Source organism: Procambarus clarkii, chromosome 35, assembly GCF_040958095.1.
Source record: "Procambarus clarkii isolate CNS0578487 chromosome 35, FALCON_Pclarkii_2.0, whole genome shotgun sequence".
Taxonomy (NCBI): Eukaryota; Metazoa; Arthropoda; class Malacostraca; order Decapoda; family Cambaridae; genus Procambarus; species Procambarus clarkii.
This window is the reverse complement of record NC_091184.1, coordinates 1,232,375-1,299,707: the sequence shown is the minus strand read 5'-3', so window position 1 is coordinate 1,299,707 and position 67,333 is coordinate 1,232,375. Positions and strand designations below refer to the sequence as shown.

The 67,333-nt window shown below is 51.5% G+C and overlaps 1 protein-coding gene across 1 annotated transcript; it reads right to left on the bottom strand.

Moving 5' to 3' along the window:
- Positions 1-7,535: 7,535 nt before the first annotated feature.
- On the bottom strand, positions 7,536-37,317 carry LOC138371199 (uncharacterized). The gene is made up of 3 exons (XM_069336039.1): positions 37,092-37,317; positions 8,120-8,299; positions 7,536-8,000 (listed from the first exon to the last, which is right to left on the bottom strand). The coding sequence occupies exons 1-3, from the start codon at positions 37,140-37,142 to the stop codon at positions 7,536-7,538; spliced, it is 696 nt and encodes a 231-aa protein (XP_069192140.1). The 5' UTR covers positions 37,143-37,317.
- Between the last annotated feature and the right edge of the window lie 30,016 nt (positions 37,318-67,333).

The following is a 67,333-nucleotide window of genomic DNA, read 5'->3' as shown; positions in this document are numbered from 1 at the left end:
TGGAGAAGCCGTTATTGACTAGGACCTGCCTTACCCTACAGAGTTCTTCGTCGACTTGCTTCCATTCTGAGCTGTGGCTGAGAGCACGGTCGACGTATGCGTTAACAACACTCCTCTTGTACCTGTCGGGGCAGTCGCTGTTGGCATTTAGGCACATTCCTATGTTTGTTTCCTTAGTGTAGACTGCAGTGTGGAAACCTCCGCCCTTTTCCATGACTGTTACATCTAGAAAAGGCAGCTTCCCATCCTTTTCCGTCTCGTAAGTGAAACGCAGCACGGAACTCTGCTCAAATGCCTCCTTCAGCTCCTGCAGATGTCTGACATCAGGTACCTGTGTAAAAATGTCGTCAACATACCTGCAGTATATGGCCGGTTTCAAGTTCATGTCGACTAAGACTTTTTGCTCAATGGTACCCATGTAGAAGTTTGCAAACAGGACACCTAGGGGAGAACCCATGGCGACCCCATCTACTTGCTTATACATGTGCCCATCCGGGCTCAAGAAGGGTGCCTCTTTAGTACAAGCTTGGAGTAGTTTCCTCAGAATACTTTCTGGCATGTCAAGAGGAGTACAGGCTGGATCACGATACACTCTGTCGGCTATCATTCCGATTGTCTCGTCCACAGGTACGTTGGTAAACAGCGATTCTACGTCCAACGAGGCTCTTATCCCTGTGGCCCGTGTGCCCCGCAGTAAGTCCACAAATTTCTTTGGAGACTTCAGGCTGAAGGCGCAAGGAACATAAGGAGTCAGCAGGCCGTTGAGTCGCTTATAAGCTGGACACGAGTTCTCTCACATTGACAGTGGCTTGACGAAAAATGCAGACTGACCCCTCACTCATCTGGTGCCTTCGGGAGGTAGAGATGTTTGAGATATATATATCGAACTATCTACTTCTTTTGTAAGGTCTGATGGCGTAGTGGGTTAAAGCATACTAGTTATGCCAGCTACTGGAAGGTAGTTGTGCTTTCTGGGTTCGAGTCCCACTGGTGGGTGTTGTCCAAAGATTGTTTATCTTCACTTGTGGTTTATGCAAGTATAGGCTTATATATATATATATATATATATATATATATATATATATATATATATATATATATATATATATATATATATACATATATATATATATATATATATATATATATATATATATATATATATATATATATATATATATATATATATATATATATATATATATATATATATATATATATATATGTTAAGGGGGAGTAACCTACAGCGTCATTGGAAAACACAGCCTGGCCAAATATCAATAAGTGTCTAGGGGAGTGAAAGGGTAACAAAAAGTAATCCAGTTTACTGGGCATTAACATACCAAACAAAGAATACAATCTATAAATCTATAAACTCACACTCAATGATTTATCCAGCTTCTCAAAGCTGGGCATGATCATCAACAGGTCTCAAAACTGCATACAATCAGCACTAGCTGACGCCAGGCTCTATCGTGGCGCAGTGGGACACTAGCGCCTATTATGCTGCTAATACCAATACAGGGTGGTGGTGGTGGTGTCACAACCATTAACAAATGAGGTATGAGGAATCAATATCATATACAGCACAATGGCATCACTTAAGATCCTCAGGTACCCACCTCACTAAGATATATAACAGCACCTATCACCTGGTATAAAGGATGCACAATGGTTGAACTGATCCATGGTATACATTACTGCAACATGACAAATATCCTAGCAGTCAAATGACACAAATAAGGTCACAAAACCCGGACCGTAGCGGCAACACATGCGCTCCACTGAGAAAATCAAAGAGTGACCGCCCAGAGCCATGCTGACCGGGAGCGACACTGTATCCACCTCTTTGAGTCAGCTGACTCCTCTCTTTCAAATATCTCAAGCTCATATACAGACATATCTCGATCAAGAACTTGTAATTCATATATCAACAAAATAAAGACTATAATACACAACCTTACATAATAATACATATCAATAATTCAGTACATTAAAGATTATATCATGATATAAAACTATGTGAACAAAGAATTAATATTGGCAAGACATGGTAACACTGGTGGGAGAGGGGAGGAGGGGTTAAGGGAGGATTTCAAGACGTCTGTCCACCAGCTATTATACATAAGAATACGTGAATACAATATTAAGTATATATATGCAACATGTGAATCCAAACCATGTCTATGTGGTATACATCTCACAGTGCCAAAATCTAATTTAATTTTAGAGGACAATGCAATGAACAATAATGAAAGGGAAATTACACAGTATACATGACAGTAATACATCCGCGACCTAAATTTATACATTCTCCATCATAGTCCACATAATATTTCCTATACAGCATTATGTAGCATTCCATAATATAAGCATATACGGATGTCTTTCAAGCTACATGACATTAGGCTACTGCTATTCACTAGACTTCTAATATATATCCACAAATACATAGGAAGGACTTTTGGTACAGATGTATAATATTCATAGATATATATGTGGAATACATTGGCAATACACATTTAATACCAGTGTGTTGTCGAAAAAAGAATAACTACATAAATATTCGTGATATTAGGCTAATCAGCCAGTTTGAGGTCCAGTATGGTAATATCACAACACACCATGGTCCAGTATGGTAATATCACAACACACCATGGTCCAGTATGGTAATATCACAACACACCATGGTCCAGTATGGTAATATCACAACACACCATGGACCAGTATGGTAATATCACAACACACCATGGACGAGTATGGTAATATCACAACACACCATGGACCAGTATGGTAATATCACAACACACCATGGTCCAGTATGGTAATATCACAACACACCATGGACCAGTATGGTAATATCACAACACACCATGGTCCAGTATGGTAATATCACAACACACCATGGACCAGTATGGTAATATCACAACACACCATGATCCAGTATGGTAATATCACAACACACCATGGACCAGTATGGTAATATCACAACACACCATGGACCAGTATGGTAATACCACAACACACCATGGACCAATATGGTAATATCACAACACTCCATGGACCAGTATGGTAATATCACAACACACCATGGACCAGTATGGTAATATCACAACACACCATGGACCAGTATGGTAATATCACAACACACCATGGTCCAGTATGGTAATATCACAACACACCATGGACCAGTATGGTAATATCACAACACACCATGGACCAGTATGGTAATATCACAACACACCATGGACCAGTATGGTAATATCACAACACACCATGGACCAGTATGGTAATATCACAACACACCATGGTCCAGTATGGTAATATCACAACACACCATGGACCAGTATGGTAATATCACAACACTCCTGAGTGATTGTGAGGTGATGGTGATATAGCAGTGATAGTAATATAATATAGTGTGATAGTGATACTGAGGTGGTGATATGATAGTGATAGTAAGGCAATATAGCAGTGATAGTATAGTGGTGATATAACAGTGATACTGAGGTGATGGTGATATACCAGTGATGGCGAGGTAGTGGTGCTGTAACAGTGATAGTGATATATCAGTAAATGTAAGGAGGAAATATATCAGTGAGGTGATAATGCAGTGAAAGTGAAATGATGTTGGTGTAGCAGTGACAGTGTTATGTGATAGTGAGCTGTTGGTGATATAACAGTGACAACAGCTGTCATATAGTGACACCAACAATTTGTTACTCAACATGGTCAGTATATGACCCCAAGTGTGGGGCCTTAGGTGATAGTGATATACAGAGGTGATAGTGAAGCTATAGTGATACAGCAATGATAGCTTACAGTACTGAGAAGATATAGCATTGATGGTGATAAAGCCGTGATTGTCAGGTATAAGATACCAAAGTATAAATACCAAACTGTTAAATACCAAAGATAGTGAAGTTATGATGATATAGTGATAAAGATGTGTCCTAAAATTACATTGGGATCAAAACACGCAGGCCATGGTGATGCAAGAGTGATGGTGATGGTGGTGGTACAGTGAACTAGAGTGGCAGCACAACACCACAGTAGTGATGGTGGTGGTACAGTGAACTAGAGTGGCAGCACAACACCACAGTAGTGATGGTACAGTGAACTAGAGTGGCAGCACAACACCACAATAGTGATGGTACAGTGAACTAGAGTGGCCGAACAACGCCACAGTAGTGATGGTGGTGGTACAGTGAACTAGAGTGGCAGCACAACACCACAGTAGTGATGATGGTGGTACAGTGAACTAGAGTGGCAGCACAACACCACAGTAGTGATGGTGGTGGTACAGTGAACTAGAGTGGCAGCCCAACACCACAGTAGTGATGGTGATGGTACAGTGAACTAGAGTGGCAGCACAACACCACAGTAGTGATGGTACAGTGAACTAGAGTGGCCGCACAACACCACAGTAGTGATGGTGGCGGTACAGTGAACTAGAGTGGCAGCACAACACCACAGTAGTGATGGTGGTGGTACAGTGAACTAGAGTGGCAGCACAACACCACAGTAGTAATGGTGGTGGTACAGTGAACTAGAGTGGCAGCACAACACCACAGTAGTGATGGTGGTGGTACAGTGAACTAGAGTGGCCGCACAACACCACAGTAGTGATGGTGGCGGTACAGTGAACTAGAGTGGCAGCACAACACCACAGTAGTGATGGTGGTGATACAGTGAACTAGAGTGGCAGCACAACACCACAGTAGTTATGGTACAGTGAACTAGAGTGGCAGCATAACACCACAGTAGTGATGGTGATGGTACAGTGAACTAGAGTGGCAGCACAACACCACAGTAGTGACGGTGATGGTACAGTGAACTAGAGTGGCAGCACAACACCACAATAGTGATGGTGATGGTACAGTGAACTAGAGTGGCAGCACAACACCACAGTGGTGATGGTGGTGGTACAGTGAACTAGAGTGTCAGCACAACACCACAGTAATGATGGTGGTGGTACAGTAAACTAAGAGTGGCAGCACAACACCACAGTAGTGATGGTGGTGGTACAGTGAACTAGAGTGTCAGCACAACACCACAGTAATGATGGTGGTGGTACAGTGAACTAAGAGTGGCAGCACAACACCACAGTAGTGATGGTGGTGGTACAGTGAACTAGAGTGGCAGCACAACACCACAATAGTGATGGTGATGGTACAGTGAACTAGAGTGGCAGCACAACACCACAGTGGTGATAATAATGGTGGTACAGTGAACTAGAGTGGCAGCACAACACCCACAGTAATGATGGTGGTGGTACAGTGAACTAAGAGTGGCAGCACAACACCACAGTAATGATGGTGGTGGTACAGTGAACTAGAGTGCAACCCAACACCACAGTAGTGATAATGTTGGTACAGTGAACTAGAGTGGCAGCACAACACCACAGTAGTGATGGTGATGGTACAGTGAACTAGAGTGTCAACAAAACACCACAGTAGTGATGGTGGTGGTACAGTGAACCAGAGTGGCATCACAGCACCACAGTAGTGATGGTGGTGGTACAGTGAACTAGAGTGGCAGCACAACACCACAGTAGTGATGGTGGTGGTACAGTGAACTAGAGTGGCAGCACAACACCACAGTAGTAATGGTGGTGGTACAGTGAACTAGAGTGGCAGCACAACACCACAGTAGTGATGGTGGTGGTACAGTGAACTAGAGTGGCCGCACAACACCACAGTAGTGATGGTGGCGGTACAGTGAACTAGAGTGGCAGCACAACACCACAGTAGTGATGGTGGTGATACAGTGAACTAGAGTGGCAGCACAACACCACAGTAGTTATGGTACAGTGAACTAGAGTGGCAGCATAACACCACAGTAGTGATGGTGATGGTACAGTGAACTAGAGTGGCAGCACAACACCACAGTAGTGACGGTGATGGTACAGTGAACTAGAGTGGCAGCACAACACCACAATAGTGATGGTGATGGTACAGTGAACTAGAGTGGCAGCACAACACCACAGTGGTGATGGTGGTGGTACAGTGAACTAGAGTGTCAGCACAACACCACAGTAATGATGGTGGTGGTACAGTAAACTAAGAGTGGCAGCACAACACCACAGTAGTGATGGTGGTGGTACAGTGAACTAGAGTGTCAGCACAACACCACAGTAATGATGGTGGTGGTACAGTGAACTAAGAGTGGCAGCACAACACCACAGTAGTGATGGTGGTGGTACAGTGAACTAGAGTGGCAGCACAACACCACAATAGTGATGGTGATGGTACAGTGAACTAGAGTGGCAGCACAACACCACAGTGGTGATAATAATGGTGGTACAGTGAACTAGAGTGGCAGCACAACACCACAGTAATGATGGTGGTGGTACAGTGAACTAAGAGTGGCAGCACAACACACAGTAATGATGGTGGTGGTACAGTGAACTAGAGTGGCAACCCAACACCACAGTAGTGATAATGTTGGTACAGTGAACTAGAGTGGCAGCACAAACACCACAGTAGTGATGGTGATGGTACAGTGAACTAGAGTGTCAACAAAACACCAACAGTAGTGATGGTGGTGGTACAGTGAACCAGAGTGGCATCACAACACCACAGTAGTGATGGTGGTGGTACAGTGAACTAGAGTGGCAGCACAACACCACAGTAGTGATGGTGATGGTACAGTGAACCAGAGTGGCAGCACAACACCACAGTAGTGATGGTACAGTGAACTAGAGTGGCAGCACAACACCACAGTAGTGATGGTACAGTGAACTAGAGTGGCCGCACAACACCACAGTAGCAATGGTACAGTGAACTAGAGTGGCAGCACAACACCACAGTAGAGATGATGGTGGTACAGTGAACTAGAGTGGCAGCACAACACCACAATAGTGATGGTGATGGTACAGTGAACTAGAGTGGCAGCACAACACCACAGTAGCGATGGTACAGTGAACTAGAGTGGTAGCACAACACCACAGTAGTGATGGTGATGGTACAGTGAACTAGAGTGGCAGCACAACACCACAGTAGTGATGGTGATGGTACAGTGAACTAGAGTGGCAGCACAACACCACAGTAGTGATGGTACAGTGAACTAGAGTGGCAGCACAACACCACAGTACCGATGGTACAGTGAACTAGAGTGGTAGCAACACCACAGTAGTGATGGGGATGGTACAGTGAACTTGAGTGGCAGCACAACACCACAGTAGTGATGGTACAGTGAACTAGAGAGAGAGCAGCAAACACCACAGTAGTGATGGTACAGTGAACTAGTGGCAGCACAACACCAACAGTAGTGATGGTGGTGGTACAGTGAACTAGAGTGGCAGCACAACACCACAGTAGTAGATGGTGGTGGTATAGTGAACTAGAGTGGCAGCACAACACCACAGTAGTGATGGTACAGTGAACTAGAGTTGCAGCACTACACCACAGTAGTGATAGTGATGGTACAGTGAACTAGAGTGGGCAGCACAACACCACAGTAGTGATGGTGGTGGTACAGTGAACTAGAGTGGCAGCACAACACCACAGTCCACCACAGTCACCTCCGTAATGTCACTGTGGTTGACTGTTTGCCCTCACCACATCCAGGCCGCTCACCACATCACCGAAGACATTTAACCAGTGGCGACCATCCTGGCGGTCCCTGGTGGTGATGAAGAACAGGGCACTCCTGGGACCCCCCAGATCATCGCAGCACAACACAGCTCCTGCCTGGCCTGACTCCCGGTACTGCCCCTGGAGGTCAGGCAGCAGTGGGGCTCCTCCCTCACCATCATTACTCTCGTAGTCTCCGCCCACCACATACTCATCTGGCTGACCCTTGTGCCACACACGCAACAGTTTAGTGTTGCGGTAGGTGTGGCCCCGCTGGCCCGTACACAACAACACAAACTGTCTGGCCAGCGGAGTGTCAGGGGTCAGCCGGATGGTGACCCGCCCTCTTGTTGACCCCGCCCACCCGAGGTCAAGGAACGCCAGGGTGCAGGAGGGGTCCAGCACGCCCACAACCTCACTCTCCTGCAGAGAAAATCAAATAAATCATGCTGATAACTTTATAACAAAATGTTATCATATTAGTTATCAAAACTCAGTAAGTCAGTAATGGTCAGTAAGACTAGTGGGTGTAATAAAGTAACCTGGAGGGTGTGGGCGTGGGCGGGCGTGGGCTGACGCAGGAGTGAGTGGAGGTACAGCTGTCCGTCTTGTAGAGTTAACCTGGCGGAGCGGCGGCGATCTTGGTCTTCCTGGACGGCCAACACCCGGCCAGCCTCCACCAGCCTCTTGACGGGCTCCCTCATCCTGCGGAGGTCCTCAACCTGTGGACAGTGTCAGCCCCATTATCACCTGAGGTCAGTGTCAGTCCCATTATCACCAGTGGACAGTGTCAGCACCATTATCACCTGTGGTCAGTGTCAGCCCCATTATTACCTGTGGACAGTGTCAGCCCCATTATCACCTGTGGTCAGTGTCAGCCCCATTATCACCTGTGGACAGTGTCAGCCCCATTATCACCAGTAGGCAGAGTCAGCCCCATTATCACCTGTGGTCAGTGTCAGCCCCATTATCACCTGTGGTCAGTGTCAGCCCCATTATCACCTGTGGTCAGTGTCAGCCCCATTATCACCTGTGGTCAGTGTCAGCCCCATTATCACCTGTGGTCAGTGTCAGCCCCATTATCACCTGTGGTCAGTGTCAGCCCCATTATTACCTGTGGACAGTGTCAGCCCCATTATCACCTGTGGTCAGTGTCAGCCCCATTATCACCTGTGGACAGTGTCAGCCCCATTATCACCTGTGGTCAGTGTCAGTCCCATTATCACCAGTGGGCAGAGAGAGCCCCATTATCACCTGTGGTCAGTGTCAGCCCCATTATCACTTGTGATCAGCGTCAGCCCCATTATCACCTGTGGTCAGTGTCAGCCCCATTATCACCAGTGGGCAGAGTCAGCCCCATTATCACCAGTGGGCAGTGTCAGCCCCATTATCACTTGTGGTCAGTGTCAGCCCCATTATGACCTGTGGACAGTGTCAGCCCCATTATCACCTGTGGTCAGTGTTAGCCCCATTATCACCAGTGGGCAGAGTCAGCCCCATTATCACCTGTGGTCAGTGTCAGCCCCATTATCACCAGTGGACAGTGTCAGCCCCATTATCACCTGTGATCAGCGTCAGCCCCATTATTACCTGTGGTCAGCGTCAGCCCCATTATCACCAGTGGGCAGAGTCAGCCCCATTATGACCTGTGGACAGTATCAGCCCCATTATCACCTCGTGGTCAGTGTCAGCCCCATTATCACCTGTGGTCAGTGTCAGCCCCATTATCACCTGTGGTCAGTGTCAGCCCCATTATCACCTGTGGACAGTGTCAGCCCCATTATCACCAGTGGGCAGAGTTAGCCCCATTATCACCAGTGGGCAGTGTCAGCCCCATTATCACCTGTGGTCAGTGTCAGCCCCATTATGACCTGTGGTCAGTGTCAGCCCCATTATGACCTGTGGTCAGTGTCAGCCCCATTATCACTAGTGGTCAGTGTCAGCCCCATTATCACCTGTGGACAGTGTCAGCCCCATTATCACCAGTGGGCAGTCAGCCCCATTATCACCTGTGGTCACTGTCAGCCCCATTATCACCTGTGGTCAGTGTCAGCCCCATTATCACCTGTGGTCAGTGACAACCCCATTATGCTGGACCCGTAGCTCCAGCCCCCCCCCCCTACTGGCAGGGGGTTGGTGCTGGACCTGTAGCACCAAACCCCCCTCTACTGGCAGGGGGTTGGTGCTGGACCTGTAGCTCCAGCCCCCCTCAACTGAAAGGGGGGTTGTGCTAGACCTGTAGCTTCAGCCCCCCTCTACTGGCAGGGGGTTGTGCTGAACCTGTAGCTCCAGCCCCCTCTACTGTCAGGGGATGGTGCTGAACCAATAGTTCCAGCCCCCCTCTACTCTCAGGGGGTTTATGCTGGACCTGTAGCTCCAGCCCCCTTCTTCTGGCCAGGGGTTAGTGTTGGATCTGTAGCTCCAGCCCCCCTCTACTGGCAGGGGGTTGGTTCTGGACCTGTAGCTCCAGCCCCTCAACTGGCAGGGGGTTGTTGCTGGACCTGTAGCTCCAGCCACCCTCTACTAGAAGGGAGTTGGTGATGGACCTGTAGCTCCAGCCCTCCTCTACTGGCAGGGGGTTGGTGCTTGACCTGTAGCTCCAGCCCTCCTCTACTGGCAGGAGGTTGGTGCTGGACCTGTAGCTCCAGCCCTCCTCTACTGGCAGGGGGTTGGTGCTTGACCTGTAGCTCCAGCCCTCCTCTACTGGCAGGGGGTTGGTGCTTGACCTGTAGCTCTAGCCCTCCTCTACTGGCTGGGGTTGGTGCATGACCTGTAGCTGCAGACCCCTCATCGGGCAGGGTGGGGTTGGTCCTGGACCTGTAACACCAGCCCCACTCTACTGGCAGGGGGTTGGTGCTAGACTTGTAGCTCCAGCCACACTCTACTGGCAGGGGGTTGGCCCTGAATCTGTAGCTCCAGCCCTCTCTACTGGCAGAGGGTTGATGCTGGACCGGTAGCTCTAGCCCCCCCTCTACTGGCAGGGTGTTGGTGCTGGACCTGTAGCTGCAGCCCCCTCTACGGGCAGGGTGGGGTTGGTCCTGAACCTGTAACTCCAGCCCCCCTCTACTGGCAGGGGGTTGGTGCTGGACCTGTAGCTCCAGTCCCCTCTACTGGCAGGGGTTGGTGCAGGACTAGTAGTTCCAACCCCCCTCTACTGACAGGGGGTAGGTGCTGGACCTGTAGCTCCAGCCCCCCTCTACTGGAAGAGGGTTGGTGCCGGACCTGTAGCTCAAGCCCCCCCTCTACTGGAAGAGGGTTGGTGCTGGATCTATAGCTCCAGCCCCCCTCTACTGGCAGGGGGTTGGTGCTTGACGTGTAGCTCCAGCCCCCCTCTACTCTCAGGGGGTTGGTGCTGGACCTGTAGCTCCAGTCCCCCTCTACTGGCAGGGGGTTGGTGCTGGACCTGTAGCTCTAGCCCCCTCTACTGGCAGGGGGTTGGTGTTGGACCTGTAGCTCCAGCCCCACACTACTGGCAAGGAGTGGGTGCTGGACCTGTAGTTCCAGCCCCCCTCTACTGGCAGGGGGTTGGTGCTGCACCTGTAGCTCCAGCCCCCCCTCTACTGGCAGGGGGTTGGTGTTGGACTTGTAGCTCCAGACCCGTCTACTGGCAGGGGGTTGGTGTGGGATCTGTAGCTCCAGCCCCCTCTACTGGCAGGATGGGGGGGGGGGGGGGGGTTGGTGCTGGACCTATAGCTCCAGCCCCCCCCCTCTATTGGCAGGGGATTGGTGCTGGACCTGTAGCTCCAGCCCCTTTCTACTGGCAGGGGGTTGGTGCTGGACCTGAAGCTCCAGCCCCCCTCTACTAGCAGGGGGAGGGGTTGATGCTGGACCTGTAGCTCCAGCCCCCCCTCTATTGGCAGGGGATTGGAGGTGGACCTGTAGCTCCAGCCGTCCTCTACTGGCAGGGGGTTGGTGCTGGACCTGTAGCTCCAGCCCCCTCTACTGGCAGGAGGTTGGTGCTGTAGCTTTAGCTCCAGCCCTCCTCTACTGGCAGGGGAGGGGGGGGGGGTGGTCCTGCATCTGTAGCTAAAGCACTCCTCTACTAGCAGGGGGTTGGCCCTGGATCTGTAGCTCCAGCCCCCTTTAGTGGCAGGGGGTTGCTGCTGAACCTATAGCTCAAGCCCCTTCCTACTAGCAGGGGATTGATGATGGACCTGTAGCTCCAGCCCCCCCTCCCTCTTCTGGCAGGGGGTTGGTGCTGAACCTTCAGTTCCTTCCCACTCTACTGGCAGGGATTTGGTGCTTCACCTGTAGCTCCACCTACCCCTCTACTAGCAGGGGGTTGGTGCTGGACCTGTAGCTCTAGCTCCCCTCTATTGGCAGGGGGTTGGCCCTGAATCTGTAGCTCCAGCACCCTCTACAGGCAGGGGGTTGGTGCTGGACCTGTAGCTCCAGGCTACCTCTAATGGCAGGGAGTTGATGCTGGACCTGTAGCTCCAGCCCCCCTCTACTGGCAGGAGGTTGGTGCTGGACCTGTAGATCCAGCCCCCCTCTACTAACAAGGGGTTGAAGCTGGACCTGTAGCTCCAGCCCTCCTCTCCTGACACCGGGTTGATGCTCGACCTGTAGCTCCAGCCCCCCCCCCCCCCTTCTACTGGCAAAGGGTTGGTGCTGGACCTGTAGCTCCAGCCAACCCCCCTCTACTGGCAGGGGGTTGAAGCTGGACCTGTAGCTCCAGCCCTCCTCTCCTGGCACCGGGTTGATGCTCGACCTGTAGCTCCAGCCCCCCCCTCTACTGGCAGGGGGTTGGTGCTGGACCTGTAGCTCCAGCCCCCCCCCTCTACTGGCAGGGGGTTGGTGCTGAACCTGTAGCTCCAGCCCCCTCTACTGGCAGGGGGTTGGTGCTTGACCTGCAGCTCCAGCCTCCTCTACTGGCAGGGGGATGGTGCTGGACCTGTAGCACCAGCCCCCCTCTACTGGCAGGGGGTTGATGCTGGACCTATAGCTCAAGCCCTCTCTCTACTGGCAGCGGGTTGGTGCAGGACCTGTAGCTCCAGGCAGGGGGTTCCTGCTAGACCTGAAGCTCTAGGCCCCCCCCCACCTCTACTGGCAGGGGGTTGGAGATGGACCTGTAGCTCCAGCCATCCTCTATAGCCAGGGGGTTGGCCCTGAATCTGTAGCTCCACTCCGCCCTCTACTGGCAGGGGGTTGGTGCTGGACCTGTAGCTCCAGCCCCCCTCTACTGGCAGGGAGGTGGCCCTGAATCTGTAGCTCCAGCCCCCTCTACTGGCAGGGGGTTGATGCTGGACCTGTAGCTCTAGCCCCGCCTTTTACTGGCAGGGGGTTGGTGCTGGACCTGTAGCTGCAGCCCCCTCTACGGGCAGGGTGGGGTTGGTCCTGAACCTGTAACTCCAACCCCCCTCCACTGGCAGGGGGATGGTGCTGGACCTGTAGCTCCAGCCCCCTTCTACTGGCAGGGGGTTGGTGCTGGACCTGTAACTCCAGCCCCCCTCTACTGGGAGGGGGGTTGGTGCTGGAACTGTAGCTCCAGCCCCCCCTCTACTGGCAGGGGGTTGGTGCTGAACCTGTAGCTCCAGGCCCCCTCTACTGGCAGGAGGTTGGTGCTGTAGCTGTAGCTCCAGCCCCTCTACTGGCAAGGGGGTGGTCCTGGACCTGTAGCTCCAGTCCCCCCCCTCTATTGGCATGGGGTTGGTGCTGCACCTGTAGCTCCAGTCCCACCCCCCCCTCAATTGGCATGGGGTTGGTGCTGCACCTGTAGCTCCAGCTCCCCTCTACTGGCAGGGAGTTGGCGCTGGATCTGTAGCTCCAGCCCCCAATACTGGCAGGAGGTTAGTGCTGAACCTGCAGTTCCTTCCCCCCCCCTCTACTGGCAGGGGGTTGGTGCTTGACCTGCAGCTCCAGCCTCCTCTACTGGCAGGAGGTTGGTGCTGGACCTGTAGATCCAGCCCCGCTCTACTGGCAGGGGGTTGGTGCAGGATCTTTAGCTCCAGCCCCCTTTACTGGCAGGGGGTTGGTGCTGGAGCTGTAGCTCTAGCCCCCTCTACTGGCAGGGGGTTGGTGTTGGACTAGTAGCTCCAGCCCTGCTCTGTTGGCAGGGGGTTGGTGCTGGACCTGTAGCTAAAGCATCCTCTACAGGCAAGGGGATGGTGCTGGACCTGTAGCTCCAGCCCCCCTCTACTGGCAGGGGATTGGTGCTAGACCTGTAGCTCCAGCCACCCTCTACTGGCAGGGGGTTGGTGCTGGACCTGTAGCTCCGGCCCCCCCTGTACTAGCAGGGGATTGATGATGGACCTGTAGCTCCAGCCCCTTCTACTGGCATGGGGTTGGTCCTGGCGCTGTAGCTCCAGCCAACCCTCTACAGGCAGGGGGATGGTGCTGGACCTGTAGCTCCAGAATCCCCACTCTACTGGCAGGGGGTTGGTGCTGAACCTGTAGCTCTAGCCTCCCCCTCTACTGGCAGGGGGTTGGTACTGAACCTGTACCTCCAGCCCACCTCTACCGGCAGGGGGGGGGGGTTGGAGCTGGACCTGTAGCTCCAGCCTCCCCCCTCTTCAGGCGGGGGGTTGATGCTGGACCTGTAGCTCCAGCCTCCCCCCTCTACTGGCAGTGGGTTGGAGCTGGACCTGTAGCTCCAGCCCCCCCCCTCTACTGGCAGGGGGTTGGTACTGGACCTGTAACTCCAGGCCCCCTCTACTGGCACGAGGTTGGTGCTGGACCTGTAGCTCCAGCCTCCCCCCTCTACTGGCAGGGGATTGGTGCTGGACCTGTAGCTCCAGCCCCCCTCTACTGGCAGGGGGTTGGTGCTGAACCTGTAGCTTCAGCTCCCTTCTACTGGCAGGGGGTTGACCCTGGATCTGTAGCGCCAGCCCCCCCCCCTCAACTGGCAGGGGGTTGGTCCTGGAAATGAAGACTCCAGCCCCCCTCTACCGGCAGAGGGTTGATGCTGGACCTGTAGCTCCAGCCCACTCAACTGGCAGGGGGTTGGTGCTGGACCTGTAGCTCCAGCCCCCTCTACTGGCAGGGGAATGGTGCTGGACTTGTAGCTCCAGCCCCCTTCTACTGGCAGGGGGTTGGTGCTGGACCTGTTGCTCCAGCTCCCTCTACTGGCAGGGGAATGGTGCTGGACCTGTAGCTCCAGCCCCCCTCTACTGGCAGGGGGTTGGTGCTGGACCTGTAGCTCTAGCTCCCCTCCACTGGCAGGGGGTTGGCCCTGAATGTGTAGCTCCAGCCCCCCCTCTACTGGCAGGGGGTTGGTGCTGGACCTGTAGCTCCAGCCCCCCTCTACTGGCAGGAGGTTAGTGCTGGACCTGTAGATCCAGCCCCCCTCTACTAGTAGGGGGTTGGTGCTGGACCTGTAGCTCTAGCTCCCCTTTACTGGCAGGGGGTTGGCCCTGAATCTGTAGCTCCAGCCCCCTCTACTGGCAGGGGGTTGGTGCTGGACCTGTAGCTCCAGCCCCCCCCCTCTAATGGCAGGGGGTTGGTGCTGGACCTGTAGCTCCAGCCCCCCCCCACTCTACTGGCAGGGGGTTGGTGCTTGACCTGCAGATCCAGCCTCCTCTATTGGCAGGGGGATGGTGCTGGACCTGTAGCTCCAGCCCCCCTCTACTGGCAGGGGGTTGGAGATGGACCTGTAGCTCCAGCCATCCTCTATAGCCAGGGGGTTGGCCCTGAATCTGTAGCTCCACTCCGCCTTCTACTGGCAGGGGGTTGGTGCTGGACCTTTAGCTCCAGCCCCCCTCTACTGGCAGGGGATTGGTCCTGGACCTGTAGCTACAGCCCCCCTCTACTGGCAGGGGTTTGGTGCTGGACCTGTAGCTCCAGCCCCCTTCTACTGGCAGGGGTTGGTGCTGGACCTGTAACTCCAGCCCCCCTCTACTAGGAGGGGGGTTGGTGCTGGAACTGTAGCTCCAGCCCCCCTCTACTGGCAGGGGGTTGGTGCTGAACCTGTAGCTCCAGGCCCCCCTCTACTGGTAGGGGGTTGGTGCTGGACCTGTAGCTCCAGGCCCCCTCTACTGGCCAGGTGTTGGTGCTGTACCTGTAGCTCCAGCCCCCCCTCTACTGGCAGGAGGTTGGTGCTGTAGCTGTAGCTCCAGCCCCCCTCCCCTCTATTGGCATGGGGTTGGTGCTGCACCTGTAGCTCCAGCTCCCCTCTACTGGCAGGGGGTTGGCGCTGGATCTGTAGTTCCAGCCTCCTCTACTGGCAGGAGGTTGGTGCAGGACCTGTAGATCCAGCCCTCCTCTACTGGCAGGGGGTTGATGCTGGACCTATAGCTCCAGCCCGCCTCTACTGGCAGGGGGGATGGTGCTGGACCTGTAGCTCCAGCCCCCCCTCTATTGGCATGGGGTTGGTCCTGGACTTGTAGCTCCAGCCCCCCTCTACTAGCAGGGGGTTGGTGCTAGACCTGTAGCTCTAGCTCCCCTCTACTGGCAGGGGGTTGGTGCTGGACCTGTAGCTGCAGCCCCCTCTACGGGCAGGGTGGGGTTGGTCCTGGACCTGTAACTTTAGCCCCCCTCTACTGGCAGGGGGTTGGTGCTGGACCTGTAGCTGCAGCCCCCTCTACGGGCTGGGTGGGGTTGTTCCTGGACCTGTAACTCCAGTCCCCCTCTACTGGCAGGGGGTTGGTGCTGGACCTGTAGCTCCAGCTCCCCTCTACTGGCAGGGGGTTGGTGCTAGACCTGTAGCTCCAGCCACACTCTACTGGCAGGGGGTTGATGCTGGACCTGTAGCTCTAGCCCCCCCTCTACTGGCAGGGGTTTGGTGCAGGACTAGTAGTTCCAACCTCCCTCTACTGGCAGGGGGTAGGTGCTGGACCTGTAGCTCCAGCCACCCCTCTACTGGCAGGGGGTTGGTGCTGGACCTGTAGCTCCAGCCCCCCTCTACTGGCAGGGGGTTGGTGCTGGACCTGTAGCTCCAGTCCCCTCTACTGGCAGGGGTTGGTGCAGGACTAGTAGTTCCAACCCCCCTCTACTGACAGGGGGTAGGTGCTGGACCTGTACCTCCAGCCCCCCTCTACTGGAAGAGGGTTGGTGCTGGACCTGTAGCTCGAGCCCCCCTCTACTGAAAGAGGGTTGGTGCTGGCCCTGTAGCTGCAGCCCCCTCTACGGGCAGGGGGTTGGTGCTGGACCAGTAGCTGCAGCCCCCCTCTACTGGTAGGGGGTTGGTGCTGGACCTGTAGCTCCAGCCCCCCTCTACTGGCAGGGGGTAAGTGCTGCACCTGTATCTCCAGCCCCCCTCAACTGGCAGGGGGTTGGTGCTGTACCAGTAGCTCCAGCCCCCCACCTCTACTGGCCGGGGGTTGGTGCTGGATCTGTAGCTCCAGCCCCCCTCTACTGGTAGGGGGTAGGTGCTGGACCTGTAGCTCCAGCCCCCCTCTACTGGCAGGGGGTAGGTGCTGGACCTGTAGCTCCAGCCCCCCTCTACTGGCAGGGGTTGATGCTGGACCTATAGCTCCAGCCCCCCTCTACTGGCAGGGGGGATGGTGCTGGACCTGTAGCTCCAGCCCCCCCCTCTATTGGCATGGGGTTGGTCCTGGACTTGTAGCTCCAGCCCCCCTTTCTAGCAGGGGGTTGGTGCTAGACCAGTAGCTCTAGCTCCTCTCTACTGGCAGGGGGTTGGTGCTGGACCTGTAGCTGCAGCCCCCTCTACGGGCAGGGTGGGGTTGGTCCTGGATCTGTAACTTTAGCCCCCCTCTACTGGCAGGGGGTTGATGCTGGACCTGTAGCTCTAGCCCCCCCCCCCCTCTACTGGCTGGGGGTTGGTGCTGGACCTGTAGCTGCAGCCCCCTCTACGGGCTGGGTGGGGTTGGTCCTGGACCTGTAACTCCAGCCCCCCTCTACTGGCAGGGGGTTGGTGCTGGACCTGTAGCTCCAGCTCCCCTCTACTGGCAGGGGGTTGGTGCTAGACCTGTAGCTCCAGCCACACTCTACTGGCAGGGGGTTGATGCTGGACCTGTAGCTCTAGCGCCCCCCCTCTACTGGCAGGGGTTTGGTGCAGGACTAGTAGTTCCAACCTCCCTCTACTGGCAGGGGGTAGGTGCTGGACCTGTAGCTCCATCCACCCCTCTACTGGCAGGGGTTTGGTGCTGGACCTGTAGCTCCAGTCCCCTCTACTGGCAGGGGTTGGTGCAGGACTAGTAGTTCCAACCCCCCTCTACTGACAGGGGGTAGGTGCTGGACCTGTAGCTCCAGCCCCTTTCTACTGGAAGAGGGTTGGTGCTGGACCTGTAGCTCGAGCCCCCCTCTACTGGAAGAGGGTTGGTGCTGGACCTGTAGCTGCAGCCCCCTCTACAGGCAGGGGGTTGGTGCTGGACCAGTAGCTCCAGCCCCCCACCTCTACTGGCAGGGGGTTGGTGCTTGAAGTGTAGCTCCAGCCCCCCACCTCTACTGGCAGGGGGTTGGTGCTGGACCTGTAGCTCCAGCCCCCCTCTACTGGCAGGGGGATCGTGCTGGACCTGTAGCTCCAGCCCCCCTCTACTGGCAGGGGGTTGGTGCTGGACCAGTAGCTCCAGCCCCCCACCTCTACTGGCCGGGGGTTGGTGCTGGATCTGTAGCTCCAGTCCCCTTCTACTGGCAGGGGGTTGGTGCTGAACCTGCAGTTCCTTCCCCCCCTCTACTGGCAGGGGGTTGGTGCTTGACATGTAGCTCCAGCCCCCCCTCTACTGGTAGGGGGTTGGTGCTGGACCTGTAGCTCCAGCCCCTTTCTACTGGCAGGGGGGTAGGTGCTGCACCTGTATCTCCAGGCCCCCCCCCTCTACTGGCAGGAGGTTGGTGCTGGACCTGTAGCTCCAGTCCCCTTCTACTGGCAGGGGGTTGGTGCTGAAGCTGCAGTTCCTTCCCCCCCTCTACTGGCAGGAGGTTGGTGCTGGACCTGTAGATCCAGCCCTCCTCTACTGGCAGGGGGTTGATGCTGGACCTATAGCTCCAGTCCCCCTCTACTGGCAGGGGGGATGGTGCTGGACCTGTAGCTCCAGCCCCCCCTCTATTGGCATGGGGTTGGTCCTGGATCTGCAGCTCCAGCCCCCCTCTACTAGCAGGGGGTTGGTGCTGGACCTGTAGCTCTAGCTCCCCTCTACTGGTAGGAGGTTGGCCCTGAATCTGTAGCTCCAGCCCTTTCTACTGGCAGGGGGTTGATGCTGGAACTGTAGCTCTAGCCCCCCCCCTCTACTGGCAGGGTGTTGGTGCTGGACCTGTAGCTGCAGCCCCCTCTACGGGCAGGGTGGGGTTGGTCCTGAACCTGTAACTCCAGCCCCCCTCTATCGGCAGGGGGTTGGTGCTGGACCTGTAGCTCCAGGCCCCCCTCTACTGGTAGGGGGTTGGTGCTGGAACTGTAGCTCCAGGCCCCCTCTACTGGCAAGGGGTTGGTGCTGGAACTGTAGCTCCAGCCCCCCCTCTACTGGCAGGAGGTTGGTGATGTAGCTGTAGCTCCAGCCCCCCTCCCCTCTATTGGCATGGGGTTGGTGCTGCACCTGTAGCTCCAGCTCCCCTCTACTGGCAGGGGGTTGGCGCTGGATCTGTAGTTCCAGCCTCCTCTACTGGCAGGAGGTTGGTGCAGGACCTGTAGATCCAGCCCTCCTCTACTGGCAGGGGGTTGATGCTGGACCTATAGCTCCAGCCCCCCTCTACTGGCAGGGGGGATGGTGCTGGACCTGTAGCTCCAGCCCCCCCCCCCCCCTCTATTGGCATGGGGTTGGTCCTGGACTTGTAGCTCCAGCCCCCCTCTACTAGCAGGGGGTTGGTGCTAGACCAGTAGCTCTAGCTCCTCTCTACTGGCAGGGGGTTGGTGCTGGACCTGTAGCTGCAGCCCCCTCTACGGGCAGGGTGGGGTTGGTCCTGGACCTGTAACTTTAGCCCCCCTCTACTGGCAGGGGGTTGATGCTGGACCTGTAGCTCTAGCCCCCCCCCTCTACTGGCTGGGGGTTGGTGCTGGACCTGTAGCTGCAGCCCCCTCTACGGGCTGGGTGGGGTTGGTCCTGGACCTGTAACTCCAGCCCCCCTCTACTGGCAGGGGGTTGGTGCTGGACCTGTAGCTCCAGCTCCCCTCTACTGGCAGGGGGTTGGTGCTAGACCTGTAGCTCCAACCTCCCTCTACTGGCAGGGGGTAGGTGCTGGACCTGTAGCTCCAGCCACCCCTCTACTGGCAGGGGGTTGGTGCTGGACCTGTAGCTCCAGTCCCCTCTACTAGCAGGGGTTGGTGCAGGACTAGTAGTTCCAACCCCCCTCTACTGACAGGGGGTAGGTGCTGGACCTGTAGCTCCAGCCCCCCTCTACTGGAAGAGGGTTGGTGCTGGACCTGTAGCTCGAGCCCCCCTCTACTGGAAGAGGGTTGGTGCTGGACCTGTAGCTGCAGCCCCCTCTACAGGCAGGGGGTTGGTGCTGGACCAGTAGCTCCAGCCCCCCACCTCTACTGGCAGGGGGTTGGTGCTTGAAGTGTAGCTCCAGCCCCCCACCTCTACTGGCAGGGGGTTGGTGCTGGACCTGTAGCTCCAGCCCCCCTCTACTGGCAGGGGGTTGGTGCTGGACCAGTAGCTCCAGCCCCCCACCTCTACTGGCCGGGGGTTGGTGCTGGATCTGTAGCTCCAGTCCCCTTCTACTGGCAGGGGGTTGGTGCTGAACCTGCAGTTCCTTCCCCCCCTCTACTGGCAGGGGGTTGGTGCTTGACATGTAGCTCCAGCCCCCCCTCTACTGGTAGGGGGTTGGTGCTGGACCTGTAGCTCCAGCCCCCCCTCTACTGGCAGGGGGTAGGTGCTGCACCTGTATCTCCAGGCCCCCCCCCCCCTCTACTGGCAGGAGGTTGGTGCTGGACCTGTAGCTCCAGTCCCCTTCTACTGGCAGGGGGTTGGTGCTGAACCTGCAGTTCCTTCCCCCCCTCTACTGGCAGGAGGTTGGTGCTGGACCTGTAGATCCAGCCCTCCTCTACTGGCAGGGGGTTGATGCTGGACCTATAGCTCCAGCCCCCCTCTACTGGAAGGGGGGATGGTGCTGGACCTGTAGCTCCAGCCCCCCCTCTATTGGCATGGGGTTGGTCCTGGATCTGCAGCTCCAGCCCCCCTCTACTAGCAGGGGGTTGGTGCTGGACCTGTAGCTCTAGCTCCCCTCTACTGGTAGGAGGTTGGCCCTGAATCTGTAGCTCCAGCCCTTTCTAATGGCAGGGGGTTGATGCTGGAACTGTAGCTCTAGCCCCCCCCCCTCTACTGGCAGGGTGTTGGTGCTGGACCTGTAGCTGCAGCCCCCTCTACGGGCCGGGTGGGGTTGGTCCTGAACCTGTAACTCCAGCCCCCCTCTACTGGCAGGGGGTTGGTTCTTGACCTGTAGTTCCAGACCTCCCCCCCTCTAGTGGCAGGGGGTTGGTGCTGGACCTGAAAATCCAGCCCCCCCTCTACTGGAAGGGGGTTGGTTCTGGACCTGTAGCTCCAGTCCCCTTCTACTGGCAGGGGGTTGGTGCTGGACCTGTAGCTCCAGCCCCCCTCTACTGGCAAGGGATTGGTGCTGGACCTGCAGCTCCAGCCCCCCCCTCTACTGGCAGGGGGTTGGTGTTGGATGTGTTGACCCAGCCCCCCTCTACTGGCAGGGGATGCTGCTGGACCTGTAGCTCCAGCCCCCCTCTACTGGCAGGGGGTTGGTGCTGGACCTGTAGCTCCAGCCCCGCTCTACCTGCTGGGGGTAGGTGCTGAACCTGTAGCTCCAGCCCCCTCTACTGGCAGGGGGTTGGTGCTTGACCTGCAGCTCCAGCCTCCTCTACTGGCAGGGGGTTGGTGCTAGACCTGTAGCTCCAGCCCCCCTTTACTGGCACGGGGTTGATGCTAGACCTGTAGCTCCAGCCCCCCTTTACTGGCAGGGGGTTGATGCTAGACCAGTAGCTCCAGCCCCCCTCTACTAGCAGGGGGTTGGTGCTAGACCTATAGCTCCAGCCCCCCATTACTGGCAAGGGGTTGGTCCTGGACCTGTAGCTCCGGCCCCTCTGTACTAGCAGGGGATTGATGATGGATCTGTAGCGCCAGCCCCCCCTCTACTGGCAGGGGGTTGGTGCTGAACCTGCAGTTCCTTCCCCAACTCTACTGGCAGGGGGTTTGCGCCTGACCTGTAGCTCCAACCCCCCTCTACTGGCAGGGGGTTGGTGCTGGACCTGTAGATCCAGCCCCCCTCTATTAGCAGGGGGTTGGTGCTGGACCTGTAGCTCTAGCTCCCCTCTATTGGCAGGGGGTTGGCCCTGAATCTGTAGCTCCAGCCCCCTCTACTGGCAGGGGGTTGATGCTGGACCTGTAGCCCCAGGCTACCTCTAATGGCAGGGGGTTGATGCTGGACCTGTAGCTCAAGCCCCCCTCTATTGGCAGGGGGTTGATGCTCGACCTGTAGATCCAGCCTCCTCTACTGGCAGGGGGATGGTGCTGGACCTATAGCTCAAGCCCCCTCTCTACTGGCAGGGGGTTGGTGCTGGACCTGTAGCTCCAGCCCCCGCCGCCTCTACTGGCAGGGGGTTGGTGCTGGACCTGTAGCTCCAGCCCCCCCCCTCTACTGGCAGGGGGTAGGTGCTTGACCTGCAGCTCCAGCCTCCTCTACTGGCAGGGGGATGGTGCTGGACCTGTAACTCCAGGCCCCTCTCCAGGCAGGGGGTTCCTGCTGGACCTGAAGCTCTAGGTCCCTCCCCCCACCTCTACTGGCAGGGGGTTGGAGATGGACCTGTAGCTCCAGCCCCCCTCTACTGGCAGGGGATTGGTCCTGGACCTGTAGCTAAAGCCTCCCTCTACTGGCAGGGGGTTGGCCCTGAATATGTAGCTCCAGCCCCCTCTACTGGCAGGGGGTTGATGCTGGACCTGTAGCTCTAGCCGCGCCGTTTACAGGCAGGGGGTTGGTCCTGAACCTGTAACTCCAACCCCCCTCTATTGGCAGGGGGATGGTGCTGGACCTGTAGCTCCAGCCCCCTCTACTAGGAGGGGGGTTGGTACTGGACCTGTAACTCCAGCCCCCCTCTACTAGGAGGGGGGTTGGTGCTGGAACTGTAGCTCCAGCCCCCCCTCTACTGGCAGGGGGTTGGTGCTGAACCTGTAGCTCCAGCTCCCCTCTACTGGCAGGGGGTTGGTGCTGCACCATTAGCTCCAGCTCCCCTCTACTGGCAGGGGGTTGGTGCTTGACCTGCAGCTCCAGCCTCCTCTACTGTCAGGGGGATGGTGCTGGACCTGTAGCTCCAGCCCCCCCCTCTATTGGCATGGGGTTGGTCCTGGACCTGTAGCTCCAGCCCCCTTCTACTAGCAGGGGGTTGGTGCTGGACCTGTAGCTCTAGCTCCCCTCTACTGGCATGGGGTTGGTGCTGGACCTGCAGCTCCTGCCCCCCCTCTACTGGCAGGATGTTGGCCTTGAACCTGTAGCTCCAGCCTTCCCTCTACTGGCAGAGAGGTGGTGCTGGACCTGTAGCTCCAGCCCCCCTCTACTGGCAGGGGGTAGGTGCTGGACCTGTAGCTCCAGCCCCCCTTTACTGGCAGGGGGTAGGTGCTGCACCTGTATCTCCTGCCCCCCCCCTCTACTGGGAGGGGGTTGGTGCTGGACCTGTAGCTCCAGCCCCCCTCTACTGGCTGGGGGTTGGAGCTGGACCTGTAGCTCTAGCCCCCTCTGCTGGCAGGGGGTTGGTGCAGGATCTGTAGCTCCAGCCCCCTCTACTGGTAGGGGGTTGGTGCTGGACCTGTAGCTCTAGCCCCCTCTACTGGCAGGGGGTTGGTGTTGGACTTGTAGCTCCAGCCCTGCTCTATTGGCAGGGGGTTGGTGCTGGACCTGTAGCTCCAGCCCCACACTACTGGCAATGGGTGGGTGCTGGACCTGTAGTTCCAGCCCCCCTCTACTGGCAGGGGGTTGATGCTGCAACTGTAGCTCCAGCCCCCCCTCTACTAGCAGGGGGTCGGTGCAGGACCAGTAGCTCCAGCCCCCCCTAAACTGGCAGGGGGTTGCTGCTGGACCTGTAGCTCCAGCCCTCCCCCTCTACTGGCAGGGGGTTGGTGCTGGATCTGTAGCTCCAGCCCCCCTCTACTGGCAGGGGATTGGTGCTGGACCTGTAGCTCCAGCCCCACTCTACTGACAGGGGGATGGTGCTGGACCTGTAGCTCCAGCCCCCCCCTCTACTGGCAGGGGGTTGGTGCTGGACCTGTAGCTCCAGCCCCTCTCTACTGGCAAGGGGTTGGTGCTAGACCTGTAGCTCCAGGACCCTCCTCTGGCAGGGGGTTGGTACTGGACCTGTAGCTCCATGTCCCCCTCTACTGGCAGGGCGTTAGTTCTGGACTTGTAGCTCCAGCCCCCCCCCCTACTGGCAGGGGGTTGGTGCTGGACCAGTAGCTCCAGCCCCCCTCTACTGGCAGGGGGTTGGTGCTGGACCTGTAGCTCCAGCCCCCCTCAACTGGCAGGGGGTAGGTGCTGGACCAGTAGCTCCAGCCCCCCTCTACTAGCAGGGGGTTGGAGTTGTACCTGTAGCTCCAGCCCCCCCTTTACTGGCAGGGGGTAGGTGCTGGACCTGTAGCTCCAGCCCCCCCTCTACTGGCAGGGGGCAGGTGCTGGACCAGTAGCTCCAGCCCCCCTCTACTGGCAGGGGGTTGGAGTTGTACCTGTAGCTCCAGCCCTCCCCCTCTACTGGCAGGGGTTTGGTGCTGGACCTGTAGCTCCAGCCCCCCTTTACTGGCAGTGGGTTGGTGCTGGACCTGTAGCTCCAGCCCCCCTTTACTGGCAGGGGGTAGGTGCTGGACCTGTAGCTCCAGCCCCCCTCTACTGGCAGGGGGTAGGTGCTGGACCTGTATCTCCAGCCCCCCCCCCTCAACTGGAAGGGGGTTGGTGCTTGACGTGTAGCTCCAGTCCCCCCTCTACTGGCAGGGGGTTGGTGCTGGACCTGTAGCTCCAGCCCCCCTCTACTGGCTGGGGGTTGGTGCTGGACCTGTAGCTCCTGCCCACCTCTACTGGCAGGGGGTTGGCGCTGGACCTGTAGCTCCAGCCCTCCTCAACTGGCAGGGGGTTGGTTCTGGACCTGTAGCTCCAGCCCCCTTTCCTGGCAGAGGGTTGGCCCTGGACCTGTAGCTCCAGCCTTCCCTCTACTGGCAAGGGGTTGGCCCTGGACCTGTAGCTCCAGCCTTCCCTCTATTGGCAGGTGGTTGGTGCTGGACCTGTAGCTCCAGCCCCCCCTCTACTGGCAGAGGGGTGGTGCTGGACCTGTAGCTCAAGCCCTCCTCTACTGGCTTGGGGTTGGCACTGGACCTGTAGCTCCAGCCCTCCTCTACTGGCAGGGGGTTGGTGCTGGACCTGTAGCTCCAGCCCCCTCTACTGCCAGGAGGTTGGTGCTGGACCTGTAGCTCCAGCTCCCTCTACTGGCAGGGGTTTGGTGCTGGACCTGTAGCTCCAGCCCCCCTCTACTGGCAGCGGGTTGGTGCTGGACCTGAAGCACCAGCCCTCCTCTACTGGCAGGGGTTTGGTGCTGGACCTGTAGCTCCAGCCCCCCTCTACTGGCAGACGGTTGGTGCTGGACCTGTAGCTCCAGCCCTCCTCTACTGGCAGGGGTTGGTGCAGGACTAGTAGTTCCAACCCCTCTCTACTGGCATGGGGTTTGTGCTGGACCTGTAGCTCCAGCCCCCCCTCTACTGGAAGAGGGTTGGTGCTGGACCTGTAGCTCCAGCCCCCCTCTACTGGCAGGGGGTTAGTACTGGACCAGTAGCTCCAGCCCCCCTCTACTGGCAGGGGGTTCGTGCTGGACCTGTAGCTCCAGCCTCCCTCTACTGGCAGGGGGTTGGTGCTGGACCAGTAGCTCCAGCCCCCCCCCCTCTACTGGCAGGGGGTTGGTGCTGGATCTGTAGCTCCAGCCCCCCCCCCCTCTACTGGGAGAGGGGTTGGTGCTTGACGTGTAGCTCCACCCCACCTCTACTAGCAGGGGGTTGGTGCTGGACCAGTAGCTCCAGCCCCCCTCTACTGGCAGGGGGTTGGTGCTGGACCTGTAGCTCCAGTCCCTCTCTACTGGCAAGGCGTTAGTTCTGGACTTGTAGCTCCAGCCCCCCCCCCCCCTACTGGCAGGGGGTTGGTGCTGGACCAGTAGCTCCAGCCCCGCTCTACTGGCAGGGGGTTGGTGCTGGACCTGTAGCTCCAGCCCCTCCTCTACTGGCAGGGGGTTGGAGTTGTACCTGTAGCTCCAGCCCCCCTTTACTGGCAGGGGGTAGGTGCTGGACCTGTAGCTCCAGCCCCCCTCTACTGGCAGGGGGTAGGTGCTGGACCAGTAGCTCCAGCCCCCCTCTACTGGCAGGGGGTTGGAGTTGTACCTGTAGCTCCAGCCCTCCCCCTCTACTGGCAGGGGGTTGGTGCTGGACCTGTAGCTCCAGCCCCCCTTTACTGGCAGTGGGTTGGTGCTGGACCTGTAGCTCCAGCCCCCCTTTACTGGCAGGGGGTAGGTGCTGGACCTGTAGCTCCAGCCCCCCCTCTACTGGCAGGGGGTAAGTGCTGGACCTGTATCTCCAGCTCCCCCCCCCTCTACTGGGAGGGGGTTGGTGCTGGACCTGTAGCTCCAGCCCCCCTCTACTGGCTGGGGGCTGGTGCTGGACCTGTAGCTCCTGCCCACCTCTACTGGCAGGGGGTTGGCGCTGGACCTGTAGCTCCAGCCCTCCTCAACTGGCAGGGGGTTGGTTCTGGACCTGTAGCCCCAGCCCCCTTTACTGGCAGAGGGTTGGCCCTGGACCTGTAGCTCCAGCCTTCCCTCTACTGGCAGGGGGTTGGTGCTGGACCTGTAGCTCCAGCCCCCTCTACTGGCAAGGGGTTGGCCCTGGACCTGTAGCTCCAGCCTTCCCTCTATTGGCAGGTAGTTGGTGCTGGACCTGTAGCTCCAGCCCCCCCTCTACTGGCAGATGGGGTGGTGCTGGACCTGTAGCTCAAGCCCTCCTCTACTGGCTTGGGGTTGGCGCTGGACCTGTAGCTCCAGCCCTCCTCTACTGGCAGGGGGTTGGTGCAGGACCTGTAGCTCCAGCCCCCTCTACTGCCAGGAGGTTGGTGCTGGAACTGTAGCTCCAGCTCCCTCTACTGGCAGGGGTTTGGTGCTGGACCTGTAGCTCCAGCCCCCCTCTACTGGCAGCGGGTTGGTGCTGGACCTGAAGCTCCAGCCCTCCTCTACTGGCAGGGGTTTGGTGCTGGACCTGTAGCTCCAGCCCTCCTCTACTGGCAGGGGTTGGTGCAGGACTAGTAGTTCCAACCCCTCTCTACTGGCATGGGGTACGTGCTGGACTTGTAGCTCCAGCCCCCCTCTACTGGAAGAGGGTTGGTGCTGGACCTGTAGCTCCAGCCCCCCTCTACTGGCAGGGGGTTAGTACTGGACCAGTAGCTCCAGCCCCCCTCTACTGGCAGGGGGTTCGTGCTGGACCTGTAGCTCCAGCCTCCCTCTACTGGCAGGGGGTTGGTGCTGGACCAGTTGCTCCAGCCCCCCCCCCTCTACTGGCAGGGGGTTGGTGCTGGATCTGTAGCTCCAGCCCCCCCCCTCTACAGGGAGGGGGTTGGTGCTTGACGTGTAGCTCCACCCCACCTCTACTGGCAGGAGGTTGGTGCTGGACCTGTAGCTCCAGCCCCCCCTCTACTGGCAGGGGGTTGGTGCTGGACCTGTAGCTCCAGCCCCCCCTCTACTGGCTAGGGGTTGGTGCTGGATCTGTAGCTCCAGCCCCCTCTACTGGCAGGGGGTTGGTGCTGGACCTGTAGCTCTAGCCCCATCTACTGGCAGGGGGTTGGTGCAGGATCTGTAGCTCCAGCCCCCTCTACTGGCAGGGGGTTGGTGCTGGACGTGTAGCTCTAGCCCCCTCTACTGGCAGGGGGTTGGTGCTGGACCTGTAGCTCCAGCCCCACACTACTGGCAAGGGGTGGGTGCTGGACCTGTAGTTCCAGCCCCCTCTCTACTGGCAGGGGGTTGGTGCTGCACCTGTAGCTCCAGTCCCCCTCTACTGGCCGGGGGTTGGTGCTGCAACTGTAGCTCCAGCCCCCCCTTTACTGGCAGGGGGTCGGTGCAGGACCAGTAGCTCCAGCCCCCCCTCTACTGGCAGGGGGTTGGTGCTGGACCTGTAGCTCCAGCCCCCCCCCCCTTCTACTGGCAGGGGGTTGGTGCTGGATCTGTAGCTCCAGCCCCCCTCTACTGGCAGGGGATTGGTGCTGGACCTGTAGCTCCAGCCCCACTCTACTGACAGGGGGATGGTGCTGGACCTGTTGCTCCAGCCCCCCCCCCTCTACTGGCAGGGGGTTGGTGCTGGACCTGTAGCTCCAGCCCCTCTCTACTGGCAAGGGGTTGGTGCTAGACCTGTAGCTCCAGGACCCTCCTCTGGCAGGGGGTTGGTACTGGACCTGTAGCTCCATGTCCCCCTCTACTGGCAGGGCGTTAGTTCTGGACTTGTAGCTCCAGCCCCCCCCTACTGGCAGGGGGTTGGTGCTGGACCTGTAGCTCCAGCCCACCTCTACTGGAAGAGGGTTGGTGCTGGACCTGTAGCTCCAGCCCCCCTTTACTGGCAGGGGGTAGGTGCTGCACCTGTATCTCCTGCCCCCCCCCTCTACTGGGAGGGGGTTGGTGCTTGACGTGTAGCTCCAGCCCCCCCCCTCTACTGGCAGGGGGTTGGTGCTGGACCTGTAGCTCCAACCCCCCCCCCAACTGGCTGGGTGTTGGAGCTGGAACTCTAGCTCTAGCCCACTCTACTGGCAGGGGGTTGGTGCAGGATCTGTAGCTCCAGCCCCCTCTACTGGCAGGGGGTTGGTGCTGGACCTGTAGCTCTAGCCCCCTCTACTGGCAGGGGGTTGGTGTTGGACTTGTAGCTCCAGCCCTGCTCTATTGGCAGGGGGTTGGTGCTGGACCTGTAGCTCCAGCCCCACACTACTGGCAAGGGGTGGGTGCTGGACCTGTAGCTCCAGCCCCCCTCTACTTTCAGGGGGTTGGTGCTGCAACTGTAGCTCCAGCCCCCTCCTCTACTGACAGGGGGTCGGTGCAGGACCAGTAGCTCCAGCCCCCCCCCTCTACTGGCAGGGGTTTGGTGCTGGACCTGTAGCTCCAGCCCCCCCCCCCTCTACTGGCAGGGGGTTGGTGCTGGATCTGTAGCTCCAGCCCCCCCCCCTCTACTGGCAGGGGATTGGTGCTGGACCTGTAGCTCGAGCCCCCACTCTACTGACAAGGGGATGGTGCTGGACCTGTAGCTCCAGCCCCCCCCCCCCTCTACTGGCAGGGGGTTGGTGCTGGACCTGTTGCTCCAGCGCCTCTCTACTGGCAAGGGGTTGGTGCTGGACCTGTAGCTCCAGCCCCTCTCTACTGGCAAGGGGTTGGTGCTAGACCTGTAGCTCCAGGACCCTCCTCTGGCAGGGGGTTGGTACTGGACCTGTAGCTCCATGTCCCCCTCTACTGGCAGGGCGTTAGTTCTGGACTTGTAGCTCCAGCCCCCCCCTACTGGCAGGGAGTTGGTGCTGGACCAGTAGCTCCAGCCCCCCTCTACTGGCAGGGGGTTGGTGCTGGACCTGAAGCTCCAGCCCCCCTCTACTGGCAGGGGGTTGGTGCTGGACCAGTAGCTCCAGCCCCCCCCCTCCTACTGGCAGGGGGTTCGTGCTGGACCTGTAGCTCCAGCCTCCCTCTACTGGCAGGGGGTTGGTGCTGGACCAGTAGCTCCAGCCCCCCCCCCTCTACTGGCAGGGGGTTGGTGCTGGATCTGTAGCTCCAGCCCCCCCCTCTACTGGGAGGGGGGTTGGTGCTTGACGTGTAGCTCCACCCCACCTCTACTGGCAGGGGGTTGGTGCTGGACCAGTAGCTCCAGCCCCCCTCTACTGGCAGGGGGTTGGTGCTGGACCTGTAGCTCCAGCCCCTCTCTACTGGCAAGGGGTTGGTGCTGGACCTGTAGCTCCAGGACCCTCCTCTGGCAGGGGGTTGGTACTGGACCTGTAGCTCCATGTCCTCCTCTACTGGCAAGGCGTTAGTTCTGGATTTGTAGCTCCAGCCCCCCCCCCTACTGGCAGGGGGTTGGTGCTGGACCAGTAGCTCCAGCCCCCCTCTACTGGCAGGGGGTTGGTGCTGGACCTGTAGCTCCAGCCCCTCCTCTACTGGCAGGGGGTTGGAGTTGTACCTGTAGCTCCAGCCCCCCTTTACTGGCAGGGGGTAGGTGCTGGACCTGTAGCTCCAGCCCCCCTCTACTGGCAGGGGGTAGGTGCTAGACCAGTAGCTCCAGCCCCCCTCTACTGGCAGGGGGTTGGAGTTGTACCTGTAGCTCCTGCCCTCCCCCTCTACTGGCAGGGGGTTGGTGCTGGACCTGTAGCTCCAGCCCCCCTTTACTGGCAGTGGGTTGGTGCTGGACCTGTAGCTCCATCCCCCCTTTACTGGAAGGGGGTAGGTGCTGGACCTGTAGCTCCAGCCCCCCTCTACTGGCAGGGGGTAAGTGCTGGACCTGTATCTGCAGCCCCCCCCCCTCTACTGGGAGGGGGTTGGTGCTTGACGTGTAGCTCCAGCCCCCCCTCTACTGGCAGGGGGTTGGTGCTGGACCTGTAGCTCCAGCCCCCCTCTACTGGCTGGGGGTTGGTGCTGGACCTGTAGCTCCTGCCCACCTCTACTGGCAGGGGGTTGGCGCTGGACCTGTAGCTCCAGCCCTCCTCAACTGGCAGGGGGTTGGTTCTGGACCTGTAGCTCCAGCCCCCTTTACTGGCAGAGGGTTGGCCCTGGACCTGTAGCTCCAGCCTTCCCTCTACTGACAGGGGGTTGGTGCTGGACCTGTAGCTCCAGCCCCCTCTACTGGCAAGGGGTTGGCCCTGGACCTGTAGCTCCAGCCTTCCCTCAATTGGCAGGTGGTTGGTGCTGGACCTGTAGCTCCAGCCCCCCCTCTACTGGCAGATGGGGTGGTGCTGGACCTGTAGCTCAAGCACTCCTCTACTGGCTTGGGTTTGGCGCTGGACCTGTAGCTCCAGCCCTCCTCTACTGGAAGGGGTTGGTGTTGGACCTGTAGCTCCAGCCCCCTCTACTGCCAGGAGGTTGGTGCTGGACCTGTAGCTCCAGCTCCCTCTACTCGCAGGGGTTTGGTGCTGGACCTGTAGCTCCAGCCCCCCTCTACTGGCAGCGGGTTGGTGCTGGACCTGAAGCTCCAGCACTCCTCTACTGGCAGGGGTTTGGTGCTGGACCTGTAGCTCCAGCCCCCCTCTACTGAGAGACGGTTGGTGCTGGACCTGTAGCTCCCGCCCTCCTCTATTTGCAGGGGTTGGTGCAGGACTAGTAGTTCCAACCCCTCTCTACTGGCATGGGGTATGTGCTGGACCTGTAGCTCCAGCCCCCCTCTACTGGAAGAGGGTTGGTGCTGGACCTGTAGCTCCAGCCCCCCTCTACTGGCAGGGGGTTAGTACTGGACCAGTAGCTCCAGCCCCCCTCTACTGGCAGAGGGTTCATGCTGGACCTGTAGCTCCACCCTCCCTCTACTGGCAGGGGGTTGGTGCTGGATCAGTAGCTCCAGCCCCCCCCCCCTCTACTGGCAGGGGGTTGGTGCTGGATCTGTAGCTCCAGCCCCCCCCCCCCTCTACTGGGAGGGGGTTGGTGCTTGACGTGTAGCTCCAGCCTCCCTCTACTGGCAGGGGGTTGGTGCTGGACCAGAAGCTCCAGCCCCCCTCTACTGGCAGGGGGTTCGTGCTGGACCTGTAGCTCCAGCCCCCCCCCCTCTACTGGGAGGGGGTTGGTGCTTGACGTGTAGCTCCACCCCACCTCTACTGGCAGGGGGTTGGTGCTGGACCTGTAGCTCCAGCCCCCCCTCTACTGGCAGGGGGTTGGTGCTGGACCAGTAGCTCCAGCCCACCTCTACTGGAAGAGGGATGGTGCTGGACCTGTAGCTCCAGCCTTCCCTCTACTGGCAGGGGGTTGGTGCTGGACCTGTAGCTCCAGCCCCCTCTACTGGCAAGGGGTTGGCCCTGGACCTGTAGCTCCAGCCCTCCTCAACTGGCAGGGGGTTGGTTCTGGACCTGTAGCTCCAGCCTTCCCTCTACTGGCAGGGGGTTGGTGCTGGACCTGTAGCTCCAGCCTTCCCTCTACTGGCAGGGGGTTGGTGCTGGACCTGTAGCTCCAGCCCCCCCTCTACTGGCAGATGGGGTGGTGCTGGACCTGTAGCTCAAGCACTCCTCTACTGGCTTGGGTTTGGCGCTGGACCTGTAGCTCCTGCCCTCCTCTACTGGCAGGGGGTTGGTGCTGGACCTGTAGCTCCAGCCCCCTCTACTGCCAGGAGGTTGGTGCTGGACCTGTAGCTCCAGTTCCCTCTACTGGCAGGGGTTTGGTGCTGGACCTGTAGCTCCAGCCCCCCTATACTGGCAGCGGGTTGGTGCTGGACCTGAAGCTCCAGCCCTCCTCTACTGGCAGACGGTTGGTGCTGGACCTGTAGCTCCAGCCCACCTCTACTGGAAGAGGGATGGTGCTGGACCTATAGCTCCAGCCCCCCCTCTACTGGCAGGGGGTAGGTGCTGGACCTGTAGCTCCAGCCCCCCTCTACTGGCAGCGGGTTGGTGCTGGACCTGAAGCTCCAGCCCTCCACTACTGGCAGGGGTTTGGTGCTGGACCTGTAGCTCCAGCCCCCCTCTACTGGCAGACGGTTAGTGCTGGACCTGTAGCTCCAGCCCTCCTCTACTGGCAGGGGTTGGTGCAGGACTAGTAGTTCCAACCCCTCTCTACTGGCATGGGGTATGTGCTGGACCTGTAGCTCCAGCCCCCCTCTACTGGAAGAGGGTTGGTGCTGGACCTGTAGCCCCAGCCCCCCTCTACTGGCAGGGGGTTAGTACTGGACCAGTAGCTCCAGCCCCCCTCTACTGGCAGGGGGTTCATGCTGGACCTGTAGCTCCAGCCTCCCTCTACTGGCAGGGGGTTGGTGCTGGACCAGTAGCTCCAGCCCCCCCCTCTACTGGCAGGGGGTTGGTGCTGGATCTGTAGCTACAGCCCCTCCCTCTACTGGGAGGGGGTTGGTGCTTGACGTGTAGCTCCACCCCACCTCTACTGGCAGGGGGTTGGTGCAGGACCTGTAGCTCCAGCCCCCCCTCTACTGGCAGGGGGTTGGTGCTGGACCTGTAGCTCCAGCCCACCTCTACTGGAAGAGGGATGGTGCTGGACCTATAGCTCCAGCCCCCCCTCTACTGGCAGGGGGTAGGTGCTGGACCTGTAGCTCCAGCCCCCCTTTACTGGCAGGGGGTAGGTGCTGCACCTGTATCTCCTGCCCCCCCCCCTCTACTGGGAGGGGGTTGGTGCTTGACGTGTAGCTCCAGCCCCCCTCTACTGGCAGGGGGTTGGTGCTGGACCTGTAGCTCCAGCCCCCCCCTCTACTGGCTGGGGGTTGGTGCTGGATTTGTAGCTCCAGCCCCCTCTACTGGCAGGGGGTTGGTGCTGGACCTGTAGCTCTAGCCCCATCTACTGGCAGGGGGTTGGTGCTGGACCTGTAGCTCTAGCCCCCTCTACTGGCAGGGGGTTGGTGTTGGACTTGTAGCTCCAGCCCTGCTCTATTGGCAGGGTGTTGGTGCTGGACCTGTAGCTCCAGCCCCACACTACTGGCAAGGGGTGGGTGCTGGACCTGTAGTTCCAGCCCCCTCTCTACTGGCAGGGGGTTGGTGCTGCACCTGTAGCTCCAGCCCCCCTCTACTGGCAGGGGGATGGTGCTGGACCTGTAGCTCCAGCCCCTCCCCCCCTCTACTGGCAGGGGGTTGGTGCTGGACCTGTAGCTACATGTCCCCCTCTACTGGCAAGGGGTTGGTGCTAGATTTGTAGCTCCAGGACCCTCCTCTGGCAGGGGGTTGGTACTGGACCTGTAGCTCCATGTCCCCCTCTACTGGCAGGGCGTTAGTTCTGGACATGTAGCTCCAGCCCCCCCCCCTACTGGCAGGGGGTTGGTGCTGAACCTGTAGCTCCAGCCCCTCCTCAACTGGCAGGGGGTTGGTTCTGGACCTGTAACTCCAGCCCCCTTTACTGGCAGAGGGTTGGCCCTGGACCTGTAGCTCCAGCCTTCCCTCTACTGGCAGGGGGTTGGTGCTGGACCTGTAGCTCCAGCCCCCTTTACTGGCAGAGGGGTGGTGCTGGACCTGTAGCTCAAGCCCCCCTCTACTGGCTTGGGGTTGGCGCTGGACCTGTAGCTCCAGCCTTCCTCTACTGGCAGGGGGTTGGTGCTGGACCTGTAGCTCCAGCCCCCTCTACTGCCAGGAGATTGGTGCTGGACCTGTAGCTCCAGCTCCCTCTACTGGCAGGGGTTTGGTGCTGGACCTGTAGATCCAGCCCCCCTCTACTGGCAGCGGGTTGGTGCTGGACCTGAAGCTCCAGCCCTCCTCTACTGGCAGGGGTTTGGTGCTGGACCTGTAGCTCCAGCCCCCCTCTACTGGTAGACGGTTGGTGCTGGACCTGTAGCTCCAGCCCTCCTCTACTGGCAGGGGTTGGTGCAGGACTAGTAGTTCCAACCCCTCTCTACTGGCATGGGGTATGTGCTGGACCTGTAGCTCCAGCCCCCCTCTACTGGAAGAGGGTTGGTGCTGGACCTGTAGCTCCAGCCCCCCTCTACTGGCAGGGGGTTAGTACTGGACCAGTAGCTCCAGCCCCCCTCTACTGGCAGGGGGTTCGTGCTGGACCTGTAGCTCCAGCCTCCCTCTATTGGCAGGGGGTTGGTGCTGGACCAGTAGCTCCAGCCCCCCCCCCTCTACTGGCAGGGGGTTGGTGCTGGATCTGTAGCTCCAGCCCCCCCCCCCCTCTACTGAGAGGGGGTTGGTGCTTGACGTGTAGCTCCACCCCACCTCTACTGGCAGGGGGTTGGTGCTGGACCTGTAGCTCCAGCCCCCCTCTACTGGCAGGGGGTTGGTGCTGGACCTGTAGCTCCAGCCCCCCCCCCTACTGGCAGGGGGTTGGTGCTGGACCAGTAGCTCCAGCCCCCTTCTACTGGCAGGGGGTTCGTGCTGGACCTGTAGCTCCAGCCTCCCTCTACTGGCAGGGGGTTGATGCTGGACCAGTAGCTCCAGCCCCCCCTCTACTGGCAGGGGGTTGGTGCTGGATCTGTAGCTCCAGCCCCCCCCCATCTACTGGCAGGGGGTTGGTGCTGGACCTGTAGCTCCAGCCCCCCCTCTACTGGCAGGGGGTTGGTGCTGGACCTGTAGCTCCAGCCCCCCCCTCTACTGGCAGGGGGTAGGTGCTGGACCTGTAGCTCCAGCCCCCCTTTACTGGCAGGGGGTAGGTGCTGCACCTGTATCTCCTGCCCCCCCCCCCCTCTACTGGCAGGGGGTTGGTGCTTGACGTGTAGCTCCAGCCCCCCCTCTACTGGCAGGGGGTTGGTGCTGGACCTGTAGCTCCAGCCCCCCCCCCCTCTACTGGCTGGGGGTTGGTGCTGGATCTGTAGCTCCAGCCCCCTCTACTGGCAGGGGGTTGGTGCTGGACCTGTAGCTCTAGCCCCCTCTACTGGCAGGGGGTTGGTGTAGGATCTGTAGTTCCAGCCCCCTCTACTGGCAGGGGGTTGGTGCTGGACCTGTAGCTCTAGCCCCCTCTACTGGCAGGGGGTTGGTGTTGGACTTGTAGCTCCAGCCCTGCTCTATTGGCAGGGGGTTGGTGCTGGACCTGTAGCTCCAGCCCCACACTACTGGCAAGGGGTGGGTGCTGGACCTGTAGTTCCAGCCCCCTCTCTACTGGCAGGGGGTTGGTGCTGCACCTGTAGCTCCAGTCCCCCTCTACTGGCCGGGGGTTGGTGCTGGACCAGTTGCTCCAGCTCAACTCTACTGGCAGGGGGAGTTGGTGCTGGACCTGTAGCTCCAGCCCCCCCTCTACTGGCAGGGGGTTGGTGCTGGACCTGTTGCTCCAGCCCCCTCTCTACTGGCAGGGGATGCTGCTGGACCTGTAGCTCCAGCCCCCTCTACTGACAGGGGGTTGGTGCTGGACCAGTAGCTCCAGCCCCCCTCTACTGGCAGGGGGAGTTGGTGCTGGACCTGTAGCTCCAGCCCCCTCTACTGGCAGGGGGAGTTGGTGCTAGACCAGTAGCTCCAGCCCCCTCCCCCCTACTGGCAGGGGGAGTTGGTGCTCGACCAGTAGCTCCAGCCCCCCTCTACTGGCAGGGGGTTGGAGTTGTACCTGTAGCTCCAGCCCCCCCCCCCCTCTACTGGCAGGGGGTTGGTGCTGGACCTGTAGCTCCAGCCCCCCTTTACTGGCAGTGGGTTGGTGCTGGACCTGTAGCTCCAGCCCCCCTTTACTGGCAGTGGGTTGGTGCTGGACCTGTAGCTCCAGCCCCCCTCTACTGGCAGGAGGTTGGTGCTGGATGTGTAGCTCCAGCCCCCCCTCTACTGGCAGGGGGTTGGTGCTGGACCTGTAGCTCCAGCCACCCTTTCCTGGCAGTGGGTTGGTGCTGGACCTGTAGCTCCAGCCCCCCTTTACTGGCAGTGGGTTGGTGCTGGACCTGTAGCTCCAGCCCCCCCCCCTCTACTGGCAGGGGGTTGGTGCTGGACCTGTAGCTCCAGGCCCCTCTACTGGCAGGGGTTGGTGCTTTACCTATAGCTCCTGCCCCCCCCCTCTACTGGCAGGGTGTTCGTGCTGGACCTGTAGCTCCAGCCCCCTTCTACTGGCAGGGAGGTGGGTGCTAGACCTATAGCTCCAGCCCCTCTCTACTTGCAGTTGGAGTTGGTGCTGGACCAGTAGTTTCATCCCCCCTTCTACTGGCAGGGGGTTGGTGTTGTACCTGTTGCTCCAGCCCCCCTCTACTGGCAGGGGATTGGTGCTGGACCTGTAGCTCCAGCCCTCCTTCTACTGGCAGGGGATTGGTGCTGGACCTGTAGCTCCAGCCCTCCTTCTACTGGCAGGGGATTGGTGCTGGACCTGTAGCTCCAGCCCTCCTTCTACTGGCAGGGGGTTGGTGCTGGACCTGTAGCTCCAGCCCCCCCCCCCCCCCCCATCCCTCTACTGGCATGGGGTTGGTGCTGGCATTGTTGTGGAGTTCGTTGGCAATTTTAAGGCTTCAGTTTCTTCGTACCCAGCAGTGGTCTGATTTGGTTCGCTCTCTTACTGGATTCAACGTCCTCCCAGCGAGCACAAGAAATATTGCCGGAACAACCGTACACATCTTCAAGTGGAAACTAGATTGTTTCCCCTAAGGAGTGCTAGATCAACCGGGCTGTGGTGGATATGTGGGCATGCGGGCCGCTCCAAGCAACAGCCTAGTGGACCAAACTCTCTCAAGTCAAGCCTGGCTTCGGGCCGGGCTTGGGGAGTAGAACAACTCCCAGAACCCCATCAACCAGGTATCAACCAGGTATACTTTTTTGGAAAGGTTGGTGGAGTGTCTCCCACTCTCTGCGCCTCTGTGAGGGGGGCCAGGATCCCGGGTTCAATAGAGGATCACGGGTTCAATCACCATGCAGGCCAGAAATGGTTAACATGTTTCCTGTTGCCTTTCACCTGTTGCCTCTGTTCACCAACCAGTAAATATTTATCCAGGAGTTAGGCAACTATTGTGGATTGTATGTTAAGGAAAGTCAGTAGTTGACCTTGGGGGAACCCCGATAAACCTAACAACAGGCTTCCTCTCCTCAAAACTCAACTCAATATCTTGTGGTATGACCTATGAGAGAAAATAAAAAACTTACTGTTAATTGCTTCTGGGGGATCTCTAAAGTGATTTCCTGAACTTTATCCATGATGCTGGAGGCTGAGTCTCCCAGGTGTACGGGGTCAGCTGTGGCACCTGTCTCTGTGGTCGTTATCTCCAGGGCCTCCCTGATGGTCTCCTGCACCTGTCATTACCAACACAAACATTAATGGTGGAGGCTGAGTCTCCCAGGTGTATGGGGTCAGCTGTGGCACCTGTCTCTGTGGTCGTCATCTCCAGGGCCTCCCTGATGGTCTCCTGCACCTGTCATTACCAACACAAACATTAATGGTGGAGGCTGAGTCTCCCAGGTGTACGGGGTCAGCTGTGGCACCTGTCTCTGTGGTCGTCATCTCCAGGGCCTCCCTGATGGTCTCCTGCACCTGTCATTACCAACACAAACATTAATGGTGGAGGCTGAGTCTCCCAGGTGTACGGGGTCAGCTGTGGCACCTGTCTCTGTGGTCATCATCTCCAGGGCCTCCCTGATGGTCTCCTGCACCTGTCATTACCAACACAAACATTAATGGTGGAGGCTGAGTCTCCCAGGTGTACGGGGTCAGCTGTGGCACCTGTCTCTGTGGTCATCATCTCCAGGGCCTCCCTGATGGTCTCCTGCACCTGTCATTACCAACACAAACATTAATGGTGGAGGCCGAGTCTCCCAGGTGTACGGGGTCAGCTGTGGCACCTGTCTCTGTGGTCGTCATCTCCAGGGCCTCCCTGATGGTCTCCTGCACCTGTCATTACCAACACAAACATTAATGGTGGAACCTGGACTATAATGAAGCATCAGGCACTGAGTAAAGTAACTGGACTATAATGAAGCATCAGGCTCTGAGTAAAGTAACTGAACTATAATGAAGCATCAGGCTCTGAGTAAAGTAACTGGACTATAATGAAGCATCAGGCTCTGAGTAAAGTAACTGGACTATAATGATGCATCAGGCTCTGAGTAAAGTAACTGGACTATAATGAAGCATCAGGCTCTGAGTAAAGTAACTGGACTATAATGAAGCATCAGGCTCTGAGTAAAGTAACTGGACTATAATGAAACATCAGGCTCTGAGTAAAGTAACTGGACTATAATGAAGCATCAAGCTCTGAGTAAAATAATTTCACAATATAAGTAATGGTGTTTCTCTACACTGACCACAGTGTAGAGAAACAACAAGATGACAGTTGACTTTATTAATAAAAATGTTTCAGGTGTTAGAGCAAAAAGTTTCCTATCTATAAAGTCAACTCATCTTGATGTGTCTCCATGTCAGAAGTGTTTATATAGAGGCCATACTACACTCAGTTCGGTGAGAACAATGTGACCTTCGGTAGTGTACCTTCACTGAGGTGTGGACAGTGTTGACATCTGGGAAGAGTTCCTGGCACTTCCGGAGCCAATCTTCTACCTTCATCTTGCACCCATCAGCTGTGTCTATGGTTGTACCAACCTCCTGTGGGGTGTTGACTGTGTCGAGGCTCCCCAACATGGCCTGCAGCTGAGTCTTCCCTTCCTCTCCTTGTGTTGTCATATCTACCACACTGGTATCCTCCAGTTCCAAGAGCTTCATTGCTGACTTGTTCTGCTCTACCAGAGCATAGAGTCTGTCCTGGAGCTGGAGGTGGTGAGTCTTCCAGTCCCCCAGCTCTCCCCGGTACTCCCCCAGCTGGGACAGTACCTCTTCACAGCTAGTAATGAGGCTGCTGATGATGCTCTTCTGCTCCTGCACCAGGGAACGTAATGTCTTACTGATGCCTCTGGTGGGACCTTCATAAGGTTTTGCTGGCACTACTTCCTCAGTTGTTAGCTGAATATTTTTGAGTTTCCTAACAAAAGCCTCCACAGCATAGCTAATTGGGAACTGAGTAGAGGCTGTGGCAGCGTGCTCGGCACGGCAGCTGGGGCAGGTCAGCTGACCATTCTTGATAGCATTGTCAATACACTGGGAGCAGAATGTGTGGCCACATGGCAGTGTGCGAGGTCGTAGCTGATTGTCATCATAATCGTTAAAACACACTGAACATTCCTCTGGCTTGTTATCCTGTGGAAAAGAATATTTAGTTTGCTAGATGTATTTACATTTAAAACTAATATTACAGTACTTTATTTATTAATACAAATTACATAATATTTTTATGCATTCTTTGCTATTTCAAAGCAGGGTTAATATTACTGACAGATTAACACATTCACAGCAAGGCCAATATTTTTTATAAACATATCTCGGAGTATGGGATAATATATTTAGGTAACATATTGCAGCAGCAGGGCTGTTTGTAAGCCATACCTGAGAGTGCAGACTAACAAAACCCATCCTTACTTTATTATGAATAATGGAAGAAAATGTATGTATCGTATGTGATAATGGGGGAAGGATCAAGTATTCTTAGTCTAAGTTGGACAATAAATACACTGTGGGTTACATCTTAACACATGGGTTTTATTGAACAACTCTGGGTTATTTTACACTTACTATGGGAACACACAATTACATTACAGGATTGTTGAGATTGAGTGATACTCTTCCCCAAACATAACCATGATGGATAAATTGACTATTGGTCTCACACAAATCTGGGCTTAGTTGATTTGGTGGTGATAAGACCACCAAATCTTATCTATTTGATTTATAAAGTAAGTACAGTATATATATATATATATATATATATATATATATATATATATATATATATATATATATATATATATATATATATATATATATATATATATGCGAACAAGCCTGAATGGTCCCCAGGACTCTATGCGAATGAAAACTCACACCCCAGAAGTGACTCGAACCCATACTCCCAGAAGCAACGCAACTGGTAACTACAGGGCGCCTTAATCCGCTTGACCATCACGGCCGTCAAAAGGAAGTGATAGCCGAGGCTATTTGAGCCACTTCCCCGACGGCAACTCGGATGGTAATCTTGGGCATAGCATTTCACCAAATCACCTCATTCTTTGGGGCACATGTGAGGAACACAAATGCGAACAAGCCTGAATGGTCCCCAGGACTATATGCGAATGAAAACTCACACCCCAGAAGTGACTCGAACCCATACTCCCAGAAGCAACGCAACTGGTAACTACAGGGCGCCTTAATCCGCTTGACCATCACGTGATGGTCAAGCGGATTAAGGCGCCCTGTAGTTACCAGTTGCGTTGCTTCTGGGAGTATGGGTTCGAGTCACTTCTGGGGTGTGAGTTTTCATTCGCATATAGTCCTGGGGACCATTCAAGCTTGTTCGCATTTGTGTTCCTCACGTGTGCCCCAAAGAATGAGGTGATTTGGTGAAATGCTATGCCCAAGATTACCATCCGAGTTGCCGTCGGGGAAGTGGCTCAAATAGCCTCGGCTATCACTTCCTTTTGACGGCCGTGATGGTCAAGCGGATTAAGGCGCCCTGTAGTTACCAGTTGCGTTGCTTCTGGGAGTATGGGTTCGAGTCACTTCTGGGGTGTGAGTTTTCATTCGCATATAGTCCTGGGGACCATTCAGGCTTGTTCGCATTTGTGTTCCTCACGTGTGCCCCAAAGAATGAGGTGATTTGGTGAAATGCTATGCCCAAGATTACCATCCGAGTTGCCGTCGGGGAAGTGGCTCAAATAGCCTCGGCTATCACTTCCTTTTGACGGCCGTGATGGTCAAGCGGATTAAGGCGCCCTGTAGTTACCAGTTGCGTTGCTTCTGGGAGTATGGGTTCGAGTCACTTCTGGGGTGTGAGTTTTCATTCGCATATAGTCCTGGGGACCATTCAGGCTTGTTCGCATTTGTGTTCCTCACGTGTGCCCCAAAGAATGAGGTGATTTGGTGAAATGCTATGCCCAAGATTACCATCCGAGTTGCCGTCGGGGAAGTGGCTCAAATAGCCTCGGCTATCACTTCCTTTTGACGGCCGTGATGGTCAAGCGGATTAAGGCGCCCTGTAGTTACCAGTTGCGTTGCTTCTGGGAGTATGGGTTCGAGTCACTTCTGGGGTGTGAGTTTTCATTCGCATATAGTCCTGGGGACCATTCAGGCTTGTTCGCATTTGTGTTCCTCACGTGTGCCCCAAAGAATGAGGTGATTTGGTGAAATGCTATGCCCAAGATTACCATCCGAGTTGCCGTCGGGGAAGTGGCTCAAATAGCCTCGGCTATCACTTCCTTTTGACGGCCGTGATGGTCAAGCGGATTAAGGCGCCCTGTAGTTACCAGTTGCGTTGCTTCTGGGAGTATGGGTTCGAGTCACTTCTGGGGTGTGAGTTTTCATTCGCATATAGTCCTGGGGACCATTCAGGCTTGTTCGCATTTGTGTTCCTCACGTGTGCCCCAAAGAATGAGGTGATTTGGTGAAATGCTATGCCCAAGATTACCATCCGAGTTGCCGTCGGGGAAGTGGCTCAAATAGCCTTGGCTATCACTTCCTTTTGACGGCCGTGATGGTCAAGCGGATTAAGGCGCCCTGTAGTTACCAGTTGCGTTGCTTCTGGGAGTATGGGTTCGAGTCACTTCTGGGGTGTGAGTTTTCATTCGCATATAGTCCTGGGGACCATTCAGGCTTGTTCGCATTTGTGTTCCTCACGTGTGCCCCAAAGAATGAGGTGATTTGGTGAAATGCTATGCCCAAGATTACCATCCGAGTTGCCGTCGGGGAAGTGGCTCAAATAGCCTCGGCTATCACTTCCTTTTGACGGCCGTGATGGTCAAGCGGATTAAGGCGCCCTGTAGTTACCAGTTGCGTTGCTTCTGGGAGTATGGGTTCGAGTCACTTCTGGGGTGTGAGTTTTCATTCGCATATAGTCCTGGGGACCATTCAGGCTTGTTCGCATTTGTGTTCCTCACGTGTGCCCCAAAGAATGAGGTGATTTGGTGAAATGCTATGCCCAAGATTACCATCCGAGTTGCCGTCGGGGAAGTGGCTCAAATAGCCTCGGCTATCACTTCCTTTTGACGGCCGTGATGGTCAAGCGGATTAAGGCGCCCTGTAGTTACCAGTTGCGTTGCTTCTGGGAGTATGGGTTCGAGTCACTTCTGGGGTGTGAGTTTTCATTCATATATATATATATATATATATATATATATATATATATATATATATATATATATATATATATATGTCGTACCTAGTAGCCAGAACACACTTTTCAGCGTACTATGCAAGGCCCAATTTGCCTAATAAGCCAAGTTTTCATGAATTGTTTTTCGACTACCTAACCTACCTAACCTAACCTAACTTTTTCGGCTACCTAACCTAACCTAACCTATAGAGATAGGTTAGGTTAGGTTCGGTCATATATCTACGTTAATTTTAACTCCAATAAAAAAAAATTGACCTTATACATAATGAAATGGGTAGCTTTATCATTTCATAAGAAAAAAATTAGAGAAAATATAATTCAGGAAAACTTGGCTTATTAGGCAAATTGGGTTTTGCATAGTAGGCCGAGAAGTGCATTCTGGCTACTAGGTACGACATATATATATATACACACAAAATGGGGCCTCGACTTACGATGCTAATCCGTTTCCAGAGACGGATCCTAAGTCGAAGTGATTTTTCCCATAAGAAATAAAGGGAATTGAATTAATCCGTTCCCCACCCTCCAAAATATTAACATACAAATACATTTTATACTGAATACAATGCTTTTTTCTAACTACAATACAGTACCAAAGTTTCTCTTACCTTTATGGAGGGCTCTTGATGGCGTATGGAAGATAGTGATGAGGGGGGAGGAAGAGAGTTGTTACTGTTTGGAAGGCGAGTCCCCTTCCATTATCACATCAGGCAGTGATGTTTTCTCTGGGGTACTCTCTTTCCTACGTTTTGTCTGAATACCACTAGGACCTGGTTATGATTCAGTGCTTGTTTGTCTCACTACAAATTTGTCAAGAGGCATTTGTTGTTCCCTTAATTTTAACATTTGTCTGTAATGATGCATCAGTGTCATTGAATAGGTTAAGGCAACGACCTACTGCAGCTTGATTTGGGCGAGTCGTTTCAGCAAAGGTTTGCAATTCTTCCCATGCTGCACACATTTTCTTAATTGTTGAGGAAGAGACATTCTGTACTCTTGTATCTGCTATATGCTCATCCTTACATGGGTTTTCATATGTTGAGCCTTACCACTGACTTTCCTGGGACTCATGGCAAGGTATATAATAATTACTTTAATGTTCAAAATGCAAAAAATCACCACAAAAGCGGAATTTCTTATAGGCGCAATTGTCACTAAGCGGGCAGCTGTAGTAAACTGAGGCAGGTCGGCCGCGTGACTGGGAACCACTCGCTCTGTCGACCCGAACGTGTACCAACAAATATCGTAAGACGACGACACCATCGGATGTCGAGTCGCATTTTTCGATGAAATTCACATCGTAACTCGAAATTATCGCAAGTAGGGGCAATCGTATGTCGAGGTGCCACTGTATATTTTATATATATATATATGTCGTACCTAGTAGTCAGAACGCACTTCTCAGCCTACTATGCTAGGCCCGATTTGCCTAATAAGCCAAGTTTTCATGAACTAATTGTTTTTCGACTACCTAACCTACCTAACCTAACCTAACTTTTTCTGCTACCTAACCTAACCTAACCTATAAAGATAGGTTAGGTTAGGTTAGGTAGGGTTGGTTAGGTTCGGTCATATATCTACGTTAATTTTAACTCCAATAAAAAAAAATTAACCTCATACATAATGAAATGGGCAGCTTTATCATTTCATAAGAAAAAAATTAGGCAAAATATATTAATTCAGGAAAACTTGGCTTATTAGGCAAATCGGGCCTTGCATAGTAGGCCAAAAAGTGTATTCTGGCTACTAGGTACGACATATATATATATATATATATATATATATATATATATATATATATATATATATATATATATATATATAGATAGCGGGCAGAGTGTATCGTGATCTTGCCTGTACTCCTCTTGACATACCAGAAAACATTCTAAGGAAACTACTCCAAGCTTGTACTAAAGAGGCATCCTTCTTAAGCCTGGATGGGCACATGTATAAGCAAGTAGATGGGGTCGCCATGGGTTCTCCCCTAGGTGTTCTGTTTGCGAACTTCTACATGGGTACCATCGAACAAAAGGTCTTCGTCGACATGAACTTGAAACCGGCCATATACTGCAGGTATGTTGACGACATTTTTACTCAGGTACCTGAGGTCAGACATCTGCAGGAGCTGAAGGAGGCATTTGAGCGGAATTCTGTGTTGCATTTCACCTACGAGATGGAGAAGGATGGAAAGCTGCCCTTTCTAGATGTAACAGTCATGGAAAGGAGTGGAGGTTTCCACACTGCAGTCTACACTAGAGAAACATAGGAATGTGCCTCAATGCCAATAGTGACTGCCCAGACAGGTGCAAGAGGAGTGTTGTTAATGCTTATGTCGACCGTGCTCTCAGCCACAGCTCAGGATGGAAGCAAGTCGATGAAGAACTTTGTAGGGTAAGGCAGGTCCTAGTCAACAACGGCTTCTCCAATGGTTTCATTGAAGACATCATAAGAAGGAAGGTGAAATGCCATGCAACCTCTGAAGAGACAACTAACACAACACCTGTACCCCCTATTAGACTATTTTACAGGAATTTCTTTTCCACAGCTCATAAAACGCAGGAAAGGGTCCTGAAAGATATTGTTAATAGAATCGTTACCCCTACAGACAAAAATCAGAAGATACAATTGACGATTTACTATAAAACCAAGAAAACTGCCAACCTACTCATGAGAAATTCTCCAGACACAAAGCAGAACGCTTTGAAAGAGACCAATGTCGTCTATGCCTTCAAATGCCCACTTAGGGACTGTAAGCCTCAAAGAACTCAGTATATAGGCAAGACAACAACATCTCTTTCCAGGCGATTAACGATACATAAGCAACAGGGCTCCATTAAGGAACATATAATCTCTTCCCACAACCATACCATCACCAGAGAAGTCTTAACAAAAAACACGGAAATCATCGATAGATACACCGATAGCAGGCAGCTTGATATCTGCGAGGCACTACACATTAAGAAGTCAACACCAGCAATCAACAGCCAATTAATGCACAACTATATTCTACCCACTTCAAGACTCCGCACCAATATAGGAGCATCAAGAAATATGGGCCAATAGGCCGTTTGCATTTACTTCCATTCTTCCCCTTTAACTTTACCCAATATTTCGTGTTCTATCTTGTGTTGAAAGTTTGTTTTCACCTCATCCAAAACTGTTGTAACATCACCTCACCCAAATGCAGGTATATAAAATTAAAAGCCATTTGAATTATAGCATAGTAAGAAATCTGTTTAGTGTTTGCAGGTTACAGTTGTGTGTGTGTAAACTAAAGTCTTTGAAAATGTAATAAGTTATTACGAAACGCGTTCAAGTGTGGCGTCAGACTAGAAATAAAAATGAATTTTCGAGAACTGATTTTTCAATTACCATCGACAGTGAAAAGAAACAAGAAATATTGAGAAAATTTGTGTTAGAATTATTAATCTTATTTTTTCGGTCATATTTAATAATATATGTCTACAGGAAAGAATGCTACCAAAATATACTAATTATATATAAATATATATATATTGTGACGGTAACGCGTTGGTGTTCGGCTGTTTAAGGCTAGGGGTATGGCCTCGTCACATAGTTATAAAAAAAATAGAAAAAACTGGAACTTCGTCTGTGGTAAGGTAAGGAGAAGACACACAAAACACAAGTAAACTTTAACAATGAAATTTTAATTACGTTAAATAAATCAAAACATGAAAATAATGCACAAACAAATTCTTATAATAAAATCAATCAATCAAAATAATAAGAATACTTAAATGACACAATGAAAAGTTACGTTAAGGCAAAATAACAAGAAGTGCAACACAAAGTTAAGTGGGAGGTGCTGGAATATTGGCTTAAAGCCACCACCTCTCTCAGTACACGCTAACGTCTAGCTGGGAGGAGTGCTGGCTACGAAAGCACTGAACATTCTGGAGACTGATGTTGGGGCGACCCCAGACATCAGGTAGTATTGGGGGGGGGGCGAGGCAGGTGCAGCCAGACCGGCGACCAATCAGCGGAGCCGTAGCGATCAACATGTAGTTTGGTGATTTGGGTCCGAACAGGTGGCTGGCTGCATACGTTTTTGCTCACCCTGGCAAGCCTTGCTGGTGTTGTTGTCGTTGTTGGACATTTCTTCCATAGTCTTTTTATATAATTGTGAAGACGTAATTATGGAGGGAAGAGCAGGCTCAATCTCTTGAAGGAGATTATCGTCACAACTCTCCCCCGAAGCCTGCGGTTCTGGAAGAAGTACGTCGTTATGTGGTGGAGTAATGGATGGAGTTGCTTCTACTTCATAAACTCTGGAGAGGGCATCGGCTATGGTGTTGTCAGAACCCTTGATATAGCGGATCTCCAGGTTGAAGTCTTGTAAATACAGAGCCCATCGTAGAAGACGCTGGTTGGTGAATTGGGCTTGATGTAGGAAGCGGAGAGGGTTGTGGTCTGAGAAGATGGTGGTAGACCTGGCGCCTTGTAGGTACGGAGCGAAGTGTTGGAGGTTCAGGACGATGGATAGTAGCTCCTTTTCAATAGTGCTGTAGTTCCTCTGGTGTGGTTTCAGTTTGTAGCTGTAGTAGCTGACAGGTAGAACCTCCTCGCCTCGTAGTTGCATCAGGACACCACCAACGCCGGTACCACTGGCGTCGACATGAAGGACGAAAGGCTTGGCGATATCTGGAGAGGCGAGAATGGGGTTAGAACAGAGGAGGAATTTGAGTTGTTCGAAAGCAACGGTTTGCTGCATGGTCCAATTATACCGTTGCTTGGGACTGGTTAATAGAATTAGAGGTGTGGCGACTGTACTGAAATTCCTCACAAACCTACGGTAGTAAGAGGCAAGACCAAGGAAGCGCAGGAGCTGCTTCCTGGTGGTAGGCTGTGGATACTGTAGGATGGCTTGAGTGTGTGAGTCTAACGGAGCTATGCTGCCACTCCCAATAACATGACCCAGATAACGCACTTTACCTTTCGCGAAAGTGGACTTGCCCAGGTTGATGGTGAGGCCGGCTGTCAGGAGCTTGGAGAACAGACGTCGCAGCTGGAGCAGATGTTCACTCCAGGAGTTGGAGGCTACGACGATATCGTCCAGGTAGGCGTATGTGTTATCCAAGCCCTGGATGACACGGTTGACAGCTCTTTGAAAGGTGGCCGGGGCATTACATAGTCCGAAAGGAAGGCGTTCATATCTGAAAAGTCCAAAAGGAGTGATGAAGGCAGATATCTCTTTAGCGCGCTCCGTTAGACACACTTGATAGTACCCCTTAAGCAAGTCCACTTGGGACAAGTACTGGGCACTACCAATGGCATCAAGGATGTCATCTATCCTTGGCAAGGGGTAAGCATCCTTGACAGTGACAGAGTTCAGTTTACGATAGTCAGTGCACAACCGCACCTTACCTTGGGGTTTGGGCACCAAGATACAGGGTGAGGCCCAGGGGGACTCACAAGGTGTAGCCAGTCCATGATCCAAGAGGTATTGCACCTCAGCACGCATGACTTCCTTCTTGCTCGGGCTGATTCGGTAGAAGGGTTGACGAATCGGCCGGGTGTCGGGGAGCAGTTGGATGTCGTGCTGGGTAACATTACACTCTTGGGGATCATCTCTGAACAACTCTTGATGTTCTCTGAAGATCTTGACGAGAGGTGCACTATGATTATCCTGAAAGTATTTGAGAAGATCATTAAGGATTTCGGAATTAGAAAGCGCTGACTCCTTGTCAGTGCTTTCGGGAGGAGAAGCTGGGAAGGTCTCACTGTGGATGTAGGGTTCTGTGAATGTGGAATAGTTAGTCAAGACAGTGGGAGGAGTACCATTATATTGCTTCAGGAGGTTGACGTGGCACAGCTGGGTCTTCCGCCGCCTATCTGGAGTCTCTATCACATAATTATTATTATTCCTGCACTCTTTGACGCAGTAGGGTCCTGAAAATTTGTTTTGTAAAGGTGAACCTGGGATAGGAAAATAGGCAAGGACGAAGTCTCCCGGCTTGAATTTTCTTACTTTGCTGGTCTGGTCGTAATGAGTCTTCATTCTCACCTGGGCTTTCAATAGATTATCATGGGCAAAGCGGTGGACTCTCTCTAGAATGTGCTGAAGGTTTTGAAGAAACTGGGGCACATTCTGATGCTCACTGAAGGTGGCATCTCTGAGAGAGTCTTTGAAAGCCTTAAGGGGAGTACGGCACTTACGGCCGTAGACCATCTCATAAGGAGATACTCCTAGGGACTCATTGGGGAGACTTCTGAAAATACACATTATTAGGTCAATCTGCTTATCCCAATCCTTCGAGGTTTCACTACAAAACTTTTTCAAGAGTGCTTTGATGGTCTGATGACTACGTTCAAGAGAACCCTGTGAAGCAGGATGATAGGGGCTGGACAATACCTGTTTGATGTTGAACTCCTCCAGTGTCCTTTTGAAGAGATCACTGGTGAAGTTGGTGCCACAGTCACTTTGAATCTCCCTGGGAAATCCGTATTGAGTGAAGATCTTCAATAGATGTTTGATAACCGTAGCAGCCGTGATGTTCTTCACTGGAACTGCTATGGGAAATCTGGTGGTAGGACACAGGATGGTTAGGATGTGGGCGTTACCTGAACTGGTCCGAGGTAAAGGACCAACACAGTCTATTATGAGTCTGTGGAAAGGTTCCGCAGGCACCTGTATGGGAATCAGTGGTGCTCTGGGAATGGAGACGTTCGGTTTGCCTGCCATCTGACATGTATGACACTGTTTTACGTACTGTTTGACGTTGTTTACCATACCTGGCCAGTAGTAGTCTTGACGAATCCCATGGTAAGTCTTGTTGAAGCCGTAGTGGGAGAATGCTCCGTGGGCCAGGTGTAGAATAGTGGGCCGCAGGCTGGTGGGAATCACAAGTTGTTCGATGTTGGCCCAATCGTCCTCCTCCTTCAGTTTACTGGGTCTATATCTGCGGTAGAGCAAGTCGTTCTCTAGGAAGAACCCAGGAATACTGTCGGGTTGAGTCTCAGCCTGGAAAAACAATGGTGTTAAAGTAAGATCTTCCCTCTGCAACTTACGGAACTCCAACTTGGTCAGATGCGGGGGTAGTTTCTGAGGGTCTTGAGGGACAGCGGTAGCAGTAGAGTCAGCTGGCTGTGGACGTGCGGCTTGTGCACGGGTGGTCACGAGAACCGGAGGAGAAACTTCATCACTCTCTTGAACCTCTGCTGGAACATACTCAAGAATAGGGTTTATGGGCACAGAGTTACACACCTGGGGTTTGTCCATGACGATCAGGTTGGTCGGTTGCAGGTCTTCTGCCAAGTCGTTGCCTAGGAGAAGTTGCACTCCAGGCATGGGAAAAGGCTTTTCCCTGACGGCGACTTGGACTTCCCCGTTCACGTAGGGACAATTCAGGTGGACTCTGGCGAGAGGGTATGGAGTGGTAGCAGTGAGGTCAGTGATGAAGACTGTTTCCCCGGTGTAGACTATGTTGGGCACAGCCGACTTCAAGATGATCGATTGTAGAGCCGCTGTGTCCCTCAAGATCTTCAATTTGAAACGTCCCTCCGGATTTGAACCGTTGGCAGAGACAGTTCCAGTATACAGGTGGTTACTGAAAAGAGAAAGATCATTAACATCAACACCAACATTCATCACAGGCTTACCGGACTTAGGAGGAGTTGGTTTGGGTCGTTGTTGGTCAGTGGTTCCCTTGTATTGAGACTTACCACACTTGTCTATGGTATGTCCATAGAGTCTACAATACTTGCAGTACAGTTGTGAACCAGCTTGATCGGGGCTCACCTTCTCGTAACTGTACCACGACTTCTTACTGGAGGATGGTTCGGGTGTCAGCCGGTGGATGAGGCTGTAAGTGTCAGCCGACTTAGCACACTTCAGGTAGTCGGTTTCTTCTTTATCTGCTAAGTAGAGGCGGACAGGAGGCGGCACACGTCTCAAGAATTCTTCAACAAGCATCAGGTTCACGAGTTCTGTAAAAGTAGAGACATGTGCTGCTTCCAGCCATTTCATGAAATACCTCCGTTTCGTGTTAGCAAACTCGAGGAAGGTAGTGGTACTTGCCTTCAGGTGGTCACGGAATTTCCTTCTATAACTTTCGGTGGAAAGTAGGTAGGCGTCTAACACTGCTTGTTTCAGAGTGTAGTAGTCATTCTCAGACGCCAAAGTACTGAGTGTGACTGCAGCTCTACCTGTAAGATGGACTCTGAGAAGTGTGGCCCATTGGTTGACAGGCCAACTGAGTTGATTAGCAAGGGTTTCAAAGGTGGTGAAAAAAACATCAACTTCTGCTTCTACAAAGGATGGCATTAACTTACTTGCATGTGATATATTAAAACTGACGGGAAGATTGGCAGTAGCTTGCTGGCGTTGGGTGAAGTGTGAAGTTTCCAAGGAGATTTCGCGTTGACGACACTCTAGAGCCAGAGTCGCTTGTTGCTTGTCATGTTCGCGTTGTATTTCCAACTCGCGTTGTTTGGTTTCAAGCTGTACTCGTTCACGTTCACGGAGTAATGCGACCTCGCGTTCGTGTTCTTCCCTCCTCAAAGCAGCTTCGCGTTCTTGTTCGTCTCTCCTCAAAGCAGCTTCGCGTTCTTGTTCTTCTCTTCGTATGGCAGCAGCTCGTTCTTGTTGTTCGAGGGCTTCCCTTTGCTGCTCACGTTCAATCTTGGCCAGCTCTAGTTTGAGTTTCAGCGTTGCCAAATCAGTTTTATCTGCAATATAGTAAGTTTCATGAGTGTCAGAGTCTATCTTACCTTGCTCTAAATAGTAATCCAGCAACAGGTTGTGTAGGTCATTTTTGTTGGCTTGGTAGGGAACTTCTAGTTGATACTCATGTGCAAGAGTTTGTAATTCAGTCCTCTTGGCACGACTTAAAGTCCCTATTTCACCTGCTGGATTTGCACGGAAAGTTTGGAGACGAAACATGGTGAAATTAGCAAATAAAGGTACACGAATGTTCAATAATGAAATGTCAGAAACAGGACAACGTGGCAACTGGCACCTATCCTGTGTGATCTTTAACAATTAACGTTAAGTGAAAGATATTAAATGATTAAATTAAATCAAGGGCGCAGGAAATCTTGTACCCGGTACTCATGTAAGAGAATAAGGGCAAGAAAATCCTACTAACAAATGAAACAAAGTTTCGAAAACAAATGAAACAGTTAAATGCTTCAAAAGTAAAATTGGTAGTCCAAGGATGTAGGCATACCTTGCCAAGTCTCTATAGGACATAAAGCAAGTTTTTCCCACTGAATTTAATATGATACTTACAGAATTAGCGAACTTTTGTGCTCTGAAAAAATAAGCTAATTCCCTACCGTTGTATGTATCATCATCTCTGACTGACGTGTAGGGGTGCGAGGTGTCAGCTGGTGACGAGAACTGCTGCTGAGGTCCCAATTCAGCAACTAAAGTTCGAGCTAGAGGAACTATGGCCCTCTTTGTCCTCCTACAGTCAGATTGCAGAAGATTGGGTACTCTTGACCCGGGGCAGACCACAGTACCAGGGTACCAATATGATGATCTGTCAGAATGAGAAATATTCAAGGGACATAGATGGTAAATACGAGTAATAACAAGGAGGGAGAGATGACCAATTAAGAGTATGACTGCGGCCTACAGTCACCACGTAATCCAAAGTTGTCTCACCTTCACTATATGTTACTCTCGTAATGCACAATACACCGCACCTTATAAAAAATGAAATTGAATGAAAAATAGTAAAGCTACGTTAACAAAGTTAAATACGCTTACCATAAATTACCACTTAGCACCAGTACCTGAGTGAAGCTCCTAGGACAGGCCCCCATATAACTTGTGACGGTAACGCGTTGGTGTTCGGCTGTTTAAGGCTAGGGGTATGGCCTCGTCACATAGTTATAAAAAAAATAGAAAAAACTGGAACTTCGTCTGTGGTAAGGTAAGGAGAAGACACACAAAACACAAGTAAACTTTAACAATGAAATTTTAATTACGTTAAATAAATCAAAACATGAAAATAATGCACAAACAAATTCTTATAATAAAATCAATCAATCAAAATAATAAGAATACTTAAATGACACAATGAAAAGTTACGTTAAGGCAAAATAACAAGAAGTGCAACACAAAGTTAAGTGGGAGGTGCTGGAATATTGGCTTAAAGCCACCACCTCTCTCAGTACACGCTAACGTCTAGCTGGGAGGAGTGCTGGCTACGAAAGCACTGAACATTCTGGAGACTGATGTTGGGGCGACCCCAGACATCAGGTAGTATTGGGGGGGGGGGGCGAGGCAGGTGCAGCCAGACCGGCGACCAATCAGCGGAGCCGTAGCGATCAACATGTAGTTTGGTGATTTGGGTCCGAACAGGTGGCTGGCTGCATACGTTTTTGCTCACCCTGGCAAGCCTTGCTGGTGTTGTTGTCGTTGTTGGACATTTCTTCCATAGTCTTTTTATATAATTGTGAAGACGTAATTATGGAGGGAAGAGCAGGCTCAATCTCTTGAAGGAGATTATCGTCACAATATATATATATATATATATATATATATATATATTTATATATATATATATATATATATATATATATAATTCAAAGATCAATTCTCCAAAATTCATTTTTATTTCTAGTCTGACGCGACACTTGAGCGTGTTTCGTAAAACTTATTACATTTTCAAAGACTTTAGTTTACAAACACACAACTGAAACTGAATAGAGCTTACACATCTTCGAGGTTTATATCTACATTTGGGTGAGGTGGATGAGGTGAAAAAACGAACTTTCAACAATGGGTATTAAATTCCAACACAAGACAGAACACGAAACAATGGGTATTGAATGGAAGTAATTGTAGAAAGCCTATTGGTCCATATTTCTTGATGCTTCTATATTGGAACGGAGTCTTGAAGTGGGTAGAATATAGTTGTGCATTAATTGGCTGTTGATTGCTGGTGTTGACTTCTTGATGTGTAGTGCTTCGCAAACGTCAAGCCGCCTGCTATCGCTGTATCTATCGATGATTATCAAACAACTATCTATCTAACAACACAGAAATCATCGATAGATACAGCGATAGCAGGCGGCTTGACATGTGAACGCGTTTCGTAATAAATTATTACATTTTCAAAGACTCTAGTTTACACACACACAACTATAACTTGCAAACACTAAACAGAGTTTAACCCTTAAACTGCTCATGGTGTATATATACGCCCTGAGTAACATGTCCCACGGTGCGCATGGCGTATATATATACGCCATAGGGTGCCAGGCCCGATTCAAATGGCCCGCGGCTACACGGGGTTCACAGTAACTTCCTCAGGGCTCTTGTAAACAGACGCCATTTTTTTTTTAAATCGTGGGCAATATTCTCAGGTGTAAGAGGCACAGTACTGTTGGAGCAACCAAGGCTGGCGCATGCAGCATGAGCGAACAGCATTGCTGTTCAGCTTGTGACCACAGCATCGCCGAAAAATGTCAAAATATATAAATGTTATTATTTAGCGATGACAATATTACAGATGACCCATGACTGTGATATAAATAACCAGGGTTGTGATAATAGCAGGATTGTTGTAATAATTAGCGCTGTGGGAGGAGTGATGCTGAGAGACAGAGGGAGACAGCATCGTTTACTGACTGTGTGGCCACCTGTTATTGTTTGCATTCACCATACCAGGTCAGTGGTTCTCTATGGTGAACACAAATGTAGATACTTATATATAATGTGTGTATTAGTGTAATAACAGCAAAATGATTATGCTGGGAGGAGCCATATGGGTGACGGAGGTGACGTCGTCTGCACGATTTGTCTAGCTGTCTAGAGGGTGGCCACTATGCTCTTTGGGCGCACTACAAGCTTAGGTGTACAGTTACGGTGCATAAAACATGTAGATACTTATATATAATATGTGTATATAGGGTAATGACACTGCAAAAGGTATTGTTGGGGGAGAAAGTTTAGTGCGTGTGACCTTGAATGAGTGAGGGAGCCGCCAGCCGCCATCTGTGTAAAGCGACGACTCTTAGTGCCTGAACTAACTATATCAGCTTAGCTTTACAGTTGTGGTGAACAAAATATATACATACTTATATATAACGTCTGTATATAGTGTAATAACACCACAAATGGTATTGTTGGGGGGAAGAAAATTTAGTGATTGTGTTGAGGGAGTGGCAGCGAGTGGCTGGCTGGTGTGTGGCGGTAACTCCTCGTTGCTTTTCGACTCTCAATACCAACTTAGTGATTCGTTATGGTGACCAAAACATGCAGATACTTATATATAACCTGTGTATAGAGTGTAATAGCAGCAAAACTATTTGTTTATCGTTTTATAAACATAATTGAATCACTAATATGCACATCATACTTTTGAGTATAGCAATTATTCATCACTTTTATTATATAAATATATTACAATACACACTATTGAATAATATTACTGCAAAAAAAACTAAGAAAAAATAAATCGAAGACATTGAAACAATTAGGTAATAATATCTTTGTGGCAACTCCCACCTGTCAACGCGGGTGACGCTGACCGGGTCTGACGACCGCGCTGTCAACGCCCACTTTTTGCCAGACTTCCTCGGTCAATTGCGCCCAAAATATGTCACCTACGATTTTTTTTTTTTATTTTTCCCGTGCTCAGGGGACACAAATTAACATGTCTAGAAGACGAAAAAAAAATTTTGAATTCTTTTTTTCTTGCGCACAGCGGTGTAAATGTCCCCAGGACCCCTGAGCAGTGTAAGGGTTAAACAGCTTTGATTTTATACCTGCATTTGGGTGAGGTGATATGTTACAACAGTTTTGGATGAGGTGAAAACAAATTTTCAACATAAGACAGAACATGAAACAATGGGTATAATATTTTGTAAGTTAAAAGGACGAATGTAAGTAACTGCAATGGGCCTATTGGCCCATATTTCTTGATGCTTCTATATTGGTGCGGAGTCTTGAAGTGGGTAGAATATAGTTGTGCATTAATTGGCTGTTGATTGCTGGTATCGACTTCTTAATGTGTAGTGCCTCGCAGATATCAGGCCGCCTGCTATCGCTGTATCTATCGATGATTTCCGTGTTTTTGATAAGACTTCTCTGGTGATGGTCTGGTTGTGGGAAGAGATTATATGTTCCTTAATGGAGCCCTGTTGCTTATGCATCGTTAACGATGCATAAGCCATTCTATAGGCCATTGCTCCCCTTGCCTCTCTGAGGGGGCCAGGTTCTGGCCGTGGTCCCCGGTAGGCCTAGAACTCCATACACATGACTGATGCCAAGTCTGACATTAGCATATCAGCCTGGTAAAGCTCCGAGGAGCCTCCGGGTCTCACCCAGAAAATGGCGTTTCATTACATTCAACGCTGGTTTTTTCCAATATTTTGACTATAACACTTGTCAATGATACAGGTCTATATTTGATGGGATCTTCCCTGCTGCCACTGTTGTAGATTGCTGCTGCCTCTAATATCAACAGGGAATCTGAAATAGGTAGTACAGTGAATATCAACCTTGTAGTGCAAACATTTGTTCTGTGTTAGCCTTTTTCCACACAATCTGCTAGGACTCCTGTTCACGGGGATGCCTGAAAAAATCTGTTAAGTGGAATGTTGAGCTCAAGTGCACATTCTCTCAAAACCCATGGTGAAACTCCATCTGGACCAAATGCTTTGTTCTTACTTAGCTCCTTTGGCATTTTTTTCACTTTATATTCAGACACCTCTATGAAATGTGAGAAATCTTTAAAGAATTCGGATAAAGAAAGAGATCTAGAAGTGGTTCTAGATAAAAAGCTATCACCTGAGGACCACATAAAGAACATTGTGTGAAGAGCCAATGCTACACTTTCTAACTTCAGAATTGCTTTTAAATACATGGATGGCAAAATACTAAAGAAATTATTCACAACTATTGTCAGACCAAAACTGGAATATGCAGTGGTTGTATGGTGCCCATATCTTAAGCAGCACATCAACAACTGGAAAAGGTGCAGAGACATGCAACTACTGTAATTTACTCGTGGAAAATAGTAGAGGGGCTGGTCTAAATCTGCACACAGAAATAATATCATTTGAGACCGGAAGGTATGGCAGCATGTGCAGAATACCCCCGTTGAAGAGCAGAGGTGCAATAGGTACTCTGAGAGAACTCTGTCAACATCAGAGGCCCGATACTGTTCAACACGCTTCCACTAAATATAAGAGGCATAACTGGCCGACCCCTCACAATGTTCAAGAGAGAACTCAATAAGCACCTCCAAATGATACCTGATTAACCAGGCTGTGATTTATACGTCAGGCTGCGAGTAGTCGCATTCAACAGCCTGGTTGACCAATCCAGCAACGAGGAGGCCTGGTCGACGACCGGGCAGCGGGGATGCTAAGCCCAGAAAACACCTCAAGGTAGCCTTAAGGCAAGGCTAAAAGTTTTGTGAAGAAATGTTTGCACTGCAAGGTTGATATTCACTATGTCATCTATTTCAAACTCCCAGTTGATATTAGAGGCAGCAGCAATACAGTTGCTTTTACAAGTTTCATTGTGTAGCCTAAGGCTTATCTTCATTGTATCTAGAGGCGGTTTACCTGCTTGATGGGGTTCTGGGAGTTGTTCTACTCCTACTTCTACTCTACTGGAAGTACTTGAGGAGTACTCTCTACTCCTCAAACTCTGACTTGTGAGAGTTTGGTCCACCAGGCTGTTGCTTGGAGCGGCCCACATACCCACCACAGCCCGGTTGGTCCAGCACTCCTTGGTGAAACCTATCTAGTTTTCTCTTGAAGATGTCCATGGTTGTCCCAGCAATATTTCTTATACTTGCCAGGAGAATGTTGAACAACCGCGGACCACTGATGTTTATACAGTGTTCTCTGTGCCTATGGCACCCCTGCTCTTCACTGGTTTTATTGTGCATTTTCTTTCATATCATTCACTCCAGTATGTTGTTATTTTACAGTGTAGATTTGGAACCTGGCCCTCTAGTATTTTCCATATGTATATTATTTGATATCTCTCTCGTCGTCTTTCTAGTGAGTACATTTGGAGGGCTTTGAGACGATCCCAATAATTTAGGTGCTTTATCGGGTCTATGTATGCCGTATATGTTCTCTGTACTCCCTCTATTTCTGCAATCTCTCCTGCTCTGAAGGGTAAAGTGAGTACTGAGCAGTACTCATGACGTGACAACACAAGTGATTTGAAGAGCACAACCATTGTGATGGGATCCCTGGATTTGAAAGTTCTCGTAATCCATCATTTTTCTGGCTGACTTGGTTATGCTCCCTAAACATTAGGTCGTTAAACATCATTATTCCCAAATTCTTTACATGGTGCTTACCTACTATGGGCAAATTTGATTGTGTTATGTACCCTGTATTATGTTTAACCCCTTGTGTGGCTCCAGGCTATTTAGCATTTGTCACTCACAGGCGCATACAAAAAAAATTATTTTTCTTTTAAACCTGTTAATTTGTGTTTTCTGATCATGGGAAAAATAATAAAAAAAATCGTAAGTGGCATATATTGCCCACTATAGGGCGGGGAAGTGTGGCAAAAAAACAGGCGCTGACTCAGCGTGCGTCCCAGGCGGTCTGTTGCTCGCCAGCTGTCAGGCCGGAGTTGCCACAAAGAGATAATTACCTAATTATTTCAATGTCTCTGATTGATTTTTCATAGTTTTTTTGTTGTAATATTATTCAATAGTGTGTAGTGTGATATATTTATATAATAAAATGAGTGAATCATCGCTGTACTCAAAAATATGGTGTGCATATTGTTGATTCAATTATTATGTTCATCAAACAGTGAACAAATACTTTGTCGATTATTACACTATATACACAGGTTATATATAAGTATCTGCATGTTCTGTTCACCATAACGTACCATTAAGTCGCTAATATGAGTCAAAAAGCAACGAGGAGTGACCACCACACACCAGCCAGCCACTCGCTGCCACTCACTCCCTCAACACCTCACTCGCCCACATTCTCCTCCCACCATACTGTTTTTGCTTTTATTCACTATATACAGATGTTATATGTAAGTATCTACATGTTTTGTTCACCACAACTGTACAACTAAGTTGATATAGTTAGTTCAGGCACTAAGAGACGTCGCTACACACAGGTGGCGGCTGCTTCCTTCACACATTCAAGGTCAGACGCACTAAAGTTTCACCCCCAACAATACTGTGGTGTTATTACCCTATATACAGACGTTTTAAACACTTTTATTATGTGTGATGTTAGTGCAACTGGCCTATAATTTTTTGCCAAGGCTTTACTCCCCCCCCCCCTTGTGCAACGGAGCTATATCTGCAGATTTAAGTGCTGCTGGTATCTCCCCTGTATCCAGGCTCTTTCTCCATATTACGCTGAGTGCTCTCGCTACTGGTACTTTACATTTCTTTATGCATATTGAATTCCATGAGTCAGGCCTAGGAGCTGAGTGCATAGGCATATTGTCAATTTCTCTTTCAAAGTTTTCCAAGTTTGTGGTAATATCCGTTATATTATCTGCAGCTTGAATGTCATTCATAAAGAAGCTGTCTGGGTCATCAACTTTCATGTTGTTTATTGGTGTGCTAAACATAGCCTCATACTGGATTCTTAGAATTTCACTAATCTCTTTGTTGTCCTCTGTGTACGTACCTTCATTTGTAATTAATGGTCCAATACTGGTAGAGGTTTTTGATTTTGATTTTGCGCATGTGAAAAAATATTTCGGATTTTTCCTTATCTCTTGTATAACTTTCTGTTCCAATTCCATTTCCTCAGACTCATATGATCGCTTCAATGTTTGTTCTATTTCTTCGATCTCCCTGCTTAGGCTTATTTTCCTTGCTTGTGATAGTTGTGTCTGCCGAAGCATTTCCGTTATTTTTTTCCTTCTCCTGTACAGTCGTCTGCGTTCTCTTTCTTGAGTGGTCCTCTTTCTGCCCCTCCTCATACAACCCGTCCTCTTAAAAATAACGTCACTTTTGGCTCGTATGTGCGATATGGCTAAATTTGGACGTAATTTGAAATGAAATCCACTCACAAAAGTGACGTTCTGTTCCGTTTTCTATTTGAGTCGTCCGCGGCGTACGCGCAGAGGTTATAAGAGAACACTTTAAATTAACGTTTTTCATAACGTTTTGAAACTTTATGAGAATTTCCTGCCCACCTAACCTATCAGAGGACCCTTAACTTACTGTTGTTGAAAAAAAAAATCCCAAATTTATTTTCATATTTTTTTATTTTCAAATTACGTCCAAATTCGGCCATACGGGCAAACGGCCAAAAGCGATGTTCTTTTTACAACCCGTTCTCACAAATTCGTAAAGTCAATATTGACTTATTAACTACGTGCATAGGTGATATACTAACCATAATAGATACCCTTAAAAAGATTCATAGAAAACACCGACCTTACCTAACCTTGTTAGTATCTTAAGATAAGCATTTTATTGCTTCGTAATTACAATTATTACTTAACCTATACCTATTACAGGTTAGGTAATAATTGTAATTACGAAGCAATAAGATGCTTATCTTAACATACTAAGTAGGTTAGGTAAGGTCGGTGTTTTCTATGAATCTTTTTAAGGGTATCTATTATGTTAAGTATGTCACCTATGCACATATTTAATAAGTCAATATTGACTTATTAAATTTGCGAGAACGGGTTGTCTTTTTAAGAGGACAGGTTGCCTCATAGGCACGTGCTTCAAGCAGACCTTGTAAGCTTCAGCTGTCAGTTGAGCTATTCCCTGTGTGGGAGTTTTGTCGCTTAAGACCGTCTCCCATTGAATGGTTGCAAGGTCTACATTTATTTTTTCCCAGTCGATCCTCTTATTGTTAAAATTGAATTGATTGAATATTCCTTCTCGCTTGTTGGGTCTCTTAGACCTACTATCATTATTTATGCTAGTTCGCACTTCAATGAGCTTATGGTCTGAGTATGAAGTATCTGAGATTGTGATGTCTCTGATTAGTTCATCATTGTTTGTGAACTAATGATGAACTAGAAAACAAGTCTAGAAAACTAGAAAACAACAAAAACACACTAGAAAACAAGTCTAGTGTGTTTTCGTTCCTAGTTGGTTCTGTAATCTGTTGATTGAGCGAGAATTTGTCACAGAATCTCAAAAGTTCTCTGACCTGTGGTTGGTTATTTCCTGGGTCATTCCCTGCTATGATATTTGTGTTTGCCATTCTCCATCTTAGACTCGGTAAATTGAAATCTCCAAGGAAGATTAACTCTTTTGCTGGCCTGGCAGGCGACCTGGCACACACTGCAACGAAGGTTGAGCATTGGCCGTGAGCGCACAAACCACACTCAAATGTTTATACAGTGTGACCTCACTCGAACGAGGCGTAGGTGTTATATGAGGCGAGGCCGATTCGTTTCACTGCGGAATTCGTTCTACCCGTCAGCCCCAGGCTGTCCCTCCCCTTCATGTGAAAATAACAAAGGTCCTACATCCACTATCAACAAAACAAAAAATCACAGAAAATCTATTTATTATGTATTTATCATTTTGAACATGGCACATGATAGAACAATCACTTACAAACAATTTGGATTAAAAATTCTACATATATGAGCATTATTGAATCCAAAAAAGCAAAATCACATAATTTTCTCAACAAACTGAAGAGGAGGGGTGGTTGGCGGGCCACCGGTGGTAGGGGAAGGAGGGTCAGGGCCGGCCGCTGGTAGTCAGGTGCGGGAGAGGGTTGTAGCATGTTGGCAGTATAGGAGTGGGGGGGGGAGGGTGGCAGCCAGACTGACAGGCCTTGGGCCAGACCAGGCCTGGCCTCAGACCAGGCCTCAGGCCAGACCTCAGGCCAGGCCTTGAACCCAGACCTCGACGAAACTCGACCCAATGTTGACTGCATAGAGGCTAGCCGCCTCCTTACCCCCCTCCCCCCCCAATACATCCCCTCACCACTGACCCCACACATTATTATGAATTCTTCATTTTGACTACGGAATATGGTAGAGCGATGCATTACAAACCACTGAAATGGTAAAATTTTCTCTCCTAATTTTGTCAAAAGCAGCAAGTGAGCTTAGTATCGAGGCAAGTGCTGTAGCAGTCAGCTGGTGTCTCTACTCACCCTCCTTCTCTGATGCCTTTCCACCCCCAATACATCCTCTCACCACTGACACCACAATTTATTATAAATTGTTCAATTTGACTATGGAATATGATAGAGCTTTGTGTTGCAAACAACTGAAATGGTAAAATTTTCTCAGCTAATTTGGTGAAAAGCAGACAGTGAGTGAACTATCGAGGTGGACCATGGAGGCGCCAGCCACGTGTTGCCATTTACATGATAACTCGAGCCAGAGCTCTCCACTGACACAACCTGCCTCCCCTGACACCACTGTTACTCCATCTTCCCTGACAACTTCCACCACTGACACAACCAGCCTCCCCTGACACCACTATTACTCCAGCTTCCCTGACAACTTACACCACTGACAACCTGCCTTCCATGAGAATAACTTACACCACCTGCCCCCCCTAACAATAAACCCTAACTACTGACACCACTTGCCCCCCCCCTGACAACAACTCTGACCAATGACCCTTGATACCATTTTATCATCCTTCAACCATTTATCCCTAGAAACAATGGGTAAGCATAATAAAACACTGTATAACTGTTTACACTTTGGCGAATCATAGATGATGACAGCCACCTCCGACGCTCAGTCTCGGTGACTGCTTGGATGAACAATCTTCGCTTAATCAAACATTTGTATGTTCCACTGAACATTTAGTACCTAATTCAATTTGTTCGGATCTTCTGGGAATTCGCTAGAACGGGGTTCGTTAGTGAGGATGAACTGTACTCTTTTCAGCTTTCTAACCTCAATTTTCATGCTACGTCATTCATTTTGCTATCAAACTGTTCACAATATAAAGGGGCACATTTAAAACCAGTCCCATAATATTCGGACAATAAATGGGATTTTTAAAAATGCATTAATTGATGATGGCATTACCTTCATCAGGGACTCAGCGTGTTTTGGTTTTAGGATGTCGATACCCTCATCAGGCCGCGAAACCCCTGATATTATTAGTTGGTTTTTGTTAACCCTTGGGCTGCTCTCTTGCGATTTTAGCCTGCAACACGTCTTATAAAAGTGTTCATGTGTGTTTCCTGATCATGGGAAAAATAGAAAATAATTTGTGACATATTTTGACCACAATAGGGCGAGGAAGTCTGGCAAAAGTGAGGCGTTGACAGAGTAATCATCAGAGGCGGTCAGCTCCACCCGAGCTGTCAGGCGGGAGTTGCCACAAAAATATTATTACTTAATTATTTCAATGTCTGATTTTTTTTTCTGTTTTTTTTTCGAGTAATATTATTCAATAGTGTGTAGTGTGATATATTTATATAATAAAATGTGATCCATCGCTATACTCAAAAAGTATTGTGAGCATATTAGTGATTCAATTACAGTGCATCCTCACTCTAACGAACCCTACTCTAAAGCATTCCCGGATAATCCGAACAAATTGCATTTGGCGCTAAATGTTCAGGAGAACATACAAAAATTTATTTGTGTTGTTTCACTGATGGTGATGACCTAGGCTGGTATGGCAGGGCTGTGAGAGCTGTGTACTGTACACACTCTCCACATCGTTCACTTCAATATCTGTATCACTAGTATCAGACACCTGTCTTAGGTCTTTTTCCAGATTTGAGTTATCAAAATCACTGGCATGCTCATCTTCAAGGAATATGCCCTGTATTTCAACATCAGAGAGTGTTTTCTCAAAAACATGGCCAACTAGAGACTGGGAGCTCAATATGGATACATACAAAATGGTTGCTACCTTGAATACGAGCTTGCCCACAACCGTGGGGAATGCTGGGAATTTTTTTCAAGCTGGCAAACACCTCAGGAATCCATCTTGTACCCAAGTTTTGAACCCTACAATATATCTACAAGTGCCTTAACCACTGTGATGCGCCGAGTTTATTGTGACATTCCCCGTGCACATGAAATCAAGTGTTCCCCCAAAAATGTTTTTTCTAACCCTGAACATGTCTATGTAAAAATAAATACAAAATTCCACTTACTTTGGCTGTGGGGACGTGGACAAGGTGCGCTGTGACGTCATCATGGCTGGTCGCCCGTACCAGAAACTCCCAGAAACAAGCGTGCAGGCCATTCAAGCATTGTGAGTTGCCACAAATATATTTTTAATTATTTGTTCTATGTATTTCCAATGCGGTTTTATTAGTTTTTTTTATTGTATATGATGCATATTTTTGTTATTTACAATATGTATACAATAGAACATTCATAATGTTCCATGGAACTGTGATACTGTGTGTCAGTAATGTATCCACAATGTTTATTGTTGCAATATTACTTGCTAAAAATTCACTAAGATTACAATATGTATAGTTTCACACACTATTTACACACACTAACACACTGTATTACACAATCAGTACTTCAGAAGTGAGTAATAATCAATGAAGTAGTCCATGGTACAAAGCGCGACTTCGCTCTCGTTGCACCAGGTACATAGATTTTCGCTGTTTCTTTGTTCTATGTGCTTGCAAATAACGCACTCATGTACACCCTTGGCTTTAGTACTTGTAAGTGGTATGTAGCCAAGCTTGTAATGTGTAAGGTAGTCTTGAAAATACTGCTTTGTAAGGTCCCTGACTGGAAGATTCAGTCATTTATGGCAAGTGTCAGTCAATCTGGAAGAGATTCAGCCATTCTGGAAGAGATTCAGCTAATCTTGAAAATATCTATGGAAAACACCACCATGGAAACCGCTAACACTGTTCATCTATGCTACTTGTATCAGATGCATCATCACTGAACCCAGAAAATGATTCATCTATGTATCACCTATATAAATTGGAGATGGCATAGGTGGGCATGGGTGGCGTTCACAGCTACAACTGGATACGCTCGCTGTGTCGTCCTAATAGGTGCGGTATCACTTGCATCCGACCTTTGTGTTAGGTCCTTATTGCTTCATCAATATCATGACCTAGCTTCATCAATATCATGACCCTTATGTTCTTCAAGCTATAAGGTCTGAATTTCACCGACAGAGAGCAATCTTTCAACACTGCGTCGGACAGGTGTTTGGGAGCCAGAGGCACGTGCACCACCCCATGGTTACTCACTCAATACTAACCCAGCCAGCAGCCCTAGGACATTCTGGGAATTTTTTTCAAAGAAAGCTGCCTCTCACTGGAGGTCCCAAGAGTTCATTTTGTATCCAACCTACCGCGAGCGTGTTTTGACCGAGTACGAAAAAAAAAACTTTTGTCGGTGGGGACAGTTAATGGCGAAAAGCATTTGTCGTTTGGCACAGTGCAGTGGTTAAGGTGTTATGTGCACCGCTTGACTGAGCGAAATTAGGCGCTAATGCATTTCAGAGGGTTAATACACTCAACAAAACTGGTTAATAATACCATGACTAATACAATCAACATCACTGGGTAATGCCAATATGATGAATACACTCACCATTACTGGGTAATGAAAACACCAAGAATAACCCTTGTGTGGCTCCGGGCTATTTAGCATTTGTTACCCACAGGTGCATACCAAAAAAAAAAATTATTTTTTCTTCCTAACCTGTTAAGTCGTGTTCCCTGACCACGAGAAAAAAAATTAAATTGAACTTACAGACGACGTAATTGAGCCGACAAGATGGGCGATGACATCACACCCTGCATGATCGCTCATGCACGGTGTGTCCCAGAGGCGTCGCGTGCGGTCTTCAAGCAACCAGAGTTGCCACAAATTTATTTTTGCGTCATTATTTACAGTGTCTAGGCCTATTTTATTAGCAATATTAGTCACTAATTGTGTTGCACATAATGTTACATCACAGTCATTGTCAATAAATGTTACATACATCGAGTATACACATGTGCACACAAATGTTTTCCATTACGCCATTATATTATGTAATCACAATGTTCATTATTATATGTACACACAAGCATGCACTATGTACAGGTTTTTGCACTATTATTGCACATTTAGAAATCTTGGAGAGAGTGGTAGTCGTTGAAGCAGTCGACAGCACACAATGGCACTGCACACACTTCACACGATGTTTGCACCACTTTACGTTTCTGTTCTCTCCTTTTTGTTGTTTTTACATACTAGGCATTCACGTTGGCCTATTGCACGCTTTCCAGCTGGTGGCAAATGTTTTAGTCTGTGTTGCTGAAAGGCCTCCATGTGAGCAAGCCTGGGTGTTGCAGCATGCTGCAACACTGGGTTCATGATTGGTCTTTGTATGCCAGGGACATCTTGACCAAACTTTGCTAATAACTGTGTTGCAAGTGTAAAAGCAAATGCCCAGAAACTAGGTTTATGTCCAGTTTTCCCCAGATACATATTATAGCAGTTCAACATGCTCATGTCAACAAGATGGAAAAACACTTTTTTCGTCCATTTCAATGTTTTCTGCACACATTCGATCATGCCAACCATCATGTTAGCCTTATCAATCAAACGCATGTTGATATTATAGTCAAGAACACAATCTGGCTTATATACTGGTTCTTTCGTTATACAGTTCACCTTGCCACTATTCACCATTGTACCCTCATGAATGGTTGTCAGCATGTTCACTTCTCTCTTGTCTTTCCACCGAACCGAGAGTATTTGATCACATTTCTGTAGCTGGCACTCACCAACTGCAAGTCTACCGTCAAACACTGGCATTTCCCTCCTTCGTGCCTTTACTGTGCCAACCAATCCAGTTCTATTTTCAACCAAAAACGTAGTTAGCAATAGACTTGTATAGTAATTATCTGTGTATAAGATGTGGCCCTTGTTCGTCCATGGTGCCATCAGTGACTTCACCACACTACCCGAGACACCATGTTCGTTGTTACCGGGAATGTCTACATCGCTAGCTGAATACAGAATCATGTGTAACCCGTATCCTGTTTCACAGTCATACAGTACAAAGAATTTCAATCCAAATCTGTTTCGTTTGGAGGGAATATACTGCTTGAATGAAACATATCCTTTGAAAAGCACAAGGGATTCATCAATCACCAGCTTCTGTGCTGGTACGTAAAAATCTCTGAACTTATCAATCACTTCATTCATATAGTCTCACTCGCCAAAGTCTATCATCCTCTGCCCGGTCCTCATTACATGCAAAATGCAGATACCTGAGGAGTATCTGAAACCTATCTCGGGATATATATTTCCCTAAGAAAGGTGTTGGAATAGTCAGATCTTTGCTCCAGTAATCTGTGATAGCGTGTTTGACACAGTGCTTCATCAACATGCATATTGCTAAAAACACATACATTTCACCTACATTGGTGGTTTTCCAATGTTGCAATCGTGAAAATTCTGTTATCTCTCTTCTAATGAGATGAGCCGCATGAAGGTTCGTTTGGTGTACAATATATTCCATGAGCGGCTCATCATAGAATGCTGTAAAATAATCTAATTCACTCATATCCTCTCCATTATCAGGGAAAAGCTCGGTAATCCCATCTTTATTGTCAAAGGCAGGAATTCGAGGAATAAAACCAGCACCATCACTCCACACTAGTACACCTGGTGTCCTGCGAGACGCAACAGGGGCACGACGGCGAGGAAGCGATGTACACCGTGGACCAGGAGCTGAAGCCCATCAACGCACAGTACGGCCACTACGTGTACATAAGGTGGAAGCACGTGAACATCACCATCACTACACTACTCTTGGTGCCTCATGTTGTTCCATGCGGTGGCGCTTGGTTGGGCGAGACGCTGCTGACGCGACAAATTCTTGCCCAGTAACACCACTGGTACTGGCACCAGGCCCAGTAACACTATGTTCTGATTCCACTTCACTAAAACCAGAAAATGAGTCACCTTCCTCTGACTCATCACCGAAAATATCCTCAGACTCTAAATAAGCACATGAACTGTGTGGTCGAGGGTGAATTGGAGTAGACACTGGGCTAAGTGGTATTGGTGAGCATATAGGCCTCGCCATGGGAGGCGGCTGTATCTCATTTTCACTGTCAGTGCTACTATCATCGGTCAATTGTGTGTAGTCTTTATCAATATTAGTTATCAAAATCACTTTCCTCACCATCAGAAAATAATTCACTGGTTATTTGCTCTTGGGCGAGTGATTGCGTGGTGCGCGCCCGATAAGCGTTCGGCCGTGCGCTCGACATGGTGGCTGCTGGGTAACTGATGCCTCC

What these genes read in the sequence shown, in the direction of transcription:
- LOC138371199 (XM_069336039.1), bottom strand. Translation starts at nt 37,142, where the DNA reads ATGGATAAAGTTCAGGAAATCACTTTAGAGATCCCCCAGAAGCAATTA. An exon ending in TCCCCCAGAAGCAATTAACA is followed by an intron (nt 8,300 to 37,091) that starts GTAAGTTTTTTA and finishes CACTGTCCACAG; the next exon opens with GTTGAGGACCTCCGCAGGAT. An exon ending in CCCACGCCCACACCCTCCAG is followed by an intron (nt 8,001 to 8,119) that starts GTTACTTTATTA and finishes TTTTCTCTGCAG; the next exon opens with GAGAGTGAGGTTGTGGGCGT.